At 39.0% G+C, this 72,089-nt stretch overlaps 1 long non-coding RNA gene and 1 pseudogene across 2 annotated transcripts; one reads left to right on the top strand and one right to left on the bottom strand.

The window, feature by feature from the left end:
• Nucleotides 1–25,621: 25,621 nt before the first annotated feature.
• LOC111911424 (threonine--tRNA ligase, mitochondrial 1-like) lies at nucleotides 25,622–35,746 on the top strand (annotated as a pseudogene).
• A 1,907-nt stretch (nucleotides 35,747–37,653) lies between these two features.
• Nucleotides 37,654–40,332, bottom strand: LOC111911428 (uncharacterized). 2 transcript variants are annotated; one of them, XR_002856856.2, is made up of 4 exons: nucleotides 39,537–40,332; nucleotides 39,001–39,271; nucleotides 37,810–38,845; nucleotides 37,654–37,712 (listed from the first exon to the last, which is right to left on the bottom strand). It is a non-coding gene; the product is annotated as an uncharacterized LOC111911428 (long non-coding RNA). The 2 variants fall into 2 exon arrangements; XR_008231788.1 differs by having other exon boundaries at nucleotides 37,654–38,845; nucleotides 39,537–40,330.
• Nucleotides 40,333–72,089: the final 31,757 nt, after the last annotated feature.

Raw genomic sequence — 72,089 nt, 5'->3', positions numbered from 1 at the left:
AACACTACTGCCCCCAACTCTAAGTCATGCGTGGGATATCTCGCTTCGTGAGGCTTCAGCTGCCTCGATGCATAGGCTATCACATGGCCCCTCTGCATCAACACTGCACCCAGTCCTGAAATCGATGCGTCGCAATATACGACGAAGTCCTCCATCCCTTCCGGAAGGGCTAATACTGGTGCTTCGCACAGTCTCTGACGAAGTGTCTCGAAGGAAGTCTGCTGCTCGGGTCCCCATGAGAATGTAACACCCTTTCGGGTCAATTTGGTAAGTGGCACTGCGATCTTGGAGAAGTCCCTAATGAACCTTCGATAGTACCCTGCCAACCCAAGGAAACTTCTGATCTCCGAAGGTGACTTTGGTGCCTCCCATCTCATCACCGCTTCCACCTTGGCCGGATCGACCAATATCCCTGCCTGATTTACAACGTGCCCCAGAAATTGAACCTCCCGTAACCAGAAGTCACATTTGGAGAATTTTGCATATAGCTTCTCCGACCTCAGTACCTCAAGGACCTCCCTCAAATGTCCCTCATGCTGCTCCCTAGACCGCGAATACACCAGAATGTCGTCGATGAATACAATCACAGACCGATCCAGCATCGGCCTGCATACCCTGTTCATGAGATCCATGAACACTGCTGGGGCATTGGTGAGCCCAAAAGGCATCACCACGAACTCGTAATGCCCATACCGCGTCCTAAAGGCTGTCTTCTGGACGTCCTCATCCCGCACCCTTACCTGATGGTACCCTGATCTCAAATCAATCTTGGAAAACCAAGATGCCCCTTGCAACTGATCGAATAGATCATCGATTCTTGGTAACGGATAGCGGTTCTTAACTGTCACCTTGTTCAGTTCCCGGTAATCGATACACATCCGGTGTGAACCATCCTTCTTCTTGACGAACAGAATCGGTGCTCCCCACGGCGAGCTACTCGGCCGAATAAATCCCTTCCCCAACAACTCTTGAAGTTGCGAGGACAATTCTTGCATCTCTGGAGGTGCAAGACGATAAGGCACCTTCGCAATAGGCGCCGCCCCTGGAACTAGATCAATACCAAACTCCACTTGCCTCGCAGGAGGTATTCCCGGCAAATCCTCGGGGAAAACATCTGGAAACTCGCGCACCACTGGGACCTCCTTCAGTGTCCTCGGTCTCTCGGAACTCTCCCGCGTATCCATCACATACGCCACAAAACCGTTACATCCCTGCTGTAGACATTGCCTCGCCCTAGCGGCCGAACAAAAAGCTGATCCCGAACGGGTACCCTCGCCGTATACCGTAAGAACTCCCCCACTAGGGTCTCGTATAGTCACCAACTGACGCTCGCAGTCGATGACAGCGCTGAATCGGCTCAACCAGTCCATGCCTACAATGACACAGACATCACCCATCGCAATAGGAATTAGGTCAATCGGAAATGCGACCCCGAAGATCTCTAGCACACATCCCCGAAAAACCTCCGTAGCACAAATCACCCTCTCAGCCGCAATGGAAACGCTCAAAGGCCAACTTAACGGCTCACGACTAATGCCGATGTGCTGACTAAGAGCTAACGATACAAACGATCTACTCGCACCCGAATCAAATAATACTAGAGCAGGCATAGAGTTCACAAGGAAAGTACCTACACATATATTAACATAAACATAACATTTCGACCTTTAATTAAATACATGAAAGATAACATACCTGCCACAACATCGGGCGCAGCGCGGACCTCCTCCGCAGTCAGCTGAAAGGCTCTCCCGCGAGCCCTCGGGGCCTCGACCTTCACCGGTCGGGTCTCAGTAGTCCGAGTAGTAGGTGTAGCTCCCTGACGAAGTTGCGGGCACTCGGCCTTCCGATGGCCTGTCTGGTTGCAGTGAAAGCAAACCATAAACCCCTTAGGGCAATCCCTGGCAATATGTCCGTCCTTGCCACACTTGTAGCAACCACCAGTTCGACACGCCCCCTCGTGACTCTTGCCGCACTTCGCGCAAGTGCGACCCTTCGAACCTCCCATCCTCGAATCAGCGAACTTAGTCCGCTTGGCTACCGGCTGAGACTGGGCCGGCCGTCGATCCACCTGCCGAGACTCAGCCTCCTCCCTCGCTTGAGTCTCCAACTCAATCTCGCGCTTCCTGGCGTTCGCCTGAAGCTCAGTGAAAGTACGATAGGTGGAGTTTGACACAAACTCCCGAATCTCCCTCTTCAAAACACCCAAATAGCGGCTCATTCGCGACTGCTCCGTAGATACCAGCTCGGGGCAGAACATTGCCCTCTCATGAAACTTCCGTGTGATCACTGCCACCGAATCAGTACCCTGCTTAAGGGTCAAGAACTCCTGAATCAATCGCTCCCTCTCTACCGGGAGAATGTACTCATCCCTGAACATCTCTGTAAACCTCTCCCATGTCACCGCCGAAATCTCTGCCTGAGTGAAGTTCGCTGTCACGAACTTCCACCAATCCTTCGCTCCCAGACGGAGCTGGTTCAAGGCGAACCGTACCCTCAAGTGCTCTGGGCATGAGCAAGTATAGAAAAACCCCTCGATGTCGGCGATCCACCTCATAGCTGCAATCGGATCCTGCGTCCCATCAAATTCAGGGGGTTTCGTGTTGCTGAATTCCCTGAATAGTAATGAATCACCTCCTTGCGGCCTGGCAGCAGCCACCGCTGCGGTAGCGGCAGCAACTGCAGCTTCAGTAAGTGCGGCGCACCGCTCCTCAAACTCCTCCATCAACGTGGTCTTAATAGACCCAAACATCTCCGGGATCTCAGCCCGGACCGCCGCAGCTACCTCTTCCTGAATAATCTGACGAATCTCCTCGTCACTCGCACCGCTCGAACTCGCCCCATTGCGTGTGATAACCATGATGTCTCTGAAATACAACATAAAATCATCAGAGACTCCACCAAGTACAATTGTACTCGATACGCGCCCTACCCAGTCTCCGATTTCCAGGGATTCTTATTTGAGTCTTCCACTGATCCGGTGCCTTCGATAGTACGGGCCCAATACTACCGACCACACCGTATCAGTATTCGTCCCAAATCTTCCTCCCCAAATCCCGAATAACGAGTACTCTACTTCTAGTATGCACTATTTACTTGCACGCTACCAAATATCTCATATAAGCAATCCCCCCCTAGACTAAGGCATCACAAAACAGGCAATTCTATTCCTATCATGTATACCTAGTCTTCTAGCATGCATAACAATTCATAATTCAGTGCATAACATAACATCGTAAGGTATTCTGGGGATCTTTACCGTTCGGACGCTGGCTGCTCGTACACACTGTTCCACCCTTGTTTTTACCGCCTTGCCCTTTATAAAATGTTACGTCCTTATCATTTTTAAGAAAAAGTTTTTCCTCAAATCCCCGGTCTGAGTTCAGTTGCACCCAAAAGTACCCCCGAATCCCTCAAACCAAGGCTCTGATACCAATTGTAACAGCTCAAATTTCAAATAAATTTTTCGTTAAAAACAAAACATCATTATTCGACAAAAGGGTTTATTCCAAGTTTGTTTCAAAATATAATTAATAAATCTCCAGGACCTTCAACAGTGGCAGTGTGTACGTGTCACGCCGGCGCCTTTCCACGGTCATCACTAGAACCTGAAAAACATAAACACAACTAGTAAGCATAAATGCTTAGTGAGTTCCCCAGTATACGACTTACCCACATACGCCTTCCGGCCCGGACCTTTCGGTCCACATAACATTGCCTTCCGGCCCGGACCTTTCGGTCCACATAACATTGCCTTCCGGCCCGGACCTTTCGGTCCACATAACATTGCCTTCCGGCCCAGACCTTTCGGTCCACATAACATTGCCTTCCGGCCCGGACCTTTCGGTCCACATAACATTGCCTTCCGGCCCGTAATAGTATCGCCTTCCGGCCCATAATATATATCGCCTTCCGGCCCGTATTAGATTGCCTTCCGGCCCATGATAGTATAAAACATAACACATGTAACATAATACTCATAACACATAAATCATACATCATACCGTTCTTTCTATCACATAAAGTCTCGCCTTCCGGCCCGTATAAGCATACATCACATATAAGCACACATCACATATAAAGCATCTACCTCTCTAGACATAGCATGAATATAACACACACGACCTTCCGGTCTAACAGTCAAACCCTTCCGGGTGAAGTATAGTGAGAAGACTCACCTCGTAGTACGCAGGCTATAACCTCGTCGAGCTACTCGCACACAATCCGCTAGTCCGCAGGTTCCCTATAATACCACAGCCTTAGTTAATGATCTTATCAAACAAGACAACTGACCCCTCTAAGATATATACAGGTCAACGGTCAATCTTGACCGGACTCGTCGAGTGCAAAGGGTAACTCGACGAGTATAGACATCCTGACACCACTCGCCGAGTCTGAAGAACGACTCGACGAGTTCCAGTAGATCTTCAAGCTACTCGCCGAGTCTGAAGAACCACTCGACGAGTCCTAGTGAACCTTCAAGCTACTCGCCGAGTCTGATCATTGGACTCGGCGAGTCCTCGCCATGCAGTCAATCCGCTGCCTCCTGTATTCCGCATGATTTCGAAGTATATAGTTATAGGGCTTCCTGGACTTTCACATATTCTATTACAGGGGTTTTTAACACTTATAACAACAATATAATCTAACTAACCCTTATTTGGGTTTCCTAAACCCTAAACTCGCATACAACGTAAAGGTTACAGATTTCGATCCGAAGATTACCTGGAAACGTGTTCCCTGTGTCTCCAAACCTCCAGTACTCAATTCCTTTGATCACCACCTTGCTCCTCCTTGTCTAACAATCTCTCAAGCCTTCTCAAGTCCTCTCTCTTGCTTCAGATGCTCACACACTCCCAGGGGATCTTCAACCGGCCAAAAGACGCGACATGACGGCCATAAGATCGTTATATACGATCAGAAGTGAAACGGCTAGGGTTCAGCTGAACGGCGTCGACTCGCCGAGTCCCTTATTGGACTCGTCGAGTCCAGTCGCGCGTCTGCGACCAAGACCATGGCCCTACTCGGCGAGTCGTGCACCAACTTGCCGAGTCCCCTCCTAAATGTGCCCCAAAAATAATTTAAAGAAATACCTGAAATTCCGGGCTGTTACAGTTAATCCTATAAGAAGACTGGTTGATGAAGACTACAAGCCAATCTTGACATATGCCGAACCGCCTATGGATGGATATTAGGACATCCCCATTTCTCCCAATGCCAAATTCTTCACTGTCTTTTAACCCTTTGACCACAGTCTACTTGATGAACAAACATTGCCTCTTGAATTTGAATGACTCAGTCGCTTTCTTGTTAAGCATGTATTCGAGTTTGAAAGTATCTAGTCTAACAATAGACCCTCCACAGTCAAGAGTTACAAGATAAGAAGATTCATGAAAACAAAATTCATTCAGTACACACTGACAAGAAGAGGTGACGATTATATCCGAACTCAGGCAAATTTTCCATGTATGAATCCGGAATAGGTATTTTTGATTGCCAGGGTGTTTCAGATCAAGTCGGAGAAACATCCCAAGATGAAAATTGCATTTAAAAAGGCTTGTGAGTACCTAAAATCCATAGTTTGTGACTTCTCCAAGATTGATGCGGATATTCATCTGGTCCTTGCTCAAAAATTCAACCTTCCTACACTTGATCCAGCACATGTCTTTATTGAAGGATATCAAGATCGATTATTAGGTGCAACCAAATTTCTAGAATTAGGAGTTGTGTTCAAGAGAGTCAGTAGCAACGTTAAATACTTCTTTCCCGCAGGTAACTGGAAGTCACCTTGACTTCAGTACAGAGGACGAAGCACACAACTAATGAAGTAAAATTTGAAATTACAAGGAGGATCACATGGCTGGGTGAAGTAAGAAAGTTTTGGTGGTTGCTGATCAAGTTTCTGAAACTCAACAAGTGAGAAGGTTGAAGAGGTCACTTAGGGGGAAAATGTTGAATAAAGAAAGTGACCCTCTTAAACCACCTAATCCGAAGTCTACTTCTCTACCGCAACGGATCTTTTGCTACCCCAACCTCAAGTGAAGAAGTCATCCGCAACAAAGACTAGTTATTTTGTTTCTTAACTTATATGTTTACATTGTATTATCCAGTGTGCCTTGCATGGACACTTTATCAGAAATTTAGTCTTTTTTTATTCTCCGTGTAATTTCTCAAGACTCTATAAATAGAGTTCTCTACTTCTGAATGAAACTACATCTTATCTCTAGATTACACATCTCTCCATTTCTCTTAATATTTGAATCTCTCTCTGAACTCTTACCTTCTTATTCTCAAGATCTTACTGAACTTACTCTCAAATACATTAAGATTAAACTCTCATGTCTCCTTCGGAGAAAGTCTTTGTGACTTCATTCACATTAAGCTGATCACATAAACTAACTCGGTTTGAATGCAAACCATGTTAAGAATCAGCTTAGTGTTTACTTGATATATAACTTGTTTTCATTTACATTTCCTTTACTTTTCGCACTTACGTTTCCGCAACTAACTACTCTAACAACTCTAACTTATTATTATTGTTGAGCTTAATGATCCTTTAAGATTAACTTCATTCCGCAACATATAACTTGTACTAACGTTTGTTCAAGTGTGTCTCAAAAGTGTTTCTCTCAACAATATAGCATTCAACTTCCATAAAAAAGGCGTAATCTCTTGGATGGGGCTTATAAAACTCTAAAGATGCAAACTTTAAGAATCTAGAACCTTAGAAACACTAAGAGGAGCAATTCAAAGCATCTGGAGTGGTTACAAACTAGAAGATCTCAACTATGGGGCCAAAAAGGGGCTAAAATCCATAAAGGCTTATATCAAAGCTTCTAATGAGAAAGGTTAGAGCTTTGTACCTTAAATGAGTTGGAAATGGAGCAGAGAACTAAGATCTATAAGCTCCTACTTGAACCACCACTTTGCACCAAGCTTCTCTTCCTTTAATAAGCTTTAAACACATACCAAAACACACACATTGAGCTCACAACACTCTTGGAGGCTCTAGGGTTTCGAGATTAGGGTTGGGGGGCTATGGAGGCTGGAAATGAGGCCAACACCTAGGAATTAATGTGTTTAAATATGTATCAAACCCTAAAAATTAGGGTTTGAGCTCCACTCATAAATGCCCTGCGCTCGAGCTCCGCCTCCAAAAGTCCAAACTTGGCAGAAATGCTCCTTTCTCCCCCACAAAATTGAAAAACAAGGCCAAAAAGCAATAACTTAATATATATATATATATATATATATATATATATATATATATATATATATATATATATAAGGGACCAAAAATGAATAATACATGGATCATGTGACATCCCCAATTTCACGGCCAGAAAAGACCGATTTTGTTTATGCTTTATGAAAATCAGAGTACCTCTTTTAATAAAAATGTTGCGGAATTTATTCCCAGAAAAACACGATAAATACGTTATCAAAACATTTTCGAAGAAACGTATTTTATTCATTTTAAAACATTTGGGATGTCATCGTCAATACAGAAACATAAGCATAAACAGAACTTACATTCATTTCACTAGTGATCTATATCTCCTTAATCTCTCAGTGTAAAGCAACTTCGTATCGATACCTGTGATACAATTAAACTGAGTGGGTCAGGTTTGGGAGCCTGGTGAGTACATAGGGTTTTCAACCCACAATAATAGAATTATTATGTTTAATCAACAAACAATTAACCCAATTACCCATCCCCATTATCTTCTTTATTCCTAAATACCTTCCCTAAGGATTTATCCTAAGGGTCGTCTCCTACATCATATTTTCCTCTCATCTCCTTACATCGCATTCCCTTATATATTTGTTCCTAAGGACTCTCCCTAAGGATCATCACCTACATCACATAGACAGTATTGATTCAGGGATTACTCCCTCAATACGTGCCCAACAAGAGTTAGGGTATCATCGCATGAACACGTAGTTACAACATCGCTTGAACTCATAATTCATAGTAAGGGGTTAGAGTATCATCGCATGAATACGTAGTTACAACATTGTCGGAACTCGTAATTCATCACCTACAGGTTATGAGCCTACTAGTGTTTCCACGGGGTTATCTAGAATAGTCTGTGGTCGCCATCTATACTCTGGTGGATGACTACATCTCCAAATTGTCGGGCAAAGTTGTAGTATCCTACATCACCGATTCATCATCACCTATCTATCCTCACCTAATTATCATCACCTTCCTATCATCACCTATCTCTCATTATTTTATTTCATCACACACCAAATATTTCATCTACCCATATTTTATCCCAACATATTTGTAGATATAAAATAAATATACAGTTTAAATCATTTAAAACATGTATAAAATCATTCATCCAACATAGACAACAAGTATTCAGATAATATGCACACATAGCACGTAATTTATGTAAAATACTTCATATCTATGTGTAAGATGAAAGTAACTATGGACTCACCTGAGTAGGTGGTGACTCGGTTCTTGGACAGTACTTTGTAACTCTTAAAACAATTTTCCTTGACAAAACCTAGTATCAATACCACTAGGGTTTAGTCAAACGTTAACCGCGACTAATTAATAGTCTAGCTATTATTATTATTATTATATAAGCATTAATCAACACTATATAACTCATAATAATAGCCCAAATAATTATTTTAAGGTCCTAATAATGTTACTATAATTAATTAGAAGCTATATTAAAAATAGCGTAGGCGTACCTCACTTACAGCGGATTTTAAAGAAAACCGGGCTTTGCTGGAGCAGCGTTTCGAAACCGAAAGACCCTTTTTTCTCGGGACTCCGAGAGCCTCGGGGCTTCCTTCGGGAGCTAGGGGGTTTACTTAGGGTTTAGGGGGTTTAGGAGAGCTAGAGAGAGAAGTGAGAAATGGTGTAAGGAAGTGAATGGGTTGATCTTGCTATTTATAGTAAGTTTTTATGACACTCACCTCGTGAGTGTCATAATACTCACGTCGTGAATCTCATGATTCACTCTGTAGACTTGCCATTTGCGTCCCTTGCTTCGGATGGTGGCCATGACACCTCACGTCGTCAGTGTCATAAAGCTCACGTCGTTTATGACACTCACGTCGTGAATTGGATCTTATCCTCTCGCAGCTTCTAGATTCCAAGTTATGACAGAATCTCGTGAGCGTCATAATTCTCACGTCGTGAATTGGATCTTATCCTCTCGCAGCTTCTAGATTCCGGATTATGACAGAATGTCGTGAGAGTCATAATTCTCACGTCGTGAATTAGCTAGTTTAGGGTTTTTAAAAGATAAATCTTCGGAATGCCATAACTTTTGCATACAAACTCCATTTTTGACATCCTTTATATCCACGCGTAGGTGGAGACGTATTCTACAACTTTCATTTAGATCCCTAAGGCTAAAAAGTCCCCTATATTATTTTCACTATTTACGTCTCCCGGTGCCGTGTCGGTTTTGCCGAAAAACTTCGACGTGCCATAACTTCTTCGTTATAACTCGGATTTCGGCGTTCTTTATATGTACAGAACCCTTGAGACATATTATACAACTTGTTTAAGATTATTTTTTATAAATAGTCTTTTGTCGAAAATTCGTTTTCGACCCCTATTATCTCTAAATTGACTAGCCCGGATCTACGGACGTTATAGATCAAGCGTTACAATTCTCCCCCACTTGAGTCAGACTTCATCCTCAAAGTCTGTCGCCTCGAGCAACTTGGGATAATGCAGCCTCATCTCTTCATCTGGCTCCCATGTCCACTCAGACCCTTTGCGATGCAACCACTACACCTTAACCAACTCTACAACCTTGTTCCTCAAGGTTTTCGTCTTCTGATCTAAAATTGCCACCGGTCTCTCAATGTAATTCAGGTGGTCATTCACCTGAATATCCTCCAAATTTACAACTATGGAGTCATCCACCAAACACTTCCACAACTGAGAAACATGAAAATTGCTATGAATCTGGCTGAGCTCGGCTAGAAGATCAAGACAATAAGCTACCCGGCCCACCCAAGCCAAAACCCTGAAGGGACCAATATACCTGGGGACCAGCTTCCCCAACTTCTTGAACCTGATGACACCTTTCCAAGGTGACACCTTCAGTAAAACCGTATCCCCCACCTGGAACTCCAAGTCTAAATGTCACTTGTTAGTATAGCTCTTTTGCCGACTCTAAACTGACTGGAGCCTGCTCCGAACCTACTGAATCAGCTCAATGGTTGTGAGCACCACCTCAGTACTCCCCATGACTCATTGAACGACCTCGTCATTACAAATTGGGGTTATGCACTTCCTTCCGTAGAGCATCTCAAAATGAGGTCGATCGATGCTGGTGTGATAACTGTTGTTATACAAAAATTATGCCAACGGAAGATACGTATCCTAATTCCCACCAAAGTCCAACACGCATGCTCGCACCATGTGTTGGATTAGTGTCTAAGCCCGTAACTATATTTGGTATGTACTTGACCTGGTTGTGCATGGTCCTTTTGGGTTGCCTTCACCAAAGCAATTTGACAAGGTAATTTAAGGAGAGAAAGAGAGAGAGAGAGAGAGAGAGAGAGAGAGAATATTATGGTTTATTAATATATTATAAGAATAATATATTAAAGGAAAATCATATTTATTTAATTAGTATTGGTCATAAATTAATTAGGAATTAATTTGGTGACTAAAAGAGAATAATTAAATAAAGGGGCATAAACTGTCAAATGTATGATAGTTGAATTTTGGGCTGGCAAACTAATGGACTAAAGGGGGAATGAAATTATGATGGGGATCCATCATATTTTCATCTAAGGCCTTATTCCAGAAGGTTCCTTAGGCTGCTTGGTGGCTAAGCTGTCCATTAGGGTTTAGACTGAAACCCTAGAAGCCTACAATATAAATATGACCCCTAGGCTATGAAAATCGGCTACACTTGATTCCAAGAAAACCCTAGGGCCAATTTTAGAATCTCTCACCCTCTCTCATATTGCCTTCTTTCTTGTGGGGTTTGTGAACCATTAGAGGAGTTATAATTGTGACTCTAAGCTCAAGATTAAGAAGGCTACAAGGATTTCAAGCAATTTGAAAGAGGTAAACACTTAGATCTGTTCTTATGATGTTGATTTCGAATTATACATGATAGATCTAGGGTTGCAAGTCTTGGATTCAAAGCATGTACAATAAAGAAACCTAGATCCAAGCATTAGGGTTTGTATGAGCACATAGGATTCTTCTTATGCATAAAACCCATCAATGGTATTAGAGCCATGATTGGTTTCAGTTGTATGTGATGTTTTAACTGTTTGTTTGCTGAAATTCATGTTTCTTGCCTCTGCCCGACTTAACTCAGTGAGTCAGTATCTGGACTCGGCGAGTTGGCCCTACTCGACGAGTCCAGGTCTGACTCGGCGAGTAGAGGATATTTCGGGATTTTGTTGCTGTTTTGTCTTGGGATTTATGCCTAAATCGTTTTTTGAAGATAAAATCTGATTTTTATTGTATTTGTTTGATTATCCCTGCCAAAACAATAGATAATTACAAATCTTTTGAATATTAGTTGTTTATATGATAAATATGGATTATTTAAATTATTTGGTAATTATCTTGTGACTAAAATTGGATTAGGTCAAATATAGATAATTATAAAATTAATAGTTTATTTTGTATTATTTGTTATTTGATCCCTTGTGTTTTGAAAAGTTCAAAACTTGTCCTCAAGTTTTGAAATTTAAATTTTGTGATTAAAAGTTTAATTTTGAATAATTTAAATTTCAAACCCTTAGAATTTTACAAGTTTAAAATTCAACCCTATATATATATATATATATATATATATATATATATATATATATATATATATATATATATATATATATATATATATATATAAGTATATATAAAACTTATCGTTAGTAGGCCTCATTCATGAAGCCAGTCTATAAGGTGGGTATAAGGTTGTTGCCTATAAAATGGTGCTTAATGGGTGTACACTCACACCCATCGCTTTCTTGACTGGTGGAGGGTCGTTAGCTGAACGGGTAGGATAGGGCAATCCTCTCCTCATTAAAAGTATAGTGTAAGATACAAAGTAACTACAATGTTTTACAAATACCCAATCTTAGTTACTTTAAGGTTAAATGTGAAATTGATGCTAACCCATGGAATTACACTTTGTACCCTTGTCGAACGTTGGTGGAGCGCGTGTGGTTAACCGGCACACTAATTTGGGAGTGACATTGGTAGCGAAGGGTGACTCGAAGTTTGTCATAGATCAACGGAGCGTGTGTGGTTTACCGGCACATTGATTAGGTTATAGAGACATTGAGTGCACCATGTTGATTCGCATGGTTATTCACAACTTGTTTGCGATCCTCGGTATCCCAGCCACAAATTTGAAGTGCATATAACGATTTAAACATGCCATTGAAAAGTTCAATGAATCTCAAAGATCTAGGAGTTTTCAAATACATTTAAAACTTAAATCTCTTTTTCGTTTTTCATGGTGAGAATTAGTGAATCGTCATTCACTTACCTTCGAATTATTTACTTTTAGAGTACGACATCCCTTTCTATGTTGTAAATAATGTTGTTGGGTCCTACAACTAATTTCTCATTTGGGTGTTTAATTAGCGACTCATATCTAATCAAACTTTGGTCCTTTCTTTTTCAGATGTCTACAAACAACAACAACAACGCTTCTGGGTCATTCTCGTTGATGAACATATGTCAAAAGGTGACATTTGATGGGTCAAACTTCAACGAGTGGATGAGGTACATTCCCATGATCACATGCTACGAGGACAAAGAATATGTCCTCAATGAAAAGCTTGAAAAGATCATCCCAGATGTTGCTACTCCTGAAGAGTTGGCCGCCTTTGAGGCCCACGAGCGTGATGCTACGAAAGTTCATTGCATCATGTTGCCCACCATGAACCTCGAACTTCAAAAGTCCTATGAGGACATGTATCCATATGAAATGCATCAGGATTTGTTGGACAGGTATCACCAGAGTGCGAGGCAAGAGCGCTATGAGATCATTACTAACATGATCACCGCTAAGATGGGGAGTGGAGAATCCCTAACCTCTCATTTGCATAAAATGCAGAGGTATGTTGATCGTCTTCTCAAACTTAATGTTAAGTTTGATGAGGATTTGGCTATTGACATAATCCTCCACTCCTTTCCCTCCTGCTACAACCAGTTCATAATGACCTACCACATGAACAAGGAGGAGGTCTCCTTGAGCAAGCTCCAAGGACTACTGAGGACTGCTGAGAGCAATCTCAAAGACAAATCTGTTGCACCATCCTCAACTGTGGCTGCTCCTGTGATGGCAATAGGTCAGGGAAAGGGTAAAAAGAGGAAGGCTCCATGTAAGAGCCACCAAAAGGGGAAGTCCCGTGATGGTTCATCCTCTAGTGGGACCAATGTAGGCCCCACTAAACCCTCCTCCTATCCCAAGGAAGCAGAGTGCTTCTATTGCCACGAAAAGGGCCACTGGAAACGAAGCTGCCCTAAGTATCTGGAAGATATAAAGGATGGTAAGATTGAGCCCACCTTTGCAGGTATGTATTCTATTAAATCTAACAACTCATCATTTGCTACTTCATGGGTTCTTGACACAGGGTGTGGATTCCACATTTCTTCTGATATGCATGGCCTAAAAAGAAGTAGGGAAGTGGAACATGGGAAGATGAACTTGATTATGGGAAACAGAAGATCGTCGCATGTGACCAAAGTCGGAGTTTATTCTTTAGTGTTGAGTAATGGGTTAGTACTATATTTAAATAATTGTTGTTATTCGCCAGATATGGCAAGAAACATTATTTCATTTCATGGATTGTTTAGACAAGGTTTCAAATATTCTTTTGATAATAGTAATGGCTCTATTAATGTTTATTTGAATGGCGTCTTTTATTTCAATGCGTTACCTTGTAATGGGATTTATGAATCTGCGATGGTTGTTGATAATTTAGGAAATGATGTTTTGAATATTGATTCGTCTACTAGCCTAGACAAAGCATGCTTGTGGCATTGTCGCCTTGGCCATGTCAACAAGAAACGCATAGCCCAACTCAAAAAGGATGGAGTATTGGAGTCATTCGACCTTAGGGACGATGACATGTATGAATCTTGTTTACTTGGGAAGATGACCAAGTCACCCTTTACTAGAACTTGTGAAAGGGGTGAGGGTCTATTGGATCTCATACACACCGATGGGTGTAGGCCCTTTAGATCCACCATAAGGGATGCTTGCCGCTTCTACGTGACCATTACGGATGATTATAGCAGATATGGATATATCTACTTAATCAAGCAAAACTCAGAAACCTTTGAAAAGTTCAAATAGTTTAAGAATGAAGTGGAGAATCAGCTAGGCAGGAAAATCAAGATGCTTCGGTCAGACCGAGGAGGAGAGTACCTAAGTCTTTAGTTTCACGACTATCTAAAAGAATGAGGAATTGTTTCGCAATTGACGCCTCCGAGAATTCCACAATTGAATGGTGTGGCTGAGAGACATAATTGGACCTTGTTGGACATGGTTCGTTCTATGATGAGTCAGACTTCGTTACCAATAGATTTCTAGGGGTATGCCTTAGAGACTGTCGCCCATATCCTAAACTTAGTTCCCACCAAGAAGGTTACCAAGACTCCTCACGAGATGTGGACAGAGAAAGCTCCCTCGTTGGCACATATTAAGGTTTGGGGTTGCGAGGCTTTCGTAAGACGGGAGACTCACGACAAGCTTGAACCTCGTAGTGAGAAGTGTTATTTCATCGGCTATCCACAAAATTCTTTTGGCTATCTTTTCTATAGACCGAATGACAATGTTGTCTTCGTTTCTAGAAGAGAAGTTTTCTGAGAAAAGGAATTGATAAGCCAAGAGGACAGTGGGAGGCAAATTGATCTTGAAGAGATTCAAGAGCAAAGCGATGAAGGAACCTCTAACACTGGCAATCAACCCAAGGAGGAAACTCCTGTTGAACCCATTGACGAGTCCTTACCTCTTAGACGTTCTAATAGGGTTAGTGTTCAACCCCAGTTTTATAGTTTTCATATTACTAGTGAAGGGGATACGTTTATAAGTGATGAAACACTAATGAATTTGGATGAATCTAGCAGCTACAAGGAAGCCATGGCAAGTGCGGAGTCTGCTAAATGGAAAGAGGCAATGGACAGCGAGATTCAGTCCATGTACGACAACCAAGTTTGGAATTTGGTTGATAATGTACCGGGTCGTAAGACAGTCGGGTGCAAGTGGATCTTCAAGAAGAAGACGAACATAGATGGGAAAGTGCATACTTATAAAGCACGATTGGTTACGAAGGGCTTTACTCAAACTCCCAAAGTTGACTATGATGAAACTTTCTCACCAGTTGCGAAGATAAAGTCTATTAGGTTAATGCTCGCAATAGCTGCGTTTCATGATTATGAAATATGGCAGATGGAGGTGAAAACCGCTTTCCTTAATGGAAAGTTGGCTGAGGATGTTTACATGAATCAGCCAGAGGGTTTTGTCGATGCAAAGCATCCGAATAGAGTGTGCAAGCTTGAGAAATCCATTTATGGATTGAAACAAGCGTCTCGCAGATGGAATCTTTGTTTTGACGAGAAAGTTAAAGAGTTTGGCTTTATGCGAAGCGAAGATGAATATTGGGTATATGTCAAAGCCAGTGGGAGTATAGTGAGCTTCCTCGTATTGTATGTCGATGACATACTCCTCATAGGAAACGACGTCCCAACCTTGCAGGAGGTCAAGTCTTGGCTTGGGAAATGTTTCCCTATGAAGGACCTCGGAGAGGTTGCTTATATTCTGGGAATAAGGATAGTGAGAAACAGGGAAAAGAGACTGATAGGACTCAGTCAGGATACATAATTGGATAAGGTACTAAAGCGTTTTAGTATGGAAAATTCCAAGAAAGGGGAGTTGCCAATCCAAAGCAATACCAAGCTGCGTAAGACTCAGAGCCCAAGTACAGAGGCAGAGATAGCTGATATGAGTCGAGTACATTACTCTTCTTCAGTAGGCTCTATCATGTACGTTATGACTTGTACTCACCCTGATGTCGCCTTCGCTTTGAGCATGGTCAGCAGATATCAAGGGAACCCTGGTAGAGCTCATTGGATTGTAGTTAAGAATATTCTTAAGTACCTACGAAGGACCGAGAAATAGTTTCTAGTCCTCGGTAGGAGTGATGACTTAAGGGTAAGAGGGTATAGTGACGCTAGTTTTCAGACGGCTCGAGATAATTGCCGATCGCAGTCGGGCTGGGTCTTTATCCTAAATGGAGGAGCAGTGACTTGGAAAAGTTCCAAGCAGGAGACCGTAGTTGATTCAACGTGCGAATCGGATTACATTGCGACGAGCGAAGCGTCAAAGGAGGCTATATGGTTGAAGAACTTCATTGGAGACCTTGGAGTTATGTCATCCATAAAGGAGCCGATGGAAATTTTCTGTGATAATGAAGGCGCGGTTGCCTTAACTAAGGAGCCAAGAGATCGTGGTAGATCTCGACATATCGACAGAAAATACCATTTTATCAGACATCGGGTAGAAGAGGGACTCCTCATTGTGAAGAGGGTATCATCAGAAGAAAAACCCAGCAGATCCCTTTACGAAGGGACTGAGTAGGGTCAAACACTTGCAGCACGCTAGGAGCATTGGGCTGAAGGATGATATAAGTTTGGATTAGATAGGAAACGCGTAATAGATAATATGTACTTGACATTTGATGAATAAATAAAGTTGTGTTATTTATGAGTAAAGCTACTATCTTGTGTTGGTTATTTATCTATTGTTTCAATTTTGCATGTTTTGACTTCCTGAATGATAGGATTATTCGAACAGTCCACAGTCGTTCATATTTTGGAAGTAGATGTGAATGAAGACTGTCATGAATTGTTTGTAGATTATCTAAAAGGTTTTTGGGCATAGCAAAGGTTTGTTGCAATGATCATGAGTGCTTATGAATATGATTTGAGCATTGGAATAAACCTGCATTTGCTAGTATCACTTCGTGGTGTGTTACGTTAAGTGATCGCAAAGCGATAATATCATATAGTCTTAAAACATGGAGACATGGTTGTTGTTTGCTGGTTGGTTATGCATTGATGATGTGTAAACGCATTAGTAACTTGATGATATCAAACACATTGTTGTGCATGATTTAATTGGTAAATAATAGATGCATATGAGTCAAAGTTAATCTGTTCCTATGAGAATAAAGGTGATATCTTGGCCACTTGATGATTTGGTTTGACTTATGTGTCGGGCCCGGTCAGATTGAAGTTGATGTGTTCAACTAAATTCTATGTCAATCAAATCAGAGATCGAGGAACAAATGCTGGACAATAAGCATTGTCAGCATGATATCTAGAACAGAGGATTATACGATCCCTTATCTGAAGGACAAGTTGCTGATCAGAGTTGACATCGAAGTATAAGAGCTACGATTGCTAATCGGATCCTGAAGTCATATGTGAGATATAGTTACTAGACTTATCCAAGTGGGAGACTGTGGGATTAGTGTCTAAGCCCGTAACTATATTTGGTATGTACTTGACCCAGTTGTGCATGGTCCTTTTGGGTTGCCTTCACCAAAGCAACTTGACAAGGTAATTTAAGGAGAGAGAGAGAGAGAGAGAGAGAGAGAGAGAGAGAGAATATTATGGTTTATTAATATATTATAAGAATAATATATTAAAGGAAAAATCATATTTATTTAATTAGTATTGGTCATAAATTAAATAGGAATTAATTTGGTGACTAAAAGAGATTAATTAAATAAAGGGGCATAAACTGTCAAATGTATGATAGTTGAGTTTTGGGCTAGGAAACCTAATGGACTAAAGGGGGAACGAAATTATGATGGGGATCCATCATATTTTCATCCAAGGCCTTATTTCAGAAGGTTCCTTGGGCTGCTTGGTGGCTAAGGTGTCCATTAGGGTTTAGACTGAAACCCTAGCAGCCTACAGTATAAATATGACCCCTAGGCTATGAAAATCGGCTACACTTAATTCCAAGAGAACCCTAGGGTCGATTTTAGCATCTTTCACCCTCTCTCATATTGCCTTCTTGCTTGTGGGGTTTGTGAACCATTAGAGGAGTTACAATTATGACTCTAAGCTCAAGATCAAGAAGACTACAAGGATTTCAAGCAATTTGAAAGAGGTAAACACTTAGATTTGTTCTTATGATGTTGATTTCAAATTATACATGATAGATCTAGGGTTGCAAGTCTTGGATTCAAAGCATGTACAATAGAGAAACCTAGATCCAAGCATTAGGGTTTGTATGAGGACATAGGATTGTTCTTATGCATAAAACCCATCAGCATGTCCTCAAGAGTCTGAATAGTTTGCTCACTCTACCCATCGGTCTATGGATGGAATGTCGTACTGAAATGGAGACGAGTGCCCATCTTATCATGAAACCGCTTCCAAAATCTGGAAGTAAAACGAACATCCTGGTCTGAAACCATGGACACGGACACCCCATGATGTGCCACCACCTCTCGAACATAAATCTCGACTAACTTCTCTACAAAAATATTCTCCTGGATCGGGATGAAATGCACGCTCTTGGTCAATCGATCCACGTTGACCTAGATAGAATCCACTCCGCGCGCGGTCCTAGAAAGATTCGTGATAAAATCCCTGGTGACATCTTCCCGTTTCCATACGGGAATCTCCAACGACTACAACTTGTCTTGAGGTCGCTGATGCTCAGCCTTGACTTTCCTACAAGTCAAGCACTTCTCCACAAACCATGCTACATTCCACTTCATGCAGGGACACCAATAATTAGGATGAAGATCCATATACATCTTCGTCGCCCCAAGATGAATGAAGAATCTCTAGTTGTGAGCCTACTCTATCAGAACTTGGTGCACACTGCCCCAATATAGAACCCAGACTCTCTGATGTAGAGTCAACAATCCGCGACTATCAAAATCGAAAGAAGCCACCTGACCCACCATTCGCTCGCTCTTCCGGTGCTCTTCCTTTATAGCCTCAACATGTGCCTCACGAATCCGCTCCAATAACAAAGTAATCACAGTCATCCACAAGCATAGATCTCGGATCAGATCCGTGACCGCCTTGCGGCTGAGAGCATCGGCCACTACATTGGCCTTCCCGAGATGATAAAGGATCTCGAAATCATAACCCTTCACCACATCTAACCAACGATGATGCCTCATATATAGGTTTGTCTAATCCATCAAATACCTCAGGCTCTTGTGGTCTGTATATATAGTACAACAAACCTCATAGATGTAATGCCGCCAAATCTTGAGGGCAAAAACAACTACCTCCAACTCCAAAATGTGCGTCGGATAGTTCGCCTCATGAGGTTTTAGATGCATCGAAGCGTAAGCGATCATACGACCCTGCTGCATCAACACTACACCCAAACCCGTGATCGAGGCATCACAATAAACCACAAAATCATCAATACCATCTGGCAGGGTCAGAATCGGCACCTCACACAACCATTGTTGAAGAGCCTCAAAAGTTGTTGGCTGCTCAGGCCCCCAGCAAAATGTCACTGACTTCTTGGTCAGTCGGGTCAATGAAACTGTGATATGGGAGAAATATTGGATGAATCTCCAACAGTAACCCGCCATACCAAGAAAACTCCAAATCTCGGATGGAGACCTTGAAACCTCCCACTGCATCGTAGCCTAAACCTTGGCCAGATCGACCAAAATACCCTTCTGGTCAACAAGATGCCCCAGAAACTGCACCTCACGTAACCAAAAATTACATTTGGAGAACTTTGCAAAAAGTCTATCCCTCCTCAATGTCTCTAGTACTCCCTCAAGTGCTCCTCGTGCCGCTCCTGAGTCTTGGAATAGACCAAGATATCATCAATAAAGACTATCATAGACTGATCCAACATCAGTTTGTACACATGATTCATGAGATCCATGAACGCGGCAGGAGCATTGTTGAGACCAAACGGCATCACCACGATATCATAATGACCATATCGAGTCCGAAAACCCATGTTATGCATATCCTCATCCCGGACCCGCATCTGATGATAACCCGATCACAAACCAATCTTGGAGAACCAAGATGCACCCTGAAGCTGGTCGAAAAGATCTTCAATCCTGGGGAGGAGATAATGGTTATTCACCGTTACCTTATTCAACTCCCAGTAGTCGATAAACGTCTGATGAGATGTATCCTTCTTCTTTACAAACAGAATTGGGGCTCCCCAAGGCAAACTGCACGACCTGATAAATCCCTTGTCTAATAGCTCTTACAGTTGTGTAGACAACTCCTGTATCTCAGGAGGTTCCAACCAATACAATGATTTGTGTATCGGAGCCACACCTGGAACTAAGTCAATCCTGAACTCCACCTGCCTATTCGGAGGTACCCTAGGAAAATCCTCCAGGAACACATCCAAATACTCTCGCACGATCGGTACATCATCCATGCTCGCCTTACCCTTATCCCAGGTATCCATGACATAGGCAACAAAACCTAAACAACCTTGATGGAGATAGTGTCTGGCCCTCACTACTGAACACATAATTGGCCCATGTTGTGGTCTCCCACCCTGAATCACAAACTCTCCCCAACTTGGGGTCCGAACTCGAACCAAATATTGCTCATAGTCGATCACTGCCCCATTAGGGCTCAACCAATCCATGTCCACGATAACCTTGTTTCGACTCAAACGAATAGGAACCAGATCCACCGGGTACCGCACGTTGAATAACTGAAGAGTACAACCTCAATGAACCCTCACAACCCAAATAGATCTATCATCAGCAATCTCAACATCTAGAGGAAAATCCATCTCCCCTGGAGCTCCAACAAATCTATTGCTAAGAAAAAGAGTTACAAATGATCGGGTAGCCCTCAAATCAAATAATACCAGAGCAGAGATACCGTTCACAAGGAAGGATCCTAAAACAAAACACAAGATAACGTCTATTTTATGCGTATATTTATGATCTTTTCTTATTATTTTATACTATTTTTTATGTTATTTAGAACTAAAAGATACTTAATATGCTTTGAAATATTCAATTATAGTAAAAATGGGAGCTAGAATGCAAAAGGAAGAGAATGGAGCTGAAAAAGATGCAAAAAGGATATTGTTGGCATATTGACCCATCTTCAGTGTTTTGGGTATATCTGATGAGTCGTAAGTCCAATTGCCGAGACTCAAAATGTTCTGAAAACTAGACGAAATTTCGCATGACTTATGTGTTAGGTACTTTTTGCTAATTCGGCATTTATTATATCCAAAATCGGCCTTGAATATGAAGCATAAAAGTTGGACGGAAATTCCTTCCAAGTTACTTATTCCCCAAGCACCACTTACCATATTTTTATTTGCTTAATCCTTAAGCCACCATTAGTTTCCATATTCCAATCCAACTCTAATATTCCATATTAATTCCATCTTCATTCAACTATAAATACCCCACATCATTCCACCATTTTCATCATCTATGATATTCCACTTCGACTTGTGCGACAAGAAAACTTCATAGCTGCCGTTTTGAGGGTCTAGAAGGCGGCCAGAAGGCCGTTAAGCTCACAGGAGTGAAGATCTGAAGGATTGGAGAGCATATTAATGTTAGTAATCATGTAGTTTGTTAGCGTGAACATGTTTAGCATTCCATTATGATTCTATATGCAATTATTTTCTGATTTGGGTGTTAAAACCTTTTGCTTTGTGTTTATGATTAGATGAAACCTTGATTTATGGATTAATTGCTATGTGGATTGTTTTATTCGTGTTTAATTTATCTTATTAAGCTTGTTAAAAGATCCTTATGTGTTAATGATAATTGTTTTCTGTTAATAATCAAGTTTATTGAGTTGTATGAAGATCTTCTTAATTGCTTGAAACATATAGTTTTGTGAAAGCAAGATTATATGCCTAGTATTAGTGAACATGAACCTAGGGTTAACTAGAAAAATAAGTAAGTTAATGTGTGAGCATGTGTGATGAACAACCACATATAAGTTGATTGAATTGACAAATTTAATTAACTAATATTACAAGTCTTGCTTGATACGAATTGAACACTAGGAAACTTGTTAGTTTAATCAATTGGTCACTGTTTCAATTGACTTGTTTGCTAAAGGATTATTAATATTGAACATTAACCTAATCATTTTAGAAATCGGTGAACATTAATAAATAAATATGTGTGTGCAAATTTCTATGATTTTAAGATGTAATTTATCTAAACCAAAGTACCTAAAGAGATTTGTTTTCAGTCAGTTTATCGAGATTTGCTATTTATTCGTTTGTTTGAGATTTAATTCCATAAAAACCTTTCTTTACTGCTTTCGTGTGTTTTGTGTAACCTATAATCAAACATGCTAAGTAATTCACTATTGTTCTCCTTGTGTTCAACACCCTTGCTTATCAAAGCTATATTATACTCGATTGGGTTCAGTGCATGTAAGGTGTGGTTTAGATGCGATAAACTAGGAATTATAAATAAAAAACAAGTGCATTAAAAATACACATAAACACATAAACATAAGAATCAATTCAATTCAATATAAATAAAGAGATAAGGAGAAGATACATACCCATCAACACATCGGGAGCTGCACGCGCCTCCTCTGCCATCAGCTGGAAAACCCTGCTCTTCGCGGTAGGCATATCTGCTCGGCCCCGACGGCCGGCAGTTATCCTTAGTGTCGCAGGAACCAGTGTTGACATTGGTCCTGCTGCAACCAAACTCAGACAATGGGCCTTCTTTTGGCCCCTCTGATTGCAATAAAAACAAATCTAATCATATACCTGAGTGGTGGGGGTGGCAGCAGTACAATCCCTGCTGATATGACCAGTCTGGCTGCACCTAAAGCAACCAGAACCACCCACTCCGCACGTCCCCTCGTGCACCTTTCTGCACTTGCCACAGCAGCCACGGTCATGCTGGCCTCTCGATCTAGAATCAGATACCTTGGGCCTCTTGCCCGAACCCTCAACACTCATCACATAATCTGGCTTGCTCTTCTTCTCCATCTCCAAATCAATGTCCCTCTCCCTATCCCTGGCTATCATGTCTTCAGATGTCTTGCAGCTAGATCGGCTAACAAACTGTCGTATATCACTCCTCAGCATCTCATGGTACTGTGCCTTCTTCATCTCCTCGTTTTCCACATACTGTGGAACCAGAAGTGTCCTCTCCCTGAACATAGCGATGATCTCAACCACCGTCTCAGTAGTCTGACGGAGATCCTGGAACTCTCGTGCCAGTTGTTGCACCTCAATTATTGGTGCAAACTTGACTCGGAACCTGGTCGAGAAATCACTCCAGTTCATCGAATCAATAGCAACATCATCTCCGATAGAACACCCTACCTCCTCCCACCAATAACGTGCCCGGTCCTTCAAGAGGTAGGAAACTAGTTTGACCTTGTCCCCCTCGAGACAACGATTGGTACGGAAGGCATTAGCAACATATGCCAACCACCTGTTTCTCACAATGGGATCCCTTGCCCCATGATAATCTGGCGCTCCACATGCCTAAAACTCCCTGAAAGTCAGGGAGCGCATCCCGACAAAGCCACGATCTCAGTGTGAAAGGTGCTCAATCACTCATCAAGAAGCTCCATAATGCCCTCCTTGACCAAGCCAAAGATCGCATGAGTCTGCTCAAGGATACTGCGCGTAACCTCATACGAGATAAACTCCCTCGTCTGGTCATCAAGCTGCCCAACTCCAGAACCTAAGCCTGAACCCTCCCCAGCATCGGAACTGCCCACTGGCCTGCCACGCAATACCACCATACTAAAGATAGACCATATAAACCATCAAAATACACATCAAATATACAGATCGAGGAAATCACAACTCTACAAGCCCACTGGCTTCATTGCGTCCCTTCTTGAATCGAGTACGGATCCTCTGCTTCCAGTAGTACGGACCCATACTACCTTCCACATCTATTCGTACTTTCCTCAAGAAGTACCTTAACTCAGCCAAGTTACTCTATAACCAACAATTTCCTCACAGATAAGGCTCCCAACACTAAATCTCATCTTAGGTTTTCTTACGGCAAACTTCACACCACTCTCCGCCATCATTTGCAGAAGGAACTCACGCTAACTTCTTTTAACTAGCTCACAAATACAGTTACATATTACAAAAACTAGATAATTCTTCGAATGAGAGTTCTCACACTACAATGGTTGGACTCAAACAAGAGTTACACTATAGAGTTAAAACCTAACCCTCTAAAATTATTTAGTTCCCATAATATGTAACTTAGCATATTCGTTTACTAATTAGCTGAAGCTAGCTAAACCTCATAAATGAGATTATCACCAAAATGATAAATTAAGATTTATTAAAAATAATAATTTAAATTTAATAAAAGAAAAAAATGAAATAAATTAGATAATTTGTGATTAAAATTTGTATAATTAAGACAAAATATATTTATAAAGTTTGGTTACCGGTATTTTTTTTCAGACGGGTCTGGTCTTTTTTAGGACCGGTCCACGATGGTCTCGAGCCGGTATTTTTTCGGTCTGGTCTTTTTTCGGTTCGGTATCGTGTTAAACTGATCTTTTTGTGCAGGTCTAACAAAAAGATACGTTGTGCCCTAGCTCTTTCTTATCTCGCCCCCCACCATCATTCTTCTCACAGGCGACGCTCCAAGCCAAGCTCTAAGACCACTAGCACCATCGGTCCAGACCTCCGTCGCCATTCCCCCAGACGTCCAACAAATAAGGTTTGTAATTCTTTCTTCTCCAATCGCTGAAAAAAAAAAGACATGCTATGCTGAAATTTTGCTAATTTGTGGTTCGTTTTTCTCCAATAGTTGAAAAAGCTGAAATCTTGCTGATTTGTGGTTCGTTTTTCTCCAATCACTGGAAAAAAAATTTATGCTGAAATATTGGTTTTCTTGAAATCGATAGTATAAAGGTATTGAAAAATACTCTAAAAAATGTGTTGATTTCTTGCTAGAAAAGAAAATATGTGCTAATTTATGGAATATATATGCTGATTTGCTATGTTCTGATTGTCCTCGGTTCTTTAGGCGATTCTCGCTTCCAAAGTTTAAAAGTACGAACCGAGGCGTAAGATCGGCCTCATACCCCATGCTCTTAGACTATCTCCAAAATCATCAAATATAATGTGAGGCGGAATAAAAAATATAAATTTTAAATATTATATAACTAATAAAAATATAATAAAGATACATAAAAAGTCATAATTAACTAAAAAACAAATTTGTAGAAATTTTAATAACATTGTAACAACTAAGTATTAAGAATGTATTAACAAAACAAATATTGAACAAAGTAATGTCAATATAAGTTAATCATGTATGATAATAAGGTTATTTAGATCAAAAAATTTATTTTTTGTTTTATTGAGGTAAAAACATAAAAAAAAAAAAAAAAAGTTATACAAAAATATTATATTTCTCTTATTTTCCATTGTTTTTTAACAAGTACGCCCTCTCGTGGTCGCGCCCCCCGCCTCAATTAGACCATATGAGGCGTTGCCTTAAGTTCGCTTTTCCACCGCCTCCTCACCCGAATTTTAGAACTAAGTCGCTTCATTGCCGCTGAAAAAAAACCCTAAAGCTCATTTTGTTTAAAAAGCATTATTGTTGTGTTATGAAACACCACTCCGCTTCAATGTCTTTGCTAGCAAGTATGAAGAACGATACTTATCTTGAATCAGTTATCTCCAAACGTATCCAACTGTTTGAGTCAATCAGAGCTAAACAGATCAAGGAACGCCAGTCCATTGCCGGAGACCCAATCAAGTAAGTTTGGAATTCAACAAACATATTGTCGAAATATAATTGGACCGAGTGATAATGGTATCCATCTTTTTACATTCATTCTAGGGTTACGTTGCCTCATGAGAGTGTGAAGAAGGGGAAGAAGTGGGAAACAACTCCATTCGATATAGCCAAGGAGGTATCCAAGAGCTTAGCGTCAAATGCTTTGATTTCTCAAGTGGATGGAGTGCTTTGGGACATGTCAAGGCCTTTGGAACGTGATTGTCGCCTCAAAATCTTCACATTCGATAGTGATGAGGATCGTGACACCTTTTGGCATTCGAGTGCTCACATTCTTGGCCATGCTTTAGAAATCACATATGGATGCAAATTGTGTATTGACCCATGTACTACACGAGGAGAGGTATTTTTGTCTACTTCCTCATTTGATTCAGATTGTGTAGTAACATATAGAGTAAATTACACGAACGGTTCCTATGGTTCAGGGTAATTTGCACGTTTAGTCCCTAACGTATTTTTTAACTCGGAAGGTCCATAATATTTGTTTTTGTTACGCGTTTGGTCCCTGTTTTACCTAAAAAGACTATTATTTAAATAGAGAAAAATTAAGGTAAGGTGAGGGGAGTGGGATTGGAGGTGTGTGTATTTAAATACATTAAAAAATCAAGGGCAAAATAATATTTTTAGGTAAGATTGGGACCAAGCGCGTAACAAAAACAAACAATAAGGACCTTCCGACTTAAAAAAATAAGTTAGGGACCAAACACGGAAATTACACTAAACCATAGGGACCATTCGTGTAATTTACTCTAACATATATTATATTATTGTTGTTGTGAAAGGGTTTCTACTATGATGGTTTCTATGGTGACTTTGGGCTTAAATGAGCAACACTTTGACCAAATTGTTGCTGGAGCAAAGAAAGTTGTTGGGGGTATATACATCATCTCATTCTTGTAAAACTTGATATTTTTGGGTAACAGATTTTTGATTGATTTATTTATTTATTTTCCTTAGGAAAAGCAACCTTTTCAACGAATTGAAGCTTCAAGAGACGAGGCTCTTGAGATGTTTTCTGATAATGAGTTTAAGGTAAACCTCACTCTATCTGACAACTGACATGCAATATTTTCAGTGGGATTTGTTATATCATGTTAAATAATTACATTGTTATTATTTTTTCTTATCAGGTTGAAATTATTCAGGATCTACCTGCCGACAAGACTATCACAGTTTACAGATTTGGTCCACTAGTTGATCTGTGTCGTGGGCCACATATACCAAATACCTCTTTTGTCAAAGCAATTGCCTGCTTAAAGGTAACCCTTTTTATTTATTTATTTATAAAATGATAATTGAATATACTTTTTTTATAAATCGTATTAGGTTTCGGCAGCTTACTAGAGGGGGAACAAAGATCGTGAAAGCTTACAAAGAGTCTATGGGATATCTTATCCTGACCAAAAACGTCTTAAGGTAATTTTCATTTTTCTTTTTTCATTTTTCACTTTTCCTTTTTTATAAGTGCTATGATATATCTTATACAGGAATACATTTATTCACATTTTTAAAAAATACGACCACAGACAGCTGGGAAAGAAACAGGAACTTTTCTTTTTTCATCGGCTCAGGTAACAATGTAACTAATCTCTAGTTTATTTATGTACACTGTAAGTAAATGTTGTTATTATTTTTCACTCCCGGAAGTTGTTTCTTCCTTCCTCATGGTACTCTAATAACTGAAAAGTTATTCACATTTTTAAAAAAAGAGTATCGTAAAAGAGGTTATTCAGAGTTAAGTTGTATATTTTTTCAAACCAAGTGTTACATTGATGTTGTAGGATTTCACATATAACTAATTAAATAACGTAACATTTTTTTTTCTTTTAAGGTTGGGACACCAAATATGTACAACATGCAACTATGGGAAACTTCAGGTCATGCTGCCAATTATAAAGAGACCATGTTTGTATTTGATGTAAGTCACGATATGATAATTTTTCTTAATAATTTATTTTCAATCGTTACATGGATTGATTTCAATGAATGCAGATAGACAAGCAAGAGTTTGGGTTTAAGCCAATGAATTGTCCAGGACATTGCTTGATGTTTGATCACAGAGTTCGTTCTTATAGGGGTCAGTCTTGTAAATTATTTATACAACTATATCATTTCTATGTATTTTTTAACATAAATATTTATTAAATCATTTCAATTTTAATTTTACAGAACTTCCAATTCGGTTTGCGGAGTTTGGAGTTTTGCATCGCAATGAAGCCAGTGGTGCGTTGACCGGTTTGACCCGTGTTAGAAGATTTCAACAGGTAATAACAAATAATAAATAATAGATAATATTAGAATGATTCATATATGTCTAACATTTTATTTTATGTTATAATTAATAGGATGATGCTCATATCTTCTGTAGAGAATCCCAGGTGACTGAGTGAGATTAAATTAATTAATTTTAAATTTTATGTTTTGTTGACGTGTTAATTTCTTGATTTATATATATGTAGATAAAAGATGAAGTGAAGGGTGTTTTAGAATTCATCAATTACGTGTACGACATATTTGGCTTCACCTTCGAACTCAAGTTATCCACAGTAAGTACGTGCGAATATAAATTATTAAAAGCAATGTCTACTGTTTCTTTTCTAAATGACTATTCTACCCTTACACTTACAGAGGCCAGAGAAGTATCTGAGAGATGTAGAAACATGGGAAAAAGCCGAAACTGCCCTTGCAGACGCACTGAATGAATTTGGAAAACCATGGGAGATCAACAAAGCTGATGGGGCATTCTACGGACCAAAAATCTACATATCGGTTTCTGATGCCATGAGAAGAAAATTCCAGTGTGCAACACTCCAGGTTAATTTGTCATACACACTAAGGGTATTTTAGGGAATGATGTGTTGATTTGTTTGTTACATGACATGGCATGACAGCTGGACTTCCAACTACCTGAACGTTTTTGGTTAAGTCCACGTCAGACAATTGTTTGCCATGTTTCTCACAAGACCATCTTCAATTGTAGTTTAATGGGGAGTTGAATGGGGAGTTTAATCCCATTAAACTCAAAATCCCCATTGTGGGTTAATGGCATGGCACTCAATAGAATGGAGAGTTCAATCCCCATTGAACTCCACACTCTCTCTCCTCTCACACACATATAAATGATGTGGCAATCCATTAAATTGTATTGGGTTTAATGGAGTATAGAGTTTAATAGGTAAAATTATATTGTGAGTGGAATGTACATGTAGCAATCCATTGAACTCATTTAAGTTCAATGCATTGAAGATGGCCTAAGTCACAAGACTATGCTCTACAGGTATACCAAATACAATGATGATGATATCATAAATAGCATGCAATCTACTTTCTTTTTTTATTATTAATTTTTTTTCTTCTTTTTTTTTCGAGCCTACAGGTAAAGAGCCATATTTTTGAAGCTGGTTATCACGTTGATATTGATGAAACTGATCGAACAATCCAGAAAAAGGTACCTTTTCTTTCATTTGTTTTAATTTATTGTTATCATTACTTTCTTTCCCTCTCACAAAATTTTATTATTTTTTTTAGAACGGCGGAATAAAATAAAACTAGCAAGAAGCTAGAAAGAGAATTACATCAAAATAGTAGCAGAACTAGGATTATGAAGCCAAGAGGACCAACTAATCTTGGCTTTACTACACCTACTAGAAATCCAAACATAAGATTTATGAATAACATCATCAAAAATCATAGATTTCTTAGGCATATCCGCTCTGAAAATCACATTGTTCCTGAAGTTCCAAATGCACCAGAAGGCAGTCAAGATAACAGCATCAAAAGCTTTGCGCTGGCCAATACGCCTGATGCTAGTGTCAGCCCATTTGAGAAGAGAATCCACAGTCAACTGAGAAGGGCAGTTAACACCCCACCAAATCGCAATACGGGACCATAGAGCACAAAATTCAGAACAATCAGCAAAAATATGATCAACAGTCTCCACTCTAGAAGAACAAACAGGGCAAAGAATAGAATCCACCATGATGCCCCTATATGATAGGCGTTCTCTAGTAGGGATACTAGGCAATCTAATTCTCCAAATAAGAATGTTAATCTTAATTGGAACCCAATTATTCCAATGGGTAGAAATACCTCCGTTATTAAGCGTATAGCCATCCAAGAGTCTTCGAGCCGAAGAAATAGAAAAATTGTCTGACACATCAATAACCCAACCAAGTCTATCTGGGACCGGCCTGAGATGGAATTCCTGTAAAAAACAGATAAGAGTACTCCAATGTTTCTGTTCCACTCCACCTCTAGGATCACGTCTAAGAGTATTAATACCCAAACCCAAGGACAACCTATCTGAAATAGAAGCATGTTTATGCAGATCTGGCGCATAGATTCTAGGGAAAGAGACAGACAGAGGCATATCATCTCTCCAAACATTGTGCTAGAAAGAAGTGCGAGTACCGTCGCCAACTCTAATAAGGCAAAGGGATTGAAGATCAATATCTTTCTGGCGTAACTGAGAAAACATTCGAACGACCCCTCCCCAAGAACCATGGCCAGTAATAGGGTATCTCAAGTTCCTGCAAGCACCATCCAAACCATATATAGATTTTATCACTCTAACCCACAGAAGATCAGGGCAATGATAAAACCTCCAAGACTAACGAAAAATCAAAGCTCTATTAAAGGAGAAAAGACTACCAATCCCCAAACCTCCATCATCTCTGGAAGTTAAAACTCTGTCCCATCTAACCCAATGCATGCGACGCTCATCAATATCAGCACCCCCAAAAAATCTTGCCCTCAAGCTTTCAAGAACCTTCAAAACCGAAATAGGAGCAAGGAAAGCAGACATCAGGTAACTCCCTAAAGAGCCCAGGACAGACTTCACCAAAGTAAGACGACCTCCAAACGAGAGACGTTTAGCCTTCTAGTTCGAGAGTTTGGAACGAAACCTATCAATCAAGGGGGCCCAAAAGGATTTTCGAGTCATAGGCTGACCTACCGGGATACCAAGATGAGAAAAAGGGAGCATAGAAGCTGCACAACCAATCCTGTTAGCCACCACAAGAACATTGGAAAAAGAAATTCCAACACCAATCAATTTACTTTTAAGTAAGTTGATTTTAAGCCCAGAAGCTAAGTAAAAACATCTCAGGATACGAAGGAGATGATTGGCGTTCTCGGGATCCCAAGGAGTAATCAACATAACATCATCTGCATAAAGGAGATGTGAAATCTCAATTCCAGAAATAGAGACCCCTCTAAGAGCATTCCCAGCACGAGCCCTCATTAGAGCAATATGAAGACCCTCCATAGCCAAAATAAACAAAAAAGGGGATAAGGGATCACCCTGTCTCAACCCACGGTGAATTTGAAATTCACCAATCGGGGAACCATTAACCAGCACAGAAGCCCTACCAGTCGACAAAAGCTCCTTAATCCACCGACACCACGTGGACCCAAAACCCATAATGGACAAAATTTCCAATAAGTAATCCCAAGATAAGGAGTCAAAAGCCTTCTCAAAGTCGACCTTGAAAAGCATCACAGGGTTATTGGAAGACTTACTCCAAGCAACCAATTCATTTAGGAGAAAGGGACCATCCAGGATTTGTTTGCCTTTGATGAAAGAAGATTGCTCAAGACTAACGACGCTATGAATAACTTCTACAAGACGATTTTCCAGAAGTTTGCCAATAATTTTGTATTGGCAACCTATAAGGCTAATGGGTCTAAAATCTTTTGGAGTTTTAGGATCTCTCACTTTTGGAATAATAGTGAAAAACGAAGCATTGCACCCCTTGGGAATGATAGAATGGTGGAAAAAATGATGAACAAAAGCCTCAACATCAGTAGCAACTAGGTCCCAATATCTTTTTAAAAATCCGAAAGTAAACCCATCAGGTCCAGGTGCTTTTTTGGAACCACAGTCCCAAACAGCCTTTTTTATCTCCTCGCAAGAAAAAGGAGACTGCAAATAATCAACCTGCGTTTGGGATAGGGTAATAAAGAGAGCACTGTCTGTTACCGGTCTTCTAGAAGAGTTCTTCTTAAATAGAGACTGAAAATAATTGTGAAATCCTTCTTTAACCTTGGCCGGATTATCCACCCACACACCATCGATCAGCAAACCACGGATACCAATTTGTCTCATTTTACGATTAAGCATACCATGGAAAAATTTAGAGTTCTCATCCCCTTCAATGCCCCATTGAATTTTAGCTTTCTGAATGAGATCAAGTTGATCAAGATGATCAAGATCAGACATCTCCTTTAATAAAGATACTCTTTGTTCTCTAAAGTAAGCAGAGCCTTCATCTTCCATGAGCCTATTATCAATAGACTCTAAAACATCTTGCAGATTTTTCCTTTTACTACCCACCATAACACGGTGATTGGAGTTCCACTCCCTGAGATTAGATTTAAGAAGCTGAAGTTTTTTCTTAAAGATAACCCAAGGGTTAGTCAACTCCGTCTCCACCATCATGGTAGCCCAAGTCTCCCAAACAATGTTATCAAACCCCTCCATATCGAACCAAGAATGAAATAAGCGAAAAGGAGTTGGACCGTAATCTACTCGATGCTCCAGAAGAAGAATAGGGCGGTGATCGGGAATATTCTTTTCCAAGACCATAGCTGAAAGGTGAGGAAAAGAATCCAAAAAGCCTTCCGTAACCAAAAATCTGTCAAGCTTACTGAATTTTGAACCCCATTTATCGCTCCAAGTAAATCGAGGGCCACCCAAAGGAACGTCAACAAGATCAAGAGAATTAATAAAATCATTAAAAACTCTCGCAGAAGACGTATTAAATATCGAACCCAATCTCTCAGATTCGTCTCTAACTTCATTGAAGTCCCCCATAACAATACATTCCCCAGCAGAGTTGGAGATATAATTATAAATTTCATTCCAAAGGAGTCTTTTATTACTAATCCCTTGAGGAGCATACACAACTATAAAATTCACCAGGATACCCGAACGAACCCAAACTGCTTCTATAGCAACAAATCCATCATGAATGGAAACACGATTTTGTGAAATCAAATCCACATCCCAAATGATCAGAATACCCCCAGAAGCTCCACGGGAGGGAGAAAAAGCATGCATAAAGGAAGAATTACCCCAAAAAGATCTAGCCATAACTAAGTCGATGCTCTCTAACTTAGTTTCTTGAATAGCTAAAAAATTGATTTTATGACGATTACATAGTTTTCTTATCCAACTCCTCTTATCTCTGGAGCCCGCCCCTTGGATGTTAATTGATAAACAATTCATTTTGGAACTTGCCTCTCAACGTGACCTTTTAGAATTTCTGTAACACTATCCATACAACCGTCCATATTATACCCCAACATTTCTCCCATAGCAATTGTTTTTTGTAATTCATTTAGGAATGAATTAGTTTTTCCAATGCCACCTGAAACACTTTGACTGTTCCCTGAAATCGAAACCCACTGGTTTGAGAATCCCAGGGATGTGATAGATCCTCTTCCGAACAGTTAATACCCGAGACTCGACCATATTCTCCAGAAAAACCCAACGGTTTACTATGTAATCGATCCTTGGAAGAACAAGCTTCAGTAAAAACAGCATTCGTGCCCCTTACTTTCAATTTTTCTACAGATTCTTTCTGAGGATGATTAGAGAAAAAATGAGTTGAGGTTGTCGAGGTGGCGTCTGGAGCATCAGCTGGAGCAGCTGTCGCATTTTTTACAGCAACTGTTGTTGTTATCGCAATCTTGGCAGCACCATGGGCTGATGTCGCAAACTTGATAGCATCAGAAGGAAGTTGTGTTGCTGCCTGCATGTCTTCAGCCGGAGTAGAGTGTGGAGGTGAGTCATGACTACTGGGATTCTGGTGACCAACATGTACTAAACCTGGGCCAGCATCAGGAAAAGATTCCTGTGGTGATGGGTCTTCATTGGATGGGAAAAAATTCCGGTTTTTCTCTGGAGTGTATTTTTTTGAATCTTGGATGTTTTGTTAATTTCCTCATCTTTATCCATTTTTTTCATAACATCATAAATGCCAAAGGGATCAAATGAGTCCTCTTCCTTATCAATTAACGAATCGTTGCTATTGCTACCTTCTTCATCTTGTTCAAATCTATGAGTCGCGTCAATACTATCATTGTCAATGTTGTTGAATTCACACAGGAATGTAGGATTCCAACCGGGAGCTTCTTTGATACGAATGTGGAATATTTCACCATCAATGCTAACTTTGATAACTTCAGAAATTATGCCAAGAAACGAGGTGATAATACAAACACGTGACTTGTAGACATCTTCACCTATGTTTTCATCAAGATGAGCAACTGAGCCATATTTTGCTAAAATAAGTCTAAAAGAATTTTTGCTCCAAGCACGAAGAGGAAGACCTTCGACATCAACCCACACAATACGATCAGATGGTACGAAATTTTTATCCCATTTTCTTTTTTTAGTGATCCAATGATTAACTGCATCGCTTGTCAAAAAGCTTTTACAAGCATCTTTGGATTTGAATTCAAACATCACCCACAAGCCACCCACATATCTAATAATAAAGTCATCAAAACCTTCATCATGGCATAACATTCCCAGGTTGGGAAGAGTATTAAAGTCACGGGCCTTGGCTAGACATGCAAGATTTGTATTATCAATAACAAAATTCCCAGATTCAAGAATAATGGTTGTTTCATCTTTTTCAGAAGAGGAAATGTCACTGTTACCTCCTCTAACTACATTTGCATATGAAACATGTAATTTCTCCCGATTCTTCACCTCCTTAGGTGGTTCCATATAGGGGCCGGTAGCTTTCTTTTGAATACGGGGAACGGAGGCAAACAATTTGTGATACCCAAACCATACTTCACAAAGGTTCTTAATCATATAATCAACATTAATATTTCCCAGAAATCTAACAAAACCAAAGCGCTTCCTCATTCGTTACAACTTTTTGGAGATAAAAACATCGCAAACTTTTCCTAACCGAGAACATGCACGCCAAATATCAGAATGTATAATGTAATCTGGGAAATTTGTGATATAGAACGAGTGTGAATCAGACCTGGAAGATGCATGGACTATGTCGATGGAGGCTTTGTGAATGTGATGCTTATTCTTCTTCCAACCCTCACCAAACGAGACCATTGTGTCGATCAGGTTTCAGAAGATTATGCACCAGTAGCCGAACAAATCCACAAGAAAATAGGAGAACTGAATAACCAACTGATGAAAGACGATTAGAAGGTAATTGGGACCCAGGCCCTGCCGGCGTTTGAACCCGCCGGAGAATAAGGGCTGAGCCGGAAGAATGTGCCGCCGATCACAGGGAAGACTCCGAAATCGCCGGAAGGGTTTTACATTCAAACTAAATTTGATTTTCTGAGAACCCACAAAATTTTATTATTATTATGAAAAAAAATAAAGTTGAAAATTGATTATATATAATAGTCTTTCTAGTTCTACGAGGACCAAATCTGCAATGAAAGTAGAGAGGTTGGAAAATCTAAGCATAGTTTTTAGTAGTTTGTTATAGCTAGCATCAGACTTTTATTTATAGCAATATCATCGAAATATTATCATATTATAATTTTTTTTAATAAAAATAATGTAAAGTATGATGCCGTAATTGTTTTGTGAAGGTTCGAGATGCTCAGTTGGCACACTACAACTACATATTGGTTGTTGGAGAAGAGGAAGTTAACACCGGAAAGGTACTTACTCATCTTCATCTTTTGATATAACACGAGGGTAAAGATGTAATTTGGATTGTACCACGTGGTTTAAATGATATGTGTATTTACAGGTAAGTGTTCGAGTGAGAGACAAGCAACAACATTCTGTGAAGACTATTCCTGATCTTCTTCAACATTTTAAGGATGAGGTTGAAGCTTTTCATTAATACAAGTTGAATGCTGGTTTTTGCACAAAATCATACAATTTGTGACATTTCATGTAAATACATGATTTTTGTTAAAAATATTTGACTTTTAGGATGTAAATACTTGATTTTTGTTAAAAATATGTGTTTAGTACAGTTATATAAAACATTATGAAAAATTGTCGAAATAAATAAAGGATAGTTTTTCATTAATATAAGTTGAATGCTGGTTTTTGTAAAAAAAAAATCATACAATTTGTGACATTTCATGTGCATTATATATAATAAAATGCTAATATATGACTTGTAGGACATATGTTATGTTTAAAGGGGATATGTATGTTCTTTATGAGATTGTATGAAAAATGATAAGTTTTAAATATTCATATATGTTACAAACATGCAAATGCCATTAAACATATATTAGATGTTTAAACATATATTTTTAATATTTGGACATGTCCATGTTTAAACTTTAAATTTTGGAGCTTCTATATAGACATCTTTATCTTAACCACCATGTTCCAATCATAAAAGTATGAACTTAGTAATATAAATACTAGCCGTTTACCCGCGCCAAGCGTCGGGCGGCAAAGAGTTTCTTTCGGAAATTAATTTTAATGTGATGATTGTGTGATGTGTTAGACGCAAGCTATTCATTGCGGCCTTTTGGTAAACCATTTTGTCTCAAATAGTTCAATTCATATCAGCGCCACTCTCTACTAATGCAATTACTTCTAAACTATATTCCTCATTTATAACTAAATTAATCTTAATATACCATTTTTGATAGTTTATTTCTTGAAGAAGGAAGTTATCGAGTTCGGTTTTGTTTTCTATTTCTTTTTCTAAAATTCTATCTTTAGTAGTTCCTATGTTAATAATTTCTTTTCCCTTTTCCATCTTACTAAGTCTGGTTTTGATTCCTGCCATTTCTTCTTTTAATATATTTATTTCGTATTTTAAATCATTAATAGTTGGCTCCTTGGTAGGTTGAGTATGAAATCTGTTTAATACTTCATCTAAAAAGTATGAAAATCGTTCTATTTTTTCATTTTCTTCTATTTTTTCATTTTTATTTTCTCCTGATTTTTCATATTCAATAAGTCTTTTTAGTGCATTACGTTTTTTCTGAGGTTCTTCTATTTGCTCAATTAGATCTAGAATGAATTTTTGTTCATTAGTTATTACATTTATGCTTAAACCATTCATATCTAGAATGGATTTGTAATAATCAATCTTATTACTATATTCTACACACTCAGAACTATTATCAGTGTTACTATGTGAACTTTCTGAGATGATATCAAGACTCTCACTATCTGGGTAATCTGTCGAGGATTCATCGTCACTGTTTTCTATTAGCTCACATAGATGATGATATCATAAATAGCATGCAATCTACTTTCTTTTTTTATTATTAATTTTTTTCTTCTTTTTTTTCGGGCCTACAGGTAAAGAGCCATATTTTTGAAGCTGGTTATCACGTTGATATTGATGAAACTGATCGAACAATCCAGAAAAAGGTACCTTTTCTTTCATTTGTTTTAATTTATTGTTATCATTACTTTCTTTCCCTCTCACAAAATTTTATTATTATTATGAAAGAAAAGAAAATTGAAAATTGATTATATATAATAGTCTTTCTAGTTCTACGAGGACCAAATCTGCAATGAAAGTAGAGAGAGGTTGGAAAATCTAAGCATTTAGTAGTTTGTTATAGCTAGCATCAGACTTTTATTTATAGCAATATCATCGAAATATTATCATATTATAATTTTTTAATAAAAATAATGTAAAGTATGATGCCATAATTGTTTTGTGAAGGTTCGAGATGCTCAGTTGGCACAGTACAACTACATATCGGTTGTTGGAGAAGAGGAAGTTAACACCGGAAAGGTACTTACTCATCTTCATCTTTTGATATAACACGAGGGCAAAGATGTAATTTGGATTGTACCACGTGGTTTAAATGATATGTGTATTTACAGGTAAGTGTTCGAGTGAGAGACAAGCAACAACATTCTGTGAAGACTATTCCTGATCTTCTTCAACATTTTAAGGATGAGGTTGAAGCTTTTCATTAATACAAGTTGAATCCTGGTGTTTGTACAAAATCATACAATTTGTGAACTATTGAAAATATTAATATACTTTTTTATTTTATAAATGTGAAAGCCTGCTTTAAAATCATTACATGGTTGTGAACTGCTACATGTCTCGCCCTGAACCAGCCCTAGCGCTACAGATGCCACCACACACGTATTATGGTATACACTAACCATCCTAAATCACAACCACCATGGACTTTGAAATCTTAGACTAAGGAAAATGTTAAAAGATGAACTACAATAGTGACACAAACGCATTATACAAAAAAAAAAGTAAATTACAATAATAAATTAAATTAATTAATATGCATTCCTACTTTTGTATATAGCCGTATGTATATTGCCACAAAACACATATAGAGGAACGTAAGGTGTCATAAATAAGAATGCAATTTCTGTTTTTTTTTCAACTAAAATACATTTTAGATCACTAATTTTTACAATTTCAGTGCCAAAAAAGTTTCTATTAGTCCTTGTTTTTTAGGTTTCTTTTAAAAAGTTTCTATATAATAGTATAGCTATTAAAACTTTTAAATGAAAATTTTGCCCATAGAAAGTTGAAAGAAGTACACCACAGGAACCATATTTGGGAATAATGTATTATCCTTTGATTTTGCTTTAAACTTTCAAAAAGGAAAACCATTTTTAACAATGTTATAAACTTTTATTCAAGGATAAATGAAAATTACAAATTTAGTCCTTGTGGTATATTGTTCATTTTAAGTTTTTGTCCAAGGGCAATATGGTCAATATCAAATTTGGATAGATAAACTATTATCTACAACTGTTGATGTCAAACTAAGTCAGCACTTGAAATTCAAAAAGATAACCATGGAAGAATATAGTCAAACGCAATAAAAACCTTGAAAGATGTACCATAGGTTTGTTTATCTAACATAAGCTTCATTGTAAGCCCCAAATCACATGGTTGAACAACATAACCTTGTAACATAAGCATTGAACATATCTTTCATCTATAGCATCATATACATTTAACAGTCAAGCTCAAAGAAAGGGTGGCAAAAAATTTGACCAAATTAAACCTGTAAGATAAGTACCAGTACCAGCACCTTATTGTAAAGTTGATGTTCACCCCCACCCAACACCTTGAGGCGACCTTGGCTTCAAATATAAAAATTTATCAAAGGTAAAGTTTATCATGTTCATTAATGGAGAGTAAGGTTTTCTACCATTCCAAGAACCACCACATCCATAAGAAGATCCAAAAAAATCAATTTAGTTTGAAATCAAAGTGTGTCTAGGTAAAAACATGTTACCTGGATGTGGAGCAATGAAAACGCTTTGTTGACATATCTGCAACAATGAAAATCTAAGCTTGCTTCTGTTAAAAATAAACCAACTTGCTGATGGATTTGTCAAGCGCATAGTTTAATGAAAGCTTCAACTTGGAAAAACGAATTTTGCAGCATACAATCTCAGTAGCATATATACTCTACACTCACAACTTCTAACATCGATCCAGAGTCTACATTTGAGTCAATATCTGTCCATCAGGCCATTTTAGTTCATCTTCATCATCTTCTTCACCTAAAACCATAAAATTATGTATCAATTTTTGGTATAAATAAGTAAATAACCATAAAACGATACCAAGTTCAACGAAAACCTAAAAATCAACCTAAACTAAATCAAATTCAAGTTCAAACAAAAAACCCAAAATTTTCTTTTAACGGTTTTATGAAAAAACCTAGATGAGCTTATTTATCCAAAATAGATATATAGATTGTTTTTCAATAGTCAAATACTCACATACAAAGATTTATCATAACAAAGTGAACCATGATGAACTTACACATCTGGCGGGTTAGTTATGTGTTGACAAACCTTCAACCATTGCATAAATTTGGTAGTATTGTTCTTCACGAAGCCTATCATATAAACCATACATAAAATTCGTAAAACTGGGTGGTTGTTTTTAGGGCTAGGGTTTTCTTGGAGAAACAGTGGGAGATAGAGAGAAAAAGCAAACTTATGTATGGGCCGTAATAGAGGTGAGGGAATGTGGTGACGGTTGGTGGCAGCAGAAGCAAGAGAATAGAGTTTCTTGATGGTGGAACGGGGAGGGGGCGTTGAGAGTGGCAGAGGCGGCTTGGTTTCTGAGAAAGTGCGAAAACGGGTAGAAAAACTCGTGAAATGGAATGGGGAAAGGCAGTTTAAAATTTGCTTTGAAGAAGATGGAGAAAACTAAGCGACGGATTAGGGTTTCGGAGAAGGGTGAAAAAGAAGGGTGGCTATGGATGGCAGAGAAGGCAGACCAGAAATACAAGAATGGAAGTCGCATCTCGAGCTCTCTTGATCTACTCTATCAACTTCAAAATATCATGATGTCTTTGACATTATGTGATCTGACCTTGGAGGTAATTGACAACCTAATCTACATATTAAATGGAATATATTAAAACTCGCCTCTTTAAACCAAGATTGATAAATAGATTTTTGTGTTTGTGTGTTTTTTCATTCCCATGAGAAGACTCTTTCATTTGCAGATAGTAACCGTTTTCCTATGTTCCCAAATTTGACCCATCTTGTGTTGAACTTGGAACTCCGGATGGATCGTTCATTACGAGCATTGCTTTGGAGATATTAGATATCAGATTATCTAAGCTAGGATATATATATATATATATATATATATATATATATATATATATATATATATATATATATATATATACATATATATATATATATATATATATATATATATATATATATATATATATATATATATATATATATATATATATATATATATATATATATACCACTATTTTCCTAAAGAAGCTAACAAAAGGGAACAGAGGTACATACGGGTCTGTTGAGATTTCATGAGAACTTGATGAAACAAGTTGTGGCCTCCCTTTCAAAATTCTCCAATTCCTTCATGCACTTTGTAATCCTATTCAGATCCCCTAGCTTAGATAACCTGATATCCAACCTCTCCAAAACAGATGTATACTTCAAAACACATTTAAGCCAAGATATTTGTAAATCATAAGCACGAAAGTTTCTGAAAGTCATTGTCTTGAGGCTATTTGAGATGGGATGCATGTAGGTATTGATGACCAAATCGACTAATGAATGTTGCACAGGGATTCGAGTGCAACATTCACGAGTCAATTTGGTCATCGATACCTACATGCATCTCATCTCAAATAGCCTCGATACAACTACTTTCAAAAACTTGCGTGCTTATGATTTACAAGTATCTTGGTTTAAATGTGTTTTCAAGTATGCGTCTGTTTTGAAGAGGTTCGATATCAAGTTATCTAAGCTAGGGGATATGAATAAGATTACAAAGGGCATGAATGAATTGGAGAATTTTGAAAGGGAGGCCACAGCTTGTGTCATCAAGTTCTTATGAAATCTCAATAGACCCATATGTACCTCTGTTCCCTTTTGTTAGCTTCTTTAGGAAATTAGTGGTGTTATATAGTTTTTAGCTAAATGGTAGCAATTAAAATTTATGGAAATTATTAATGTCATTTAGTTACACGTAGATTTTTTTTATGGTTATTTGTTTGCAAAATATTAATTTAGCAAAAATCAAGAAATATAATGGCTTTTATGGGCATAAGAAATAAACAAGTGTTTCTTAATATGTTTGACTATTTTAAACTTTTTTCCCAGGTATTAAGAGAAGGTTGTTCATTATATCTCAGAATTTATAGATAGTGTTGATATAAAAACATAAAGCAAAGATCATGAAATCCAGTTGTTTTTGACTTGAGATATGATAGCCTCATTGTTATTGTTGTTGAGTCACATATACAAGTGTAATGTGGAACTATTTGATTCACTATTCGGCTACTAAGGAAACCTTATATTTGTATATGTTTGAATCCTTGAAACCAACCTTCTGCAGTTTATTCTAATTTATACCCAAAATTCTGCATGTAATCTCAACATAACAACATTTACCAAAATTTAAAACTTTGTTAGCTTGAAAATTGAACTCTTCATTTTACCCCTCACTTGGTTTTCATGCTCACTTTATCATGCATGTTTGATATACAAACCAAATTAATAAAGACATTGATATCGCGGTTGTTTATTTACAGGATCCAAATGAAATGGATACTCCTCTGTACATAATTGATATACATCTGGGCATCATATGGTGATGAACCATAAATTGCCATAGAAACACATTCTTTGTAGAAATTTGTCTTATGGAGCTTCTTACTCTTAACCTGGAAATGTAATACTTGGTCGTACAAAATCTGTTTTTGGTTTTAGTAGATGAAAATATTATTGGCTTACTATAAAACTACTTATTTGCTTTCTTCTCTACTCTGGTTAAGTCACCATAAAATATGCCATCATGCAAGAAAAAGTAGAAACTAAAACCCAACTGCCATTAAACGCTAAACCTAATAAAGTAAATTTACTTCTATACCTATCACTATGTTATAATCAATCATCTTGAAATTTTTTTTTTATTTTTTGTATTACAGTTTTGTGATTTCTAATTAGTTACAAAATCCAGCCTCAAACAATTAAATCGACACTCAATCCACTAGATATGATTTAGAACAATACAAATAATTGGCAGACGTGCATACCTGTCGCATCATTTGCAATGTGTCGCATCTGTTTCAACTTTGTCAAGTGTAAAGGTGTATAGGAAGCCAACCAATTCTAAACCCTAATTATCATTTATAAGGCTTTGTCTTGTTGTTTTATCAAACCATCAGCTTAGTGGCCTACTATTAGTCAAAGACTCTCCACCTCACTAGGTTTTAATTGATGGGTGGTCACGAGAATGGTGCGCCAGGGCTGGTTACTATATCATTGCTTCTCCTCCAAACCTCGCAATAGCGGGGAGACGCAATGGGTGCTGTCAAATATACCGATATGATAAACATAAGTATTGTACTTTGATAATCATTCCTATAACCTTAAAGACTTTTGTTTATTTTACTCACAAAGACGAATAAACTAGAAATAAACTAATAGACACATTCTCATAGTCAAATATATCATTTTTTTCGGTCAGAAAAAGGAAAATTATGGCTAAGAAAATTACATTGGAAGATTAAAAGTCATTGAATTCAAAATTAAATGGTTAAATGATTAAAAGTCAAAAAACATATATGACACATTAATAAATTAGTGAAATATTTTTTACAAAAAAAATGTAACAGAAACTATGTTGTGGTAAACAAAATAAAAGTATGTTGTTAATTGTTATTATAGGTTACAAACAAAAATAGGTTGCTATTGTGTGTAAAGAAATAAAAGTATGTTGCTATATTGACCAAATCATTATGTGACATAAGGAAATTCCATAAAGGAAATTATAGGTTCCTTGAAATACAATAATGACACAAATAAAAAATTAAAATTTAAAATTTCGTACTTTATGATTAATTGAAATTCAAATTCTAAGTTCGTGATCATTTGATATGTTTCAATACTAATCTTTTTTTTCTTTTTATTACGCTTTGCTTTGATTTTAGTTTTTACCAAAATGGTTTTTCAAAATTCGTTCTTTTTTAATACTTTATTATTTCTTTTTATATGTAAAACTATTTTATCATTCTTATGAGTTATTATATAAATTTAATACATTATTAGTTATTCATACGTTTGTTTTTCTTAAACTCATTAATAAGTTAAAAATAAAATCTATAATTATTAATGCAAAATGGATTAAAATACATTTATTACTAATAATAAAATAAAATGTTCGAAAACTAACATATTATAATCCAAATAGTAGATTTATATTTACTATTTTTTGCTCGTTTAATCCAAGTTTCATCAGCTCTCATCTACACTCATTCAACAATTGGCTCTCTTGTTTACCATAAATGACATATTATTAAATAGTTGAGTAAAATAAGTTGCATTAGATACAAAAATAAAAACCTTTGGAAATAAACTTCAACAATAAGCTTAGAAACTCGAGGCATGAGTTTCTCCTCTATGTAACACTCTAGTTTGGATTTCACGGCTTGAGAGGTAACATTTGTTGAAATATTATCAAAGTCCTGAAAAAATCACAATTATACATAACTATATAAGTAACATGCCATTTCATGAAAGTAGAATGCTATTAGTAAACATCAAATAACATTTTTTGACATCGAATTCAGATCTCGATTAAGCATCAAAACATTGGAAAAAAAAGTACACTATCATTAAACTACCATTAAGCATCAGACTTTAAAATAACAAAAAAAAAGATTTATTTTGCATCAGACATTAACACATTAAGCATCAAAACAAACCATCTTATGTTCTTTTTTTAAAACTCAATTAAGACATAAACAATCAGATGAAGTAATAGATTCATATCTAGGAGCTTAACATCATACGGAAGATGAAGTTGCATTTAAATCATCATGAAGTTCTTTTTCAGAGCCCATCATGCTCTTGTCTTGACCATCTTTGCCTTTACACAAACTTAACTCGTCTATATAATAAAAAATCATAATAAAACATAATGTTGATTCGATTTGGTTTCCAAGCTTCAAATCAATAAAATTCAAACCACTGGAAAATAAAACATAAACATACCAAATGGGAAAGGATTTGATGTTTCTTTTGAACCCTAGAATCAATCGATGGAACATTTTCACGAAAGTATGATGATATATGGGGAGGGGATATGTTGGATGTGAGGAAGGAAGAGGAAAGAAAGTAAATTACATGGAGATGATTCCAGGAGGGATCAAAGGTTCAATATGACATTTTTAAAGTTCGCCATATCCACTCCTTCCCTCAGTTATGATCTTTCCATGTTTTGGCCTCTTCTTTCGGTATGTAGAACAATCTCCTTATCATCCTTATCCATTTTGACATTAATCAACCAGTAGCCCCTTCATTGTGACCAATATAACTAATCGATGTTTTGATTGAAATCTGGAATAAGATCTTGAAATAATAATCTCAGATAGTTAATTGATTTAAACAAAATAAAAAAGGTACTCCGAAGTGAATCATAAAAATTATTGTAAATCACTTTCATAATCGGATTATCATATGCATCAAAATGATACAATTTATTAATTACTTATGTAAAATGTGATTGTCTATACTTGTCACTTGATCGATCCACAAATCCAGAGGAACCAGACCAATATAAATTCTCGTCACTATACACCGAACGTCTGATTTGGTATATAGATCAACATGGTGAGCACTCGAAGTGGATTCGGAAACGGTAACCCGCAACCTAAGCCACAAGTGATTGAGCGTGGACTAGAACTAGCCGCTGCACCTAAGCCAATCACGGTGGCAGGAGTATAAGCAATGGTGCGGAGGATGTTGGATCAACAAATGGAAGAGACAAGGCGTTTACTTCAACAAAGTAAGGACGAACTTACTGTGCCAATACGTCAGACACTTATTCTTGAGGCAACCATCTGTGTTGCTAAGTCTATCGTAGAAATAATCAATGATAGTACCACCAACAAGGTTGAAGTTGGCAAGAAGAGGAAATTTGAGGGGTCTTCAAGGCCCAACAAGAGCAAAATGTTCTCAAAGTCTGGCAAAGGAGGAGGTAAAGAGAAATGGTGCGAGATAGGGATGAGCATATGTGTAACATCCCGAAATTCAGGTAAAGCCATTTAACTCTTCTCCTTTCCCAAGTTGTCAAATTAAGTCCCTTAAGTGAAATATTAGGCTTGTGAGTACACTGGGCGTACTGAGGAGTACGATGCGCGTACTCGCGCGCTTATTTTGGACGCGGACTCGCCTGTGTACGCTGGGCATACCCAGGGTTACGTTGGGCGTAGCGAGCCCAGATGAAAACCCTAATTTGGGGCTTGTGCACTATAAAAGGAATGTTATGGCCTTGACCTCAACCTCCATTCCAGAGAGTGAAACCCTAAAAGAGTGCCCTCCTTCGTTTCTAGCTAGAGTGTTGGTATTCTAAGCTTCTAAGTGTCATTTCAAGGTGGTGGAAGAGAAGAAGAGGCTATTTTGGAGGCTAGAAGCTTGTGGGAGATAATAGATCTGAGTTTTTCAGAGGTTGGAGCTTCTTCCTAAGGTAAAAAGCTGAAATCTTGCCTTGTTTTTTGTGTTGTGTGCTTCTTGGACCAATTTCTAGGGTTTTTGGTCCCAAGATGGAGACTTTATGAGCAAATGGTCTCCATTGGCCTAGATCTATCATATTTCAGGACTATAAGTGTTGTATGTTCATAAAAATGCAATCTTGGACGTAAATATGGAGCCATGCATGAGATCTAGACCTTTGGAGGGAAAAAGGAAAGAGGTTTGAGGGTGTAGGGACCTTTACAGCCATGCAAAGGCTTCAAGGTTCCGACTTTATGGAATAAGATGTTGTAAGAGAGTCAGATCTAGAAGTTGAAGGGGTGTCTTAACCGTTTAAGACCAAAATCTATGAAATGGATGAATTGGGACTTATGTTGGGCGTAACTCTCAGTACGCGTAGCGTAACAGGTTGAAGCCCCGATTGTGGTTCACTGGCGTACACCCCGCGTACAGAGAAGGTACGCGCCGCGTACTGCCTCCTGTTGACTTTCGTTGACTTTTAGGGTTTTGGTCAACCTTTGGACTTTTGGGTCAGGGAGGGGTAAAATGGTCTTTTACCCTTCTGTGGAAATTGTAGAGTGGATTTAATCTAGCCTTTGAGAGCCATTATTTATTTGAGAGCGGGGGCTAGACCAGTATGATCGAGTGCGAGACTATCTAAGATACCGAGGTGAGACTTCTCACTATACTGTACTTGGAAGGGTACCTAAGTGTGACCGGAAGGTCTTATATGCTATGAGATATATGTGTTATATGCTGATATGTGATATGTATGTGTTATGTATGCTATGTGTGATAAGGACCGGAAAGTCAAGATGATATGGACGGGAAGGTCAAGAGGACATGGACCGGAAGGTTAGGAGGTTACGGACTGAAAGGTCGGTACGAGTAGGACTGGAAGGTCTACCGGGATTCGAGACGGAAGTCCCCTGAGACACTTGGACCGGAAGGTTCCACAGAGTTATGGCCTGGAACGGCGTATGTGTTGTATATGGTATTTTGAGGAACTCACTAAGTATTTATGCTTACAGTGTTGTGTGATGTGTTTCAAGTACCAGTGAGGATCGTGGGAAGGCGCCGGCTTGATCAGTACACACATGAGGAGTTTTATATGTTATGATCTTGGGATGTGATGTTATGGATTGTTATGTGATATAATGACATTTTTATAACAACTATGAATGAAAGGGTGTTTTTTTAAAATGTGAAAAATTGTTTTGAAATTTACATCCTTACAATATGGACCGGGGAACCGGCCGGAACCGGTACCGGAACCGGAACCGGCACTAGAACCGGAACCCGATGGAACCGGTCAGGCGGGGACCGGGACGTTATTTTTGTGGATTTTTTGAACCGGGAACCGGTAGGAACCGGAACCGGTAGAAACGGAACCGATATAACCGGAACCGGTAGAACCGGCAAAAACCAGAATCGTATGATGCGATTTTTCAAGGACAGGTTCCAACATTTGAAGACACGACAAGAACCGGTAGGAACCGGGAACCGGTAGAACCAGAACCGGTAAAACCACCAGGCTGGTTCGGTTCTTGATTTTGGCCGAAGCTGGTTCTCGGGTCGGGTCCGGTTCCGGACGGTTCGGTCCTTTTGCTCATCCCTAGTGCGAGAAGTGCAAAAATAAATACCCTAGAAGGGAGGTGACTTGCTTCCAATGTGGAATGACTAGGCATTACGCCAATGAATGTACATTTATCAAAAGGGTGTGTTACGGATGTAGGCAAGAAGGGCATTTATCTAGGGACTGCCCAGAGAAAAATGAAGCAGCAAGAGCGAATGCACCTCCAAAGCTAAAAATCATCTTAGAAAATCCTTGACAAAGAAGGTGACAACGCAAGGAATCACGAGTGAGGATTTTATATCCGAAAGTCAAGATATGAAGTAGCCATGTAGATAGTACCACGTGGTGTAGCCTATTAGAGGCATAGTATAGGGTGAACTTGAATGCCTATGTAATCGTTTCAAGAAATAATATAAACCCTGGTTTTGTTGTTTGATGTGTTAAATGATTTTGTGAAATTCTTGAATGGTGACATGAAAAAAAAATCTGCGAGACAATACTTGGGAAGAGTATGAATAGGTGTGAATGGTAGTAGAGGCCTATACTACCGGAAGCACATGACTCACACTTGGATCAGGGAAGGTCATAAGGTTACCAAGAATCTAGTAATTAATTCCGTTTTGTTCATATCTGTCGTTACCATCGTGTGACAACCGTCACTTTCCGGTCAAGTCAAAGTCAAACAAAGTCAACAAGTCGAACTGGTCAACTCAATTAACCCTTGTATATTAGGGTTTACATTATGTTTAATATTGTACTACACACTAAGTATCACCTAGAGTTTTCATGTGTTCAGAAAATCTAAACCCTAATCAGGGTAAGTGATGGAACCACTCGATAAAACATTTTTACATACCCTCCGGGGACGTATAACACTCATAACGAGGCTTAATGGGGTTTTCAAACCTTGCGTTACGAAGCTAAACACTCGCAAAGGTCACAAACAAAGTCTCTCTAAATCTCTCTCGCTTTATCTCTCTCTCCCAAATCTCTCCCAATTCTCTCTCACAACCTCTCTCAACTTTTTATAATCACTAGGGGCATCCCGACCCTTAATTTAGTCAAAAACCACTCAAAACGGGAAGATTAATGGAAAAACAACTTAAAAGGGGCGAAGCCTCTTAGGACCCGATGCTAGCCATAAGGAACCGAAACCTTAAAGACCGAAATAGCTCTTAAGAACTGAACCTGCTTAAGGACCAAACTCACCCTTCGGTTCGGATCAAGCCTCTTTGGACCAAAGCTCTACCTACTTTCGCCTTCGCTTCCCTTATGCATTCGCCTGCGAGACTTCTCGATCAACCTACTTTCGGTTCTTAACCTCCTTGGACCAGACCTTCGGTTTTGACGCCTCAAAACTTCGCGGCTTCGCCTCTTGATCCTGGTTTTCGATTAGTTTCGTGTTTTAAGCTCGTTTCTCATGATTTTAACGTGGGATTTTCACCTAAACTCATATTTTGACATATAAGACCCCATATATATTCAAATTATAATCATATTTTAAGGTGGGGGGGGGGGGAATCTCTAACTATAGATGATATCTTTTATGTAAGATATTATCTAAGAGTGTGACTTTTCCCATAAAGCTATGACATCAATCACTCCCATACCCACTCTATGACAACCTCCAGTCACTATTCATCTTTAGCTAGTCAATTATTTTTACTTCCACACTCATCTCCAGCATGTTACATCTTTAGCTAGTCAATTATTTTTAGCTATCCCTCCTCCAAAATATCCACTCTTTCACCAAAAGCTAACATACCTTCTCTCTTTCCCTTTCTCTCTCTAAAAACTCGAAACTCAAGGGCTGATCTTAAGCTTCAAGTTTTAGGGGGGGGGGGGGGGGGGAATACAAGTTAAAACACCTTAACATAACTCAAACTCATACTTCAACTTTTCACTGAAAAGTTGAGCTCTATTCACGGACTGTTTTGACCATCTTAGACTTAATCTTTTTCAAAACTATTTAATATGCAAGTATTTCAGGTTAATACCTTTCTAATGAATACTTTCACTTCTCTATATGATTTGGTTACAATTTATAATGATTTTTACAAAACTGCCTATCATTTCAGAAATGAATTCGGACCAGTCTATGAATATGAACATTTTCACACAAGTTAGAGATCACTAAAAAATATAGTAAAAATTATGAACAAACTAGAAACATTTTCTAAACTCCTAGAGTTTACGGATTTAGTTTTCGACTTCGTATGATTTTTCTGTGATTTTTCTAAAACAGTGCATAAAAGTTAAAAACAAGTTACATAGCTTACAATATTAACAACACTTTGTAACATGTTGAGCAAAGTGCTTAACAATAAATTCCTAAATGTTGAATGTAATTCTTGTCGTGTAACATCATAAACAGAAATTAGTCATTCATGATGAGGTTTTCAAATTACTACAAACATATGAAATAAACATTAATGGGTATAGCTTATGGTTCCTTAAACTACAATTACATTAGAAAAGGGGGCCAGTTACACTGCAGAAAAGGTTTTTCATTCATTTTACACGTTAACTCGGCTAACGTAAATTGTGATTCATGTCTTCATTGTACTCTTAGAGTACGGGTTAAAATTCTTGTAAGTTATAACCAGAGTCTCTTGTAGGGAGAGCATGATAGTTGTATATAGATCTATATTGGGATTGACAACCCACATCCAAATGATGCTTGCCACAGCCCGACCGGCCGGTTGGAGGTGACAAATGTCATAACAATTCTAACGCCTGAAGAACGTCGCAGCAGGTCTACTCTGAAATAGTATGGTTATAGCGACTCACATAGGTAGATAATGACACATATAGTTTATGAGAATTCTACTTTAAAAAGGGGTTTTATCTATTTAAAACTGCATATAATGTTACAAAGTACGAAACAAATACATACATTCGGTCAAGGGATTTAAGACTACATAACATTTTATAAGAAAAATATTGGCTTTTTCTTGGTTATACATTGCATGTACAAACAAAGGTTTCAAACACTACATTCAAAAGCTTATGAAGTCACCAACTTAATTGTTGACACTCTTTCAAAACTTGCTTGTAGTCTCAGGTAATCAATAGAAATCGGTGACTAGCAGCTTTTCAGGATGGAATGCTTCGGCGTTAATCAAAACATTTTGTCATTATTTTGTAATCGATTTTGAAACATGTAACTTGTGAAATCGTGTAACTTTCTCAATTATATTTATAATGGTTGTATTTACTTTGAGAACTATTATACTCATTGTTGTGATACTATACATGAAGTCCTCCACCCCGGACGTTTCCGCCATCCTTGGTTTGGGGGTGTGACAGATTGGTATCAGAGTATAGCTTATAGTGAACATAGTATATCACACCATATAAGATATACAAACTATAAACACAAAAGGAACTAAGATTCTCTGACTAAATGTTTTCCTTACAATTATGCTTAAAAAACGTTATTTTTATTAAAAGTATAACTACATATATGCATGTTGGTATAGTGTCACGTCTAAGGAAAACACGAAAGATAAAAATAGAGGAGTTGTGCACTATGATTATGCCTTGGGACATGCAATCAAGTCTGGGAGGAATATAGCCTGATCAACTATATTCGTCTGAGAAGTGACTAGCATATGCCGGGGGATGGTCATAGCGGGCAACAAGTATATCAACCTACCAACACCCATACAAAAATTGCTCTAAGAATAAAATAAAATGTTCAAAAATACTATAGGAGTATTTAATGTACTAAAGCATAATATTTCTAGAGTCATTATGTGCCTCTTACACCATGGCAAGATTTCATTTACCAGGAGACCCCTACTTTCCGAACCAAGGAAATGGTGGGTGGGTAGAAGCATAATCAGAGGAAGATCTTGAGGAAATATTCGAGGAGGAAACCGAGGAAGACCCCGAAGAGGCAGAAGAAGAATAAGAAGTTGACGAAAAAGAACTCGAAGAAGAATTGGGGGACAAAGAAGAAGAAGAGGAGCCGGAGGAGGAACCAGAAGTCATCAATCTTCCTTACATCGCCAAGGTGCCTGCGAACCGTTTTGGCTACAACGGGCATGAACCCCGTTGGGCAACAGTGATCAAGAGGTGGAGCCATCAACAACGACAACGATCACCATTTAGCAATCAACGGGGTTACTACGACCTCAGTCATGGGGGACCGGCTGACAAGGCCCTCCCCGCTGTGATTCAGCAAATCACGAACCTAGGGGACCAGAATAAGGAGATGGAAGATCGAGTTCAGGATCTCAACGCTGTTTCCGAGGACAATAATGTACGTACTAGGGATTTGGAAAGAGATTTCTATCCCATGGACCAACTCATCGAGGACCTTACCGCCGCTCGGGCGGAGGTAAGGGAGTACCAGGAAAGGCACACGGCTCTTGAGGAGAGAGTGATCGCGGCCGAGCGTCGGATTGCGGAGCTACAAGGAGCCTCGACCTCGTACCAAGGCTCGCCAGGGACCAGTCGTTGTGAGTAGTGTCCACACTTCTCACCAATAATTATAAGTTAGGTTTATGAGTATGCGTTGGTGCTACTCTTTTCTATGAGTATGTACAACCCTTGGGTTATGTGGTTACACTGATCGAAGGAGCTTAATGCCTTACAAAAAATTCTCTTTTCAATGATGTGATGTTGACCTGCGTTAAGGTCAAATTTTCCAAACTCTATCTACAAGAATCATATCAATGAAAATTAGCAGGCATATTATATTTCATTAGCGATGTTATCACTAAATTCATAAACAATACTTTTCAATGCTTATTGTGAATCTACAACTACTTGGTATAGGTAATAAATTTGTATGCAATTAAGATTCTTCGGATTAGAAATGGTGGTTCTGCTTTAGGTCTTGTTCCTTGTTTGGTTGTGAGCTTAGGGCAGACCCATTAGAGTCAACGATCTATTTGATCTTAATTGCATATAACAAGCATACACTAAGCGGTTGTAGAAGGACCTGGCAGGGATCGAGTCACAAGTTTTCACTCAGTCACTACTAAATTCATGGGCTCAAAATCATATGAACTCTCCAGCATGAACCGACTATTCACTTGTCACACCCCAAAATCAAGAACGGCGGAAACATTCCGGGGTGGAGAACGTCATGTACAGTATCATAACAGTGTAAAGTAGTAAACAAGCAACAACATCATCCATTGCATTAAAAGTAAAGTTTTAATACATGTGTGTTCTTTCATTGTAATAAGACACCAAAATAAACAATCAAAATAAAAGACGAGTCTTGTCTGTGCTCCGTCTTCTCAAAACCTGGCCATCGTACCTGTCTACTGGTGACATGAGAATACAAGTTATTTTGAAAGCGAGTATCAGCCTAAAGCTGGAGGAATTCATAAGTATTTAAGTGTCATTGTCTTGTTTTGGAAAGTTGTTATGTACGCTATGTAAATCTTTGAATGAAACAGTTGATATAAGTATGAAAACCCTAGAAAATCTCATATTTCCTACTAGTATGAAATGTAGTCTTCTACCAAGACCCGAATGTTTTGCTAATAAAATGATAGCTTTTCCTTCTTTTTGACTAATACAAACAGTACTTAGTCTAACTCATCGTTTATGTGAATGTATCAAAAAATAAAGTAATAGGAAAAATGTAATCATGTAAGTGTTATCCTTTTGTATTAGGATTAACACGACATCGCGTAAAGCGAAATGTATAACCTTTGAACATCCGTAGATTGTTCAATTGTCCTCTGTAGCTGCAGCAGGTGGGAGGAAGGGTTAGTCCCGTAAAGGTACTCCTAGTATAATTATTAAACGTACTCATGTAAGCGTATCTATGTAAACGTACTCATGTATCATGTAATGTACTGGTATAGACTCATGAATGAACTGACTCTTGTGTGATTCCTTGTAAGAGGAATAATGTTTTGTATCTCCTAACTATCCCTATAATAGTTAACTGGAAGGTAATTGATTGTCCAAACAGGCTTATACTGTTGGATAAGGTGTCTAAGTCCATAACTATTTCTGGTATGTACTTGACCCGGCCCGGCATGGTTCATTTGGGTTGCATGGCACCATGCAATTGGATAGACTAAATGAGAAAAATAACACATATGGTTTATTAATATATTATAAGCTCTAATATATTAATAATATTATTTAATTAGTTTGGTCAAGTATTAATTTAGAATTAATTAAGTGATCAAAAAATAACTAATTAAATATATGGGTTGATTATGTAAATCATCCATAACTTATATAGTGGGCTAAGAGGCTCCATGGATAATCAAGTTGGGTTAAACCCATTGGATGCTCCATGCAGGCTCCATGGGAGTTACAAACCCATGGGTCATGGAAATGAAGATTCATGACACATTAGGGTTTACATGGTGTAACCCTAGATGTGTCAACACTATATAAAGCTCATGTGTTCTCCCAAAATCGGTTAGACAAGAAACAAGAGGGCTAGAGCCGATTTTAGAGTGTTACATTTTCTCTCCAAGTTTACTCCATAGAATTTGGTGTTGTGTGAAGCATTTGAGGCATCACACTTGGGGTGCTAGGCTCATAAGGTTTCAAGGAACATTTACAACAACAAGGTATGTAGTTCTATCAATTATTTAAGTTAAAATTGTTCCCCATGTATGCTAGATAGGATCATAGCCTTGGAAATCAACTTTGCATGATAATTAGACAAACATAGATCCAAGGTTATTAGGGTTGCATGTACACTTAGGAAGTGTTAGAATGCTAAAAACCCATCAGTGGTATCAGAGCCTAGGCTTGTTTGTTTGTTATTTGTGCTAAAAAGTTGAAAAAAGTCGATATTTTTGCAATCTGCCTGATGAACTCGTCGAGTCCATTGGGGGACTCGCTGAGTTCATGTGTATCTTCAACCTACTCGCCGAGTAGGTTCGTGCACTCGGTGAGTAGGTGCCACAGAATGCAGATTTTCGACTTTTGCTGCTAGAAATGGACTAGAAACATTACCCTAAACTTTTTTGGTGTTATAAAACTTGTTTTAGATGGATTAATGTTTGTTCTAATCCATTTACAATGGCAAATATCAAATTTTCATGATTATATGTGTTCATATGGTCTTGAAACTTTGATATGGATATTCATGTTCTTGATCTTATGAATTTAGATGATCATAGGAATTACTTGTAACCTACTTGGTAGTTTAATTCTTGATCATAATGTGTTTTAATGGAGTCCATAACTTGTCCTCAAGTTATGGAAAAACCAAGAGTCACACTTGAATTAAAACCATTAAAAGAACACAAGAGTTAGAAAATTGAAGTGTCTTCATTTTTAATACTCTAATTAACTCATAAGTTACAAGAAATGAAAAGTTTTGAAAGTTTACAAAACTTTCCCTCAAGTTTTGGAACAAGTAAAGTCTTGATTAAAACTGTAGTTCCAACCCTTAGAATTTTAAAAGTTAAAATTCAACCCTTATACATATAGTATTATGATTTAATAATTATATGTATGTATAAGATCAAAGTCGTCTTACCGCTAGTACGCCTCATTCACGGAGCTGGTCTATATGGTTGGTATAAGGTTGTTGCCTATAAAATGGCAACTTAATGGGTGTCCACTCTCACCCACCGCTTGCTTGACTGGTGGAGGGTCGTTAGCCGAACGGGTAAGACAAGGACTTATAAATTTTCATTAAAAGTATAATGATTATTATAAAGTAACTAAATGTTTTATAAATTCCCAATCTTAGTTACTTTAGGAAAAATTTGAATAAGGTGCTAATCCATGAAATTACACTTTACACCTTGTTTAAGTCGTTAGTGGAGCGTGTGTGGTTTACCGGCACACTAACTTGGACTTAACAAGGAAGGCAAAGGGTGACTTAAGTTTTTCATGAGGTCGGAAGGAGCGCGTGTGGTTTACCGGCACAACGATTAAGTGAAAAACATTAAGGGTACCAAGTAATTTGCATGGTTACTTCACACAATGTTTTGTGATCCTCGGTATCCCAGTCACAAAACATGATGGGCACACTCGAGATTGAAACATGTCATTGAAAAGTTCAATGAATCTCAAAGAATCTAGGAATTTCTAAAAACCAAATAAAACCTAATAATTTATATTTTGTTTTCATGGTGGAAATTGGTGAATCGTCATTCACCAACCTTTCAAATATGTTATAACTTGGATTACGGCATCCCTCTTCTAGGTTATGATATATTGTGATTGGATCCTAGCCTTAATATTACATTTGGGTGTTTTATTAAGGACTATACCTATATCTAAACTAAACCTTTTTCCTTCTTTTCAGATGTCTTCCAATAATGCTACTCTTGCCTCAAACCCTACAGGCTCCTTCTCTCTCATGAACTTTTGTGGGAGAGTCATCTTTGATGGATCCAACTTTACTGATTGGATCAGAAACATCAGGATGGTGACTCGTTACGAGAAAAAGGAATATGTTCTTGACAAGGAGCTCAAGGTGCCTGAGCCAACTGCTACTCCTGAGGAGTTTGCTAAATAAGAGGCATATGAAAGAGATTCTACCAAAGTGGCATGCATCATGATGGCCACCATGACAGCCGAACTCCAAAAGTCCTATGAGGACTACTATCCTTTTGAGATGCACCAGGATTTGATGGACCACTACCATCAGAGTGCTCGTCAAGAGCGATACGAAATCATCTCCTCTATGATCACAACCCGAATGAAAGATGGTGAACCCATCACAAGCCACATGCAGAAAATGCAAAGGTATGTGGATCGATTGATGAAGTGAATGTGAACTTCCCTGAGGAGTTAGCAATAGATATTATTTTGCACTCCTTACCTTCGTGTTATGATCAATTCCGCATGACATACCACATGAATAAGGAGGAAGTTACACTTAGAAAACTTCAGGGACTCCTAAAGACCACAGAATCAGGTCTTAAAGGTAAGTTGGTTGTGACCACTCCTGCTACTACTCCAAACTCAGCACCTGTCCTAGCAATCGGGAAAGGTAGAGGGAAGAAGAGAAAGAACCCTTCGAAGGGTACCAAGGGTAAGACTCTTGATGGCTCCTCTTCTAGAGGAACCAAGAAAGGTTTTGTTACACCTTCTTCTGATCCCAAAGAGGCTGAATGCTTCTACTGCCACGAAAAGGCGCACTGGAAGCGTAACTGTCCAAAGTACCAGCAAGATTTGAAGGATGGGAAAGTTAAACCCAACCATGCAGGTATTTACACTATCTCATCTAATAATGCACTCTATTCTAACTCTTGGGTCCTTGATACCGGTTGTGGTATTCATATTTGTTCTAAAATGCAGGGACTAAGAAGAAGTGAGAATGTGGAGCATGGAAAGATAAACTTAATCATGGGGAATAGGAAAGTTTCACCTGTCACCAAGATTGGAGTTTATACTTTGTTGCTTAGTAGTGGATTTACTTTAGATTTGAATAAATGTTGTTACTTGCAAGAAATTGCAAGAAATGTTATTTCCTTTCATGCTTTGTATAAACAAGGTTTTACCTTTTCTTTTGATAATGAAATTGGTGGAATAAATGCTTCCTTTAATAATGTGTTTTATTTTAAAGCATTACCTTGTGATGGTGTGTATGAAGTTGTGTATATTGTAGATAACTTAGGAAATAATGTAATGTGTATTGATTCTACTAATGATAATAACTTGGATAAAGCATCATTATGGCATTGTCGTCTTGGACATATAAGCAAGAAATGCATAGGCCAACTCTAAAAGGATGGAGTCTTGGAGTCATTTAACCTAAGGTCAGATGACAGTTGCGAGTCATGCTTACTTGGAAAAATGACAAAGTCACCCTTCATAGGTTCGTGTGAGAGGGGTGAAGGTTTGTTGGATCTTGTACACACGGAATTGTGTGGGCCCTTCAAACATGCCACAAGGGATGCTAATCGTTATTATTTGACTTTTACTGATGATTACAGTAGATATGAATATGTCTACTTAATCAACCATAAGTCAGAGACCTTCGAAAAGTTTAAGGAATTTAAACAAGAAGTCGAGAATCAATTGGACAGGAACATTAAGATGCTTCGATCCAATCGTGGTGGTGAGTATCTTAGTACTGAGTTCCTCGACTATCTAAGGGAATGTGGGATCGTCTCACAATTGACACCTCACAAGACACCACAGTTGAATGGTGTAGCTGAGAGGCATAATTGAACCTTGTTGGATATGGTTCGTTCCATGATGAGTCGAGATAGGCTACCAATCTCATTTTGGGGGTATGCCTTAGAGACTGCCACCCATATCCTTAATCTGGTCCCTACAAAGAAGGTTGCCAAAACACCTCACGAGATGTGGACTAGGAAAGTTCCTAGTCTAGCCCACATCAAGGTTTGGGGTTGCGAGGATTTCATGAGACGCGAGACTCATGACAAGCTTGAACCTCGAAGCGAGAAGTGTATTTTCATCGGCTACCCACAAAAATCCTTTGGTTACCTCTTCTACATACCTAGTGAGAATGTGGTCTTTACAACAAGGAGGGTTGTCTTTCGAGAGAGACAGTTCATAAGCCAAGGAGACAGTGGGAGGCTAATTGACCTTGAAGAACTTCAAGAGTCAAGTGGTGAAGGAACCTCAAACCCTAGCAGTCAACTTGAGGAGGAACCTCCTGTTGATTCAATTATATCTTCAATTGTACCTCTGAGGCATTCCACAAGGGTTAGGAATGTACCTGACCATTACTATGGTTTCCATATTACTGCGGAAAGTGAGAAACTTATTAGTGATGAGACACTAGTAGGTCTAAATGAACCTAACAGCTATGCGGAAGCCATGGCAGGCTCTGAGTCTACTAAATGGAAAGAGGTAATGGATAGCGAGATACAATCCATGTATGGCAATCAAGTTTGGAACTTGGTTGAGTATGTACCAGGTCATAAGACTGTAGGGTACAAATGGATCTTCAAGAAGAAGACCAACATGGATGGTAATGTACACACTTATAAGGCTCGACTGGTAGCGAAGGGCTTCTCTCAAACTCCTGGAGTGGATTATGATGAGACCTTTTCTCCAGTAGCCAAGATCAAGTCCATTAGGGTATTGCTAGCCATAGCTGCATTTCATGACTATGAAATATGGCAAATGGATGTCAAAACCGCTTTCCTTAACGGAAAGTTGGCTGAGGATGTTTACATGAATCAACCAGAGGGTTTTGTCCGCACAGAGTACCCTAATAGAGTGTGTAAGCTTGAGAAATCCATATATGGATTAAAGCAAGCACCTCGCAGATGGAATCTTTGCTTTGATGAGAAGGTCAAAGAGTTTGGCTTCTCTAGGAGTGAAGATGAATCTTGTGTATATGTCAAGGCTAATGGGAGTATAGTTAGCTTTTTGGTACTGTATGTGGATGACATACTACTCATAGGAAATGACATCCTAACTCTACAGGAAGTTAAGTCCTGGCTTGGGAAGTGTTTTGCTATGAAGGACCTAGGAGAAGCTGCCTATATTCTAGGGATAAGGATTTTGAGAAACCGGAGTAAAAGACTAAGTGGACTTAGTCAAAGTACCTACTTGGGCAAGGTGTTGTAAAGATTCAGCATGCAAGATTCCAAGAAAGGAGAGTTACCCATCCAGAGTAACACTAGACTGAGTAAGACTCAGAGCCCGAGTACTGAGGATGAGATAGCAGAAATGAGTCGGATACCTTATGCTTCGGCAGTAGGCTCGATCATGTATGCTATGACTTGTACTCGTCTTGATGTAGCCTTTGCTTTAAGCATGGTTAGCAGGTATCAGGGGAATCCTGGTAAGGCTCACTGGACAGCGGTAAAGAACATTCTCAAGCGCCTGCGGAGGACTAAGGACTAGGTCCTTACCCTCGGTGGGAGTGATGACTTGAGAGTTGTAGGGTATAGTGATGCTAGCTTCCAGACTGATAGGGATAATTTTCGCTCTTAGTCGGGTTGGGTCTTTACCTTAAATGGAGGAGCAATCTCTTGGAAAAGTTCCAAGCAGGAGACAGTGGCTGATTCAACTTGAGAATCAGAGTATATAGTGGCAAGCGAGGCGGCAAAAGAGGCTATGTGGCTAAAGAACTTCATTGGAGACCTTGTAGTTGTACCAGCTATATCGAAGCCTATAGAGATTTTCTGTGATAGTGAAAGTGCAGTTGCCTTAGCAAAGGAACCAAGGGATCATGGGAGATCCAGACACATCGACAGAAAATATCATTTCATCAGACATCGTATAGAAGAAGGACTCCTCGTGGCAAAGAAGGTATCATCGGATGAGAACCCGGCAGATCCCCTCACGAAGGGACTGGGTAAGGTTAAGCATCTCCAGCATGCTAGGAGCATAGGGCTGAAGGATGATATTAGTTTTAGTAGTTAGATAATTTTGAAATTTGTAAAATGTAATTGACATTTGATGATGAATAAAAGTTGTGTTTATTTATGAGTAAAGTGTTACTATCTTTTGTCAATCGTTTACTATTATTTCTTTTGCATGTTTTGACTTCCAGAATATTTATGTTGTTTCACATATTATTCAAATTATCCACAGTTGGTCATATGTTGGAAGTAGATATGAAGTAAGACTGTCATGAGTTGGTTGTAGAGGTCTAAGATGTTGGACATGGCCTCAACACTCATGAGTGCTCATAAGTTTTGAGTATTGGATTCAACCCACGCTCGCTGGTATCACTTCATGGAATTTATCTCGAGTGATCGCGAGACGGTAATATCATATAAGTCTTCAAACCTAGAGATATGACTTGTTAACTATGAGTTAGTTATGCATTGAATGTGCGAAACCACATTGGTAGCTCGATGTTATAAAACGTGCGTTTGTGTGTAATTTAACAAGTAGTAGAACAAGCATATGAGTCAAATTTTATTTGTTCCTTCTTGGATTAGAAGCTGATATCTGGGCCCCTCGATGATTTTATTTTGACCTAAGTACCGGGCCCGGTCAGAACTAAGTTGATGTGTTCAATTAAGTTCTATGTCAAATAAATCGGAAATCGGGAAACAAACTGCTGGACAATAAGCAAGACTATGTTCCATGTGTTTGTCCGGCTGATATCTAGAACAGAGGATTATATGATCCCTTATCTGAAATGCCGTACCATCATCTTCTCAGTTCCGAGAAACCTTGAAAAGAGCTACGATTGCCAATCGGTTCCTGAAGTCATACTTGCAGTTATAGTTATTAGACTTATCCAAGTGGGAGACTGTTGGATAAGGTGTCTAAGTCCATAACTATTTCTGGTATGTACTTGACCCGACCCGGCATGGTCCATTTGGGTTGCATGGCACCATGCAATTGGATAGAATAAATGAGAAAAATAACACATATGGTTTATTAATATGTTATAAGCTCTAATATATTAATAATATTATTTAATTAGTTTGGTCAAGAATTAATTTAGAATTAATTAAGTGATCAAAAGATAACTAATTAAATATATGGGTTAATTATGTAAATCATCCATAACTTATATAGTGGGCTAAGAGGCTCCATGGATAATCAAGTTGGGTTAAACCCATTGGAGGCTCCATGGGAGTAACAAACCCATGGGTCATGGAAATGAAGAGTCATGACACATTAGGGTTTACATGGTGTAACCATAGATGTGTCAACACTATATAAAGCTCATGTGTTCTCCCAAAATCGGTTAGACAAGAAACAAGAGGGATAGAGCCGATTTTAGAGTGTTACATTTTCTCTCCAAGTTTACTCCATAGCATTTGGTGTTGTGTGAAGCATTTGAGGCATCACACTTGGGGTGCTAGGCTCACAAGGTTTCAAGAAACATTTACAACAACAAGATATGTAGTTCTATCTATTATTTAAGTTAAAATTGTTCCCCATGTATGCTAGATAGGATCATAGCCTTGGAAATCAATTTTGCATGATAATTAGACAAACATAGATCCAAGGTTATTAGGGTTGCATGTACACTTAGGAAGTGTTAGAATGCTCAAAACCCATCATATACACCATTGCTATACAAGGGTGAGGGAAACTGAATGAAGGATGAAAACTATAACATCAATACATATATAAGAACATAAGTGTATAGATATAGTTTTGTTCAAGAAGGTAAAAATGGTTTTGTAAAACGTCTATGAGTTTTGAACAATAATTAACAATGACTTGATTTCATTTTAATAAACATTTCAAAAGTAATACATTTGATAACAAAGTATTTTTAAGATAGAAAACCATTTCATGCATCACATTTTGAAGTATGTGAAATCTGCTGGATGAAAACACATTTATAAATATCTATGATTGATTTAAGAAACATGTGGTTTTCTACTTGTATCCCCCCCCATTTTAAAGCATTTAAAATCATTTAAACATTGATTAAGGGGTATGAACTCACCTGAAGATGGTGGTTTGGATGAACTGAACGGTGAAGGATTGTTAGGTGTCAAGTGAGAACTTGTACACACACTATGATCCTAATGAACATATAATCACACATATATGCAACCAATTAGTCTTAAATTACTAATTGAAAATGTTAAGACATCCTATAATAGGATAAACACTTTATATAAGTGTTATAAGCCCTAAGGATTTCATCTAAGTTGTTGTGGGACAAGGCTAATGGGTTTAGGGTTCCAAAGGACCCTATACATGAGTTTACTCTCCAATAAACCTCACACAAGGAGTTTACGATTGTAAACCCTTGAGTTTACGGCCGTAAGCTCCTAAGCTTAATGACATTTTGTGTTTTGAAGTGTTACATGATCCCTAGAAGCAATTCTACTTGGTGGTTTAATCCTTGGAAGGGTTTAGGGCATTAAGACACTCCTTTGAGGAGTTTACGGCCCCAAGGCCATTCCCTTTTGAGTTTACTGCCGTAAACTCATATGGGAAGGGGTATTTTTATGTTTTCAAGTCTCATGCTCATCTAGGATAGGTTCTAGACATTTATCTAAGGCTAATGAAGGCCTTAGGCACACTTTGGTACCCTTGACTGATGTTCACGGCCCAAAGACCATTTCCATAAGAGATTTCGGACGTAATCTCTCTTTGGGATGGGTCTTTGATGTTTTAAGGTGCTTAATTCAACTAGGAGTAAATCTTGGTATTTGTCCAAGGCTTTAGGAGTGGTTAAAGCACTCTTTGGCCCTTGAGTTTGGAGTTCACGGTCCAAGAACTTCTTGGGCCGTGAACACCTTAATCTTGGTGTTCATGGGTGATTTCTAGTCTTATATACACTAGAATACAAGCCTAAGGTAGTTACATATCACGGGGGAAGGGCTAGGCATCATTTTAAGAGTTTACTCCCCAAGGTGTTCTTGGGCGGTAAACTCTCGAATCTAGTTGTTTTGTTATGAAATCTATGTTATTAAGCACATTACTAGCTATATAATACAACTAGAGAGAGGTACTCATGATTTGTGATGAAAACCCGAAGATCCGTGAGAGAGAAAATGGCTTTTCTCTAGTTGGAAATGTAACTAATGAATGAAAATGGCTCAGATTTCTATATATAGTCCTGGGATTTTTGGCAGAAAATATTTTATTCCCGAAATGAACTCTAATGTAATAGAGTTTTGGAATAACAGAGTTGTACAAAACCCTAGTGCATCCACTCTCCTGATATATCCGTAAGTGTAAACCCTGAAATACTCAAACTTATACGGAAAAGTCTGAAAATTTACTGCGACTGTTCTGACTTCTATTGAAGTGATATTGTTTGTACATAATAGAATTTCGGGTTGTCACATCCTCCCCCCTGTTAGAAGGAATTTCATCCCAAAATTAGAATTTAAGCAAATAAGAAGTTACAAATAACTAAGCGAAAAGATGAGGATATTTTTGTTTCATCTGATCCTCTTGTTCCCAAGTGAATTCAGGTCCTCGTTTGGCGTTCCAGCGAACCTTCACTATTGGGATACGGCTCTGCTTTGTTTGCTTGACCTCTCGGTCCATGATCTCTACTGGTTCCTCCACAAAGTTGAGGCTCTCGTTGATCTCGATCTCGTCGAGTGGAATAACAAGAGTCTCGTCGGACAGACACTTTTTCAAGTTCGAGACGTGGAAGGTAGGATGTACGTTACTGATTTCACGCGGTAGGTTGAGTTTGTAAGCTACGGGGCCGATTCGGGCAAGGATCTCGAAAGGCCCGACGTATCTTGGATTGAGCTTCCCACGCTTTCCGAAGCGTATCAAGCCCTTCCAGGGTGAGACCTTCAGTAGAACTCGGTCGCCCACCTAGAATTCCAACGGTTTCCTTCGCTTGTCAGCGTAGCTTTTCTGTCGGTCTCTAGAGGCTTTCAATCATTCACGAATTTGAACAATCTTCTCTGTCGTTTCCCGATGATCTCCGGACCCGTGAGAGTGCTTTTGGGAACTCGTACCTTAGCTAACTGGGTATCACCCACCTCATCCCAGCACAGAGGGGATCTGCACTTTCGGCCATAGAGGGCCTCGAATGGAGCTGCCTTTATGCTCGTGAGATAACTGTTGTTGTAGAAAAATTCGACAAGGGGTAAATGGGTATCCCATGCTTTCCCAAAGTCTATCACACAGGCTCGCAGCATATCTTCCAAGGTCTGGATAGTTCTCTCACTTTGCCCGTTGGTCTATGGATGGTAGGCTGTACTCATGTCCAACCTAGTTCCTAGGGAACTTTGTAACAGTTGCCAGAACCTCGAAGTGAATCTACCATCTCTATCTGAGATAATGGATATGGGAACGCCGTGCAGTCATACAATCTCCCTAATGTAGGTTCTCGTAAGTTTCTCCATTTTGTCGGTTTCTTTGATTGGCAAGAAGTGTGCAGACTCGGTCATTCTATCGACGATGACCCATATGGAATCAAGTCCACCCGTCGTCTTGGGCAACTTGGTTATGAAGTCCATAGTGATCCGCTCCCACTTCCATTCTGGTATCTCTGGTTGCTGTAGAAGACCGGAGGGTTTCTGGTATTCGCCCTTGACCTTTGCACAAGTAAGGCATTTACTCACGAAGGTAGCAATATCTACTATCATGTTAGGCCACCAGTATAACTTTTTAAGATCAGATACATCTTATCTGAACCTGGGTGGACGGAATAACGAGTGTTGTGAGCTTCGTTCATGACCAAGTCTCTGAAGCCACTATGTTTCGGTGTCCAGATCCGATCGATGAGGTATAAGGCTCCACCACCCTTGATTTCCAAGTTCTTATCCATCCCTCTAAGGGATTCACCTGCCATGTTTTCAGGCTTGAAAGCGTCCAGCTGAGCCTCCTTAATTTGCGTGGACAAGTGTGAATGGATAGTTAGAGTCAAATATTTGACTCTATGGCCAGCATATTCTTTCCGACTTAGGACGTCAGCTACTACATTGGCTTTACCCAGATGAAAACAAATTTCACACTCGTAATCACTGAGTAGCTCGACCCAGCGTCGTTGTCTCATGTTGAGGTCCTTCTGGTTGAAAATGTGTTGTAGACTCTTGTGGTCGGTAAAGATCGTGCTTTTTGTACCATACATGTGGTGTCTCCAGATCTTCAGAGCGAACACAACTGCTCCTAGCTCAAGATCATGGGTGGTGTAGTTAACCCCATGTGTCTTCAGTTGTCTCGAGGCATAGGCTATGACTTTACCTCGCTGCATCAGAACACATCCGAGTCCTTGATTTGATGCATCGCAATAGACAACGAAGTCTTCTATCCCTTCGGGGAGGGATAGTATTGGTGCGGTGCACAAGGCTCGCTTGAGCGTTTGGAACGCTCTTTCTTGTTTCTCTTCCCAGTCAAAGGCCACGCCTTTCTGGGTCAAGGTTGTAAGAGATTTCACTATGCGGGAGAAGTTCTGAATGAACCTGCGATAGTAGCCAGCGAGACCTAGAAATTGACGAATTTCTGTAGGTGTCTTCGGTGCTGACCAGTTCTCAATGGCCTTGATTTTGGAAGGGTCCACGTGTATTCCTTCTTCGCTAACAACATGACCCAAGAATTCGACTCGTCGGATCCAAAATTCGCACTTGGAGAACTTCGCATAGAGCTTCTCCGCTCGCAATGTTTCTAAGACTCTACGGAGATGTTGACTATGTTCCTTCTTACTTGGAGAGTAGATAAGTATGTCATCAATGAAAACAATGACAAACTGATCCAAGTAAGGACGACACACCCTATTCATCAGATCCATGAATACTGTGGGCGCGTTAGTTAATCTGAACTGCATCACTACAAACTCGTAGTGTCCATAACGAGTTCGAAAGGTTGTCTTGGGAACATCCTCCTCTAACACTCGTAGTTGGTGATATCTGGATCGTAGATCTATCTTCGAGAAGTAGTTGGCTCCTTGAAGTTGATCAAATAAATCATCAATGTGGGGCAAAGGATAACGATTTTTAATGGTAAGCTTGTTGAGTTCTCTATAGTCGATGCACATGCGAAACAATCCATCTTTCTTCTTGACGAACAAGACCGGTGCTCCCCATGGTGAGAAGCTTGGCCTAATGAATCCCTTCTTGAGAAGTCCGTTAAGCTGACTGAAAAGTTCCTGCATCTTGGCCGGTGCTAGACGATAAGGAGATTTGGCTACGGGAGTAGCTCTTGGCACTAAGTCAATTCTGAACTCGACTTGGCGTTGTGGTGGTAATCCGGGAAGTTCTTCTGGGAAGATGTCGGGAAAGTCACGTACTTCTGGGATGTTCTGAATGTCTTTCATTTCTTGACTCGTATCGACGAAGTGTGTGAGGAATGCATGATATTCCTTTCGCAAGCACTTCTGGGCTTGGATGCACGAAATGATGCGAAGGCTTGCACTAGGTTTGTCGCCATAGATAACTAAGGTTTCGTTGTTAGGAAGGTTAAGACGAACTGCTTTTTCAAAGCACATGATGTCGGCGCGAAGAAGACTCAACCAATCCATGCCGATGATAACGTCGAACATTTAATTGGGACCGGCATGAGGTCTATCTTGAAAGTATGGCCATCTAAAGTTAAAGTACAACATACGTATATGCAGTTAGTACTCTCCGTTTTCCCGTTATCCATTTCTACCGTGAATGAATTATCTAATGCACATGGTTTTTGTTTAAGCAGGTGTGCAAATTTATGACTTAAGAAACTTTGCTCTGCTCCACTGTCGAAAAGTATGCAAGCGTATGAGTTATCGAGGAGAAACGTACCAGTAACTATCGTAGGATCAGCTACCGCTTCCTCGTGGCCCAAGGCCATAACTCTTCCTACTCCTCCAGCCATCCCTGCTTTAGGGCAATTCTGCTTGTAGTGGCCCACTTCGCCACAACCATAGCAAGCATGGCCCATACCGGCGTTAGGAACCTAGGCAGCCTGAGCTGTTGTAGTCTTGCAGAAACGGGCTGTATGCCCCTTCCTGTTGCAGTTAGAGCACTGCATCTCCTTGCAAGGTCCGTGGTGGTGGAAGTTGCATTTGTTGCACTTCGGGAGAGTTACATCATAAGTTTTTGCTGGTAAGGGGTTTGCAGAGACAACGGGAGTTACTGTGGCAGCATTGATTGCCACAAGTTGTTGTCTCTTGGAGGATTCTTGCGAAGCCCCTCTTTTCCTCTTGTTCCACCCCCCTCTTGTTGTTGTTGACCTTTTGTGGTACGGGTGCAGGGATTGCTGGGTTCTGAGGTTTCCTGTGATCTATGAGAGATTGTGTCAGCTCCTTGGCACTATCGAAAGTGACGGGCTTGGAAGCTAACACACTTGACTGAATCTGGGGCGACAGTCCCCAGATATATCTCTCTATCTTCTTGCTCTCGAGAGCAACCATGTCAGGGCATAGGATTTCTAGATCACAGAACCTATTTGTGTAGGTTGATATGTCGGATCCAACCATTTGTAGACCCCAGAGTTCCTGCTCGAGTTTTTGTACTTCACCTTGAGGAAAGTACTCTATCGTCAGCATGTCCTTCAAGTGTTCCCAGCTGATGGAATATGCCACCACCAAAGTCAGATACTTAACATGGCCGTTACACCATCTTAGTGCTCTGTCAGAGAAGGTACAAGCTGCAAACTTGACCTTGTTGCCCTCCTGGCAAGCACAGATTTCAAAGACTGATTCCATCTTTTCAATCCATTGCCTTAACACCATAACCCCACCAGTTCCATTGAAGCTGCGGGGTTTGGCGTTCGTGAAGTCCTTGTAGGTGCATTCCCGGGGATGTCCATGGCTTTTTCCGTGGTTTGAGGGAGGTGCACCTGTTCCCGATCCACTAGGGACAGGAGCATTAATGGCTGACACAGCAGCTGCTACTGCTGCTGTGAAATCTGCCTGGAACATAGTGGCATCGAGAAGAAAAGGTGGTTGAGGTGGTGGTATCGGTGTTTCGTTAGTTGGGTTACGCCTGGGATTCCTGCGTGACAGCATCTTTAACTATACGCTTAAAACATGACAAATGGATAAGAATAAATGAATAATGAGTGTGTCTCATGGACTAACTCTCCATAGTCCAACAAAAAAATGAATAGTAGCTAAATGAAGATGATATCATTTGGATAATAATTTCCATATGATTAGATATAGGTCAATAATACTGGGATTACAGATGTAATAAGTTCGGGAAAAATGGCCTAGAAGTAGGCCTTACATCAACCATGATAAGAAAATTTTGACAGAACTATGACTAGATCAAGACCTAATAGGTCTAAGATTTACAAAGATAGGAAATTAGACCAAAGTTTTTACATAAACTAGATTATATCCAAAAGCTGAGTCGTCAAGATTCTATCGGCGACGAGAGCTGCTAGCATGAGTTCTTGATCCCGATAGTAGATGTTCTATATCCCTTATACGCCTGTCAGCTCTCACTTGCTGAGCTCGAAGTTCCCTAACTTCAGCTTGAGTTTCAGCAAGTTCCCTCTGCAGAGCTGCATTGCGGACCAGAGTCCTTTCATGAGCAGACTCTAGTTGGCGAATGTGGACAGTGTTAACGCCAGATTTGGCATCAATCTCCACGACTCGATCAATAGTTGCTTGACCCAATATCGTGTTCCTAGAAATTCTACGAACCATGATGGGTAGGACCCTGTTAGCAAAACCTCCCTCAGTGAGGTTGTAGAAACTTCAGTCTCCATTGTAGGGAATGGGTTGACCCTATTCCTGACTCCATCTAGTAAAGTTAGTGGCCACAGAGGTGTGGGTCCTTGAAATGTGGGACGGGGGATCAGGTTTGGGTCTTGAGCAGCTGGGGGTAGGTTGTTGACTTCAGGCTCCGAGTTAGAACTACCGGAAAAACCCTCAGCATGGTGATCATCCAAAGGTATTAGGTGATCATCTTCTGGTTCTTCCTCTAGCCATCCAGCGTTGCCTTGGTTTGGGAAGTACGGATCGCCGTGATGAAATCCAACCATTAAAATCTACGCGAGAAAAGGGATATAAGAAATAGCTAAATAGACTAACTGACTAAGATAATTACAGTAAGACCAAATACCCCTATGGTATTTCTTTATGGTTGTGTTGGTAAGTTTTTAAACTTGTTGCCACATCACAACCATTCTTGGGCATATGTTAATCACTCCTTGGACCAGCATAGTTGATCAGGGTATGCCATTCCCAAGACTGACCATATATCCCCAGGCTTACTTGTGATATTCAACAATCGTAATAATTTTGTTCTTGTCATTGTGACATTGATTTTAGTATGAATGCAGGCACATATACTTACTTAAATATTTTATTATCTAGAAGTATAACTCTTAGACAGAGTGTTTTAATCCCAATGTATTTATAGTTAGTATATCTTTTATGGGTTGATATACTATATTCACTATAAATAATGCTCTGATACCAATCTGTCACACCCCAAAACCAAGAACGGCGGAAACGTTCCGGGGTGGAGGACGTCATGTACAGTATCACAACAATGTAAAGTAGTAGACAAGCAACAACATCATCCATTGCATTAAAAGTAAAGTTTTAATACATGTGTGTTCTTTCATTGTAATAAGACACCAAAATAAACAATCAAAATAAAAGACAAGTCTTGTCTGTGCTCCGTCTTCTCAAAACCTGGCCATCCTACCTGTCTACTGGTGACCTGAGAATACAAGTTATTTTGAAAGCGAGTATCAACCTAAAGCTGGTGAATTCTTAAGTATTTAAGTGTCATTGTCTTGTTTTGGAAAGCTGTTATGTATGCTATGTAAATCTTTGAATGAAACAGTTGATATAAGTATGAAAACCCTAGAAAATCCCATATTTCCTACTAGTATGAAATGTAGTCTTCTACCAAGACCCGAATGTTTTGCTAATAAAATGATAGCTTTTCCTTCTTTTTGACTATTACAAACAGTACTTAGTTTAACTCATCGTTTATGTGAATGTATCACAAAATAAAGTAATAAGAAAAATGTAATCATGTAAGTGTTATCCTTTTGTATTAGGATTAACACGACATCACGTAAAGCGAAATGTATAACCTTTGAACATCCGTAGATTGTTCAATTGTCCTCATGTAAGCCTCTCCATGTAAACGTATTCATATTTCATGTAAGCATATGTAAACGTACTCATGTATCATGTAAGCATATGTAAACGTACTCATGTAAGCGTATCTATGTAAACATACTCATGTATCATGTAATGTACTGGTATAGACTCATGAATGAACTGACTCTTGTGTGATTCCTTGTAAGAGGAATAATGTTTTGTATCTCCTAACTATCCCTATAATAGTTAACTGGAAGGTAATTGATTGTCCAAACAGGTTTATACTGTTGGATAAAGTGTCTAAGTCCATAACTATTTCTGGTATGTACTTGACCCGGCCCGGCATGGTTCATTTGGGTTGCATGGCACCATGCAATTGGATAGACTAAATGAGAAAAATAACACATATGGTTTATTCATATATTATAAGTTCTAATATATTAATAATATTATTTAATTAGTTTTGATCAACAATTAATTTATAATTAATTAAGTGATCAAAAGATAACTAATTAAATATATGGGTTGATTATGTAAATCATCCATAACTTATATAGTGGGCTAAGAGGCTCCATGGATAATCAAGTTGGGTTAAACCCATTGGATGCTCCATGGAGGCTCCATGGGAGTTACAAACCCATGGGTCATGGAAATGAAGAGTCATGACATATTAGGGTTTACATGGTGTAACCCTAGATGTGTCAACACTATATAAAGCTCACGATTTGGGATGAAAACCCAAAGATCCATGAGAGAGAAAATGGCTTTTCTCTAGTTGGAAATGTAACTAATGAATGAAAATGGCTCAGAATTCTATATATAGTCCTAGGATTTTTGGCAGAAAATATTTTATTCCCGAAATGAACTCTAATGTAATAGAGTTTTGGAATAACAGAGTTGTACAAAACCCTAGTGCATCCACTCTCCTAATATCTCCTTAAGTGTAAACCCTGAAATACTCAAACTTATACGAAAAAGTCTGAAAATTTACTGGCACTGTTCTGACTTCTATTGAAGTGATATTGTTTGTACATAATAGAATTCTGGGTTGTCACATCACTACTATTAAAGGGTTACCAAAAATTTCTAAAATTTATGGCAGAAAGATGCCACCTCGTAGGTCTACTATACACACTGATAGAACACAAACAAATCCACCACCGCCCCCTCCCCAGTATGATCCTGCTATTTTTCAGGTTGCGGTTACGGCCACAGTGGCAGCTACTATGTCACAAATCAGTACTGACGGTGCCAGGCGGACGGGGAGCGGTACTATCAACTCTACTCAAGGAGATAGCCAAGGGCGTTCGAGAGAATGTTCTTATATAGATTTTTCGAATGGCAAACCCAAATCCTTCAACGGAACCGGGGGCGTCAACGCTCTTATGCAGTGGTTTGAGAAGACTGAATCAGTCTTCGAAATGTGTGCTTGTCCTAAAGCAAGCAAAGTTAAATTTGCAGCTTGCACCTTCACTGAACGAGCCCTTACCTGGTGGAACGGTCATGTGAAATCGTTAACTCTCCAGGTGCGAACGCGATGAGCTGGGACGATCTGAAGATCCTTATGCTAGCAGAATATTGCCCAAGAGGCGAAATTTAGAAATTGGAACAGGAACTTTAAGGCCTTAAAATGACGGGCTCTGACATCGCATCCTACACAGCCAGATTCAGCGATCTGCCCATACTATGTCCTAGGTTGGTCACCCCGGAAAGCAAAACGGTGGAAAAATACATCTGGGGATTAACACCCTAGATCCAATGAAATGTTTTGGCTTTAAAGCCGACAGCTTTCGACAGTTCCAAGCAATTGGCACATCAACTCATCGACCACCATGCCAGCCATGGCACCATGGTGGCCACCTTCGAACAAGCGAAAGGAGGAAACAACAAAAGGAAGTTTTGGAACAACAAGAAAAACCAGCCGACCCAGGAACCTGCCAAGAAGCAACAAGTAGTGGCGGTTCGCGCTGCCACTGCCACCGACGCTCCAACTCCCCTAAGACAATACACTGGAAATCTTGCTAAATGTAACAAGTGCAACTTTAATCACAATGGACCTTGTCGAGAAATGCATTGCAACAACTGTAACAAGAAAGGGCATACCGCCCATTTCTGCAAGGCGTCTACTCAACAAGCCAACCCGGCCGTCAACACCGAAGCAACCCGAGCCTGTTACGGCTACGGGGAAATTGGGCACTACAAGAGGGACTGCCCAAAATTTAGAAACACAAACACTGGCAGTGTCGGAAGAGTCTTGGCCTTAGGACAAGGGGAAGCAATGGAAGATCCTACGATGGTTACCGATACGTTTCTCCTCAATAACTCATATGCATGCATATTATTCGATAGTGGAGCGGAGAGGAGTTTCGTTAGCCACAAATTCAAACAATTATTAAAACAAAATTCCCAATCACTAAAAGTTACATACGTCGTAGAAACAG

The sequence above is a fragment of the Lactuca sativa genome, chromosome 4 (assembly GCF_002870075.4).
Source record: "Lactuca sativa cultivar Salinas chromosome 4, Lsat_Salinas_v11, whole genome shotgun sequence".
NCBI classification, from domain to species: Eukaryota; Viridiplantae; Streptophyta; class Magnoliopsida; order Asterales; family Asteraceae; genus Lactuca; species Lactuca sativa.
This window is presented reverse-complemented; position numbering and strand designations above follow the sequence as displayed.